Here is a 72,089-nt window from a genome sequence, read left to right as displayed (position 1 = left end):
CTGGAATTATATGGCAGGATCACTGGACTTATACGCCAGTACCACTGTATTATACGGCAGGATCACTGGACTTATACGCCAGTACCACTTGAATTATACGGCAGAATCACTGGATTTATACGGAAAGGATCACTGGATTTATACGGCTGTACCACTGGACATATAAGGCAGTTTCAATGGACATATACGGCAGTATCACTGGATACATACGGCAGGATCACTGGACATATACGGCAGGATCACGACATATACGGCAGTATCAATGGCCATATACGGCAAGATCACTGTAATTATACGGCAGGATCACTGGAATTATACGGCAGTACCGCTGGACATATACGGCAGTACCGCTGGACATATACAACAGGATCACTGGACATATACAACAGTACCACTGGACATATACGGCAGTACCACTGGACATATATGGCAGCACAGAGACACCACCACTAGACTGAGGCAGGACAACACAGCACCACTGCAATGGATTGTACTTACACAGCAGCACTGGACATATGGCAGCAGAGGACACCACTGTGACTGGTCACTGGACTGACTGATGCACAGGACATTACCACTGGTCTGATGCAGGACAACACAGCAACACTGTAAGGTTCTTATTATACAGCAGCACTGGACATATGACAGCAGAGGACACCACTGTGACTGGTCACTGGACTCACTGATGCACAGGACACTACCACTAGTCTAATGCAGGACAACACAGCGACACTGTAAGGAACTTGTTATTGTACAGCAGCACTGGACATATGGCAGCAGAGTACACCACCACTGTGACTGGACTGATGCAGCACAATACACCACCACTGAACATATGCAGCACAACACAGCACCCTATACAGCAGCACTGGACATATGGCAGCAGAGGACATGTGGCACCCCACTATCCTGTGGTGTTCCCACTGCAGCACAGGCCCATGAATATTGATGCCTCGCAACGCAGCACTGCATAGGTTAACTATCTCCTAACTTTTAGTGATGTCAGCAGGAGCTGACATGGGGGGCACTAGGACCCAGGGGAGTCAAGCCTAGAATCAGAGGAGCCCAACTGTCACAGCCAGAGAGCTGTGAGAAAAGTACCCTGCGATTGGCTGACCCCATGACCTTTACAGAGCGGGAAGCTGAGGAGGCAGGGTTACTGCTCTGAGGAGGGTGTGTGAGGCTGCAGTGTGGAGAGTTGTCATCCAGAGAGCCCTAAAAGGGGTGACCAGCGGCAAAAGGTGAGCGGTCGCAAGTGGAGCCGTCTGCGCCCGACAATTGAGTGAGATGCTAGGGAAGGAAGCGTTGCAGCTGCTGAGAGAGAAGTGCTGACAGGAATCATATCAGCTTGCGAGCCACAAATGAAGCAGCATGGAGTCCCTGTCATCACAGCTGGGAAGCACTGAAGAGGCTGCCTAACAGTGAGAGGGTGGAGTGCAGCTGCGGGGAACAGTGAGTAACCTTGCCCCTTCACATTGTGTCTGTGACAGTGCCTCAGCACAGCCAGCTATACCTCAGTGAAGGTGCCTCAGCACAGCCAGCTATACCTCAGTGACAGTGCCTCAGCACAGCCAGCCATACCCCAGTGACAGCCAGAACCCCTTTTTGTATCATTCTCCAGTCAGCCCTGTTTAAGTGTTTCAGCACAGCCTAAGACCCCTGTCACCCATCACCTGAGGCTGCCAGGGTCAGACAGACAGTTAGAGGTGTTGTCAGTCAGTGAGGCCATTTCAGCAGCAGCTCAAATTGACAGCCAGCCAACCCTTGCCAACTCAGACAAGCGCTTCCCTCATGCAGCAATATTCCCATTTGTTACTACAGACAGAGAGGGAAAGAGCCCTGAGATATATGACACCTGTCAGCCAACCAGTACAGCAGCAGCAGCAGCAGCACAGCTGTGTCCGACAGGCAGGGCACAGGGGGAGAATTTGTTGCTTTTAATCTGCGCAAGGTCACCCGGGGACAGCGACAGTGTTGTGTTCAAGGAATGAGAAAAAGAGGTTACTGCCTATTAGGAGTTACCTTAAAGAAGGTGATATTAGTCAGCACTAGTACCAATAGAACCAGCCCGTGTGAACAGTATTGATCCCCCCTTACCCTAGATAGTGAGTGGCTATCTGACAGAATTGCATCCAGTTATCTTAGTCCTTATTTACCTCAGGATTTGTACTGAAAGCCTTCCTATAAGATATCTGAGATAATATACAAAACCCAGTTACTAGTCACTGCCGGATTGTACTCCTACACCCTCTAGTGGACACTTGAGATACTGTAAGGAACACTACGGTTAATAGTAATTCTACAGCAACTGTGTGGACACTTGGGACACTAATTTGGACACCGTTCCTGGTTACTTGCTGCCAGTCAATTGGTAGACATTTAAGGTTATGGTTAATAGTGACGTAATAGTATACGATAAATCATTTGTGAGAAGTTCATTTACGACGAGTGTATTGAAGAAATACTTGCAATTGTGAGTTGTCCTAAAATCGTGAATTTGTTATATGTAACTAAATTGTTTAATGCTTTACTATATTACCTGTGATACCATATGATCTCGAACTGCTGATCTCCTGCATATTGATATATTCCTATATATAGTGACATTGCTTAATTTCAATTCTACCCTACTAACCCGTTTAACCCAATAGCAGTGACAACTTATTGGTGATAATAAAATACCAGTCACTGATCAAAAGTGTGGTGACTCGTTTGTCTGGGGTCTGTTCGGGGGTCCTCATCCTTCTGCTGGGTGTCCAGAGGTGACAAGAAAGCAGAGTCCAAGAAGACTGGGACTGACATCATCAGGGGAAATTAAGGTACGAAACACCGCCACTTCACCACCCGGTGGCCTGTGACAGACACAACCACTGTGACTGGACAGATGCAGCACAAGTCACGGACACTGAGAGAACGGAAACACGTCCTCTCTCTACACTCTCCAATGCCGGAGTGAAAATGGTGGCGACGCGCGGCTCCTTATATGGAATCCAAACCCCGTGAGAATCCGACAGTGGGATGATGACATTTTGCCTCGTTCTGGTTTCCGAGTCAGGTGGGAAAACCCGAGTCTGACTCAGATCCGAGCTCGGAGAGTGAAGTCCGGTACGGTTCGGTTCTCTGAGAACCGAACCCACTCATCTCTAATTATTACTGGCTATGTATATAAAACTCTAATCTGGTTTCATGGACTCAAACTTGCTAGAAAGTTCTGAAAAAGATTTTAATACAGGGGCTTGAGAGTGGTACAAGCTGAGTGTGGCATAGAGCCGATTCTCATTGGCAAGCTGTTACACAGGGTGTGAGGAGGATTTGCGGTTAGCATACCATACGTCGGGATCCCGGCTGTCACAGTACCGCTGCCAGATCCCGACTGGGGCACCATTCCGCCACTGTTATACCGGCAACGTAGGTGATTCTCCCTCTATGGATGCCCATGAGACCCATAGAGGGAGAATAGAACGCTCACCACTGAGCACACAGCGCGGCAAGCTCGGGATGTCGATGTTGGTATACTGACAATCGGCATCCCGTGAGGCGATATATATCATACCTGTGAGGAGAGCTGCAGTGGCCGTTAGTGCTCACCTCACTCAAGTGAGGATCATGTGTAGCAGGAGGACCACCTGAGAAGTCACAAAGAAAAAGCAAGGCTCCTGATGAAGCTGAATTAGAATGAGGCAGAGCCCATTCATGCATCTGGTTACCACTGATAGAAAGTGGTGCCATATTCGAACTACCTTCCCCTGGCCAGGCAGAGCTTATGCTGTTACGGGCTGAGTAGGAAAAACATAGTCTCTCCTTCCAGCATAAAGACTTTGGTTCCTTTTTATCAAGAAATATCCCGGAAAACAATAGTCTTTAGGGGTAACCGGAAATATTTAGGACCCCCAAATGTATGAAGGATGGAAAGTAGCAGATATCTCCATATCTGCTGTGGTCTCTCCATTTCTGACAGCTGCCACAACTCACATTTCTATGTGGGCTGCAGAGATTGGCCCCTGCAGCTAATGCCATCCTCAGATGGCACTGGCCTCTGTAGCCTATGGCAGTGGTTCCCAAACCTTATTGAATCACGGTGCCCTAGAATATCAGAGGGTTTTTTCACGGCACCCCTAGGCCAAAAGTTTCTTATTGAGAAATCTAGAAAGAAATATTAAATTAACTAAATTGTGTTTATATGCCATCCTTAGGGTCAGTTATATGGTGGGGGACAAGATTTGCTTCTGTTTGACCACATATTTTATGATTGGCAGCCACCAGCTCTGGTTTGGCCTATTACAGTGACAATACATAATTTGAATTGGTTATGAACGACCAACTTAGGGTACCCCTGCAAGTGTCCTGAGGCACCCCAGGGTGCCACGGCACACAATTTGAGAACCTCTGGCCTATGGGCTACAGATCACAGAAATCACCAGATTTCTCTGGAACCCTCCTTGGCATTGGCCGCCATACATGTATGGTCAGCAAACCGCACATATGCAGAACGGCCCCAGTTTTCGAAGTAGAAGTAAAATTAGAGCTTTTGTGGTTATTTTGCCTCTTTACACAGAAATTTATCAGGAATGGGACCCTATCAAAGCCCATGTCCCTGTATGTCATCTTTAGTACATTCTGGCAAATTTCTTATTGCTGCAAATAGTGGCAATAAGAAAGTCAAATTTTTGGGTCTAGACCCTGATATTTAGTAAATATGCCCCTTACACTGTTGGTTTTATAGTGATATCTACTGAATAATATATATTTGCATTTATGTTAGAGACTTTCCTCTAGAATATATTAGGTACCTTATCACTAAAGGATTTTCATCAGCAATACCAGGATTTTATTGCTTATACGGCTTGCCATTTAGAATATCTTCTAGAACAGTGTAACTGGGACAAACTCTTCAGATTCATTATTAGGAGATATCAAGATAGGCTTTATTAAAGTGTCCTCCCTAAGAACACAGCATTTATGCTATTAAGTTCATCCCATACTAAACTTCAGAGAAAACTTAAACCCGAAGTGCAATCAGTGCCAGCCTGTCCATTATGCCGGGTACGCAACTACGAAGAGGACCACACTGAGGAAGGCGCCCTGCTGCCTTCTCCATTTGCCAGAAACATACAGCAATCACATGAGCTAGGATGTCAGAGTGAGGGGAGAAGGAGATCTCTATGTGTATGGAATGTAGCCCATCAGCAGTACGCTGATTTGTGTATGGAGACAGAGTGATACAGGAAGTGACACTGTGTGTGTGGTGGCAGAAGGGAGTATCCTGCAGCATGACTCTGGAGCTGCCCACATACTGCTGCCAGTGTATATTGCACAGATGAGGTCAGCTGCTCCCCATGGGGCCGATTTATCTGAGGATGTGAGGATGTGGATGTGATGATGCATCTGAGGATGTGGATGTGATGTAATAAAATCGGCACAATTCACAATGTGATAATTGAGATGTGCGGCGTGCACTTCTCGTATTTTGTGTTGTGGTTTTGGATCTGGATCCCCGCTCATTTTTTGGATCTGGATTGGTTTTGCCAAAACCACCCTTTTGGGTTTTGGCTTTGGATCTGGATGATTTTTGGGGAAAAAAATACAAAAACAGCTAAAATCACAGAATTTGGGGGTAATTTTGATCCTACAGTATTATTAACATCAATAACATTAATTTCCAGACATTTCCAGTCTATTCTGAACAGCTCACAATATTGTTTTTAGGCCAAAAGGTTGCACCGAGGTCACTGGATGACTAAGCTAAGTGACACAAGTGGGTGGCACAAACACCTGGCCCATATAGGAGTGGCACTGCAGTGGCAGACAGGATGTTACTTTTAAAAACTAGGCCCAAAAGAGCACATAATGCAAAGAAAAAAAAGGTGTGCCATGAAGTAGCTGGATGACTAAGCTAAGCGACACAAGTGGGCGGCACAAACACTTGGCCCATCTAGGAGTGGCACTGCAGTGTCCGGTTGGCAGTTTTAAAAACTAGGCCCCAAAGAGCACATAATGCAAACAATAAAAAGAGGTTGCACTGAGGTCACTGGATGACTAAGCTAAGCGACACAAGTGTGCGGCACAAACACCTGGCCCATCTAGGAGTGTCACTGCAGTGTCAGACAGGATGGCACTTTTAAAAACAAGGTGCCAAAGAGCACATAATGCAAAGAAAAAAATTAAAGGTGCAAGATGGAATTGTACTTGGGCCCTCCCACCCACTCTTATGTTGTATAAACATGCACATTTTAACAAACCAATCATTTCAGCAACAGGGTCTGCCACACGACTGTGGCTGAAATGATTGGTTTGTTTGGGCCCCCACAACTATTATTATTATTTATTACCAGTTTTTGATATAGCACACACATATTCTGCAGTGCTGTACAGAGAATATTTGCCCATTCACATCAGTCCCTGCCCCAGTGGAGCTTACAATCTATATTCCCTATCACATGTACACACAGACACATTCATGCTAGGGTTAATTTTGTTAGGAGCCAATTAACCTACCAGTATATTTTTGGATTGTGGGAGGAAACCCACGCAAGTACGGGGAGAATATACAGACTCCGTACAGTTTGGGCCATGGTGGGAATCGAACCCATGACCTCAGTGCTGTGAGGCAGTAATGCTAACCATTACACCATCCGTACTGCCCCAAAAAAGAAGCAATTAATCACCCCACCTGAATAGAAGCAATTCATCTCTCTATGCACAAACTGGCTCTACAGAGGCAAGATGTTCTCCTCATCCTCATCCTCCAATTCCTCGTCCCTTTTAGTGTGTACATCCTCCTCCTCACAAAGTATTAATTCGTCCCCACTGGAATCCACCATCACAGGTCCCTGTGTACTCTCTGGAGGCAATTGCTGGTAAATGTCTTCCTGGAGGAATTTATAATTTATTTTAATGAACATCATCTTCTCCACATTTTGTGGATGTAACCTCCTACACCGATTGCTGGGAAGGTTACCGGCTGCAATAAACACTCTTTTGAAGTACACACTGGAGGGGGGCAACTTAGGTAAAATAAAGCCAGTTTCTGCAAGGGCCTCCAAATTGCCTCTTTATCCTGCCAGTATATATTAGTGATGTGCACCGGACATTTTTCGGGTTTTGTGTTTTGGTTTTGGATTCGGTTCCGCGGCCGTGTTTTGGATTCGGACGCGTTTTGGCAAAACCTCACCGAAAATTTTTTGTCGGATTCGGGTGTGTTTTGGATTCAGGTTTTTTTTTCAAAAAACCCTAAAAAACAGCTTAAATCATAGAATTTGGGGGTCATTTTGATCCCATAGTATTATTAACCTCAATAACCATAATTTCCACTCATTTCCAGTCTATTCTGAAGAGCTCACACCTCACAATATTATTTTTAGTCCTAAAATTTGCACCGAGGTCGCTGGATGGCTAAGCTAAGCGGCACAAGTGGCCGACACAAACACCTGGCCCATCTAGGAGTGGCACTGCAGTGTCAGGCAGGATGGCACTTCAAAAAAATTGTCCCCAAACAGCACATGATGCAAAGAAAAAAAGAGGCGCACCAAGGTCGCTGTGTGACTAAGCTAAGCGACACAAGTGGCAAAACCGCTATCTTTGATCTTTAAGGATTCAGTTTTATCAGGTATGGTTCCCAAAGACTGGCGTATAGCGGAAGTAGTGCCTATATTCAAAACGGGAAGTAAAGCTGAACCAGGTAATTATAGACCAGTTAGTCTTACATCTATAGTGGGGAAAGTATTGGAAGGTATTCTAAGAGATAGTATTCAGAAGTTCCTTGAAGTCAATAAGGTCATTAAAAGGAATCAACATGGGTTTATGAAGGACAGATCCTGTCAAACCAACTTACTTGGCTTTTATGAAACAGTAAGCGCAAACCTAGATCAGGGTAAAGACGTGGATGTAATCTTTTTAGACTTTGCCAAAGCGTTCGATACTGTACCACACATGAGACTTATTTACAAGCAACAAGAATCAGGGCTAGGAAGCACAATATGCACTTGGGTCAATAACTGGTTAGATAATAGGGACAGCGCGTTGTAGTTAATGGATCTTTTTCAACTTGGACTGAAGTGCTAAGTGGTGTGCCGCAAGGCTCAGTATTAGGACCGCTATTGTTCAATATGTTCATTAACGAACTAACAGAAGGTCTAGAGAGCATGGTGTCAATTTTTGCAGATGATACCAAATTGTGTAAGGCTAGAAATACAGAGGAGGATGCCGAGTCTCTTCAGAACGACTTAGTTAAATTAGAAGCATGGGCAGCCAAATGGAGAATGCGCTTCAACACATACAAGTGTAAGGTAATGCACTGTGGTAACAAGAACAAAAATTACACCTACCAACTAAATGGGGTAAAATTAGGGGATTCTGTACTGGAAAAGGACTTAGGTGTCCTCATAGATAGCAAGCTAAGCAGTAGTACCCAAAGTAGGACTGCAGCAAAGAAGGCTAATAAGATATTAGCATGCATAAAACGGGGTATTGATGCTAGGGACGAGAGTATTATACTCCCGTTATATAAATCACTAGTGAGGCCACATCTTGAATACTGTGTACAATTCTGGGCACCGTACTACAAAAAGGATATCCTTGAGCTAGAAAAGGTACAGAGGAGGGCGACCAAACTAATTAAGGGCATGGAGACGATGGAATACAAGAAAAGGCTTGAAAGACTAGGCATGTTTACATTGGAAAAGCGGAGACTAAGAGGGGATATGATCAACATCTACAAATATATAAGGGGACAATACACAGAGCTTGCGCGGGACCTGTTTTTGGTTAGATCAACACAGAGGACTCGTGGACACTCGCTCAGGTTAGAGGAGAGGAGATTCCGCACAATACGGCGTAAAGGCTTTTTCACGGTAAGGACAATACGTGTTTGGAATTCCCTGCCCGAGGGAGTTGCAATGGCGGAATCTGTCAACACCTTTAAGAATGGGTTAGATAAATTCCTAATGGATAAGGATATCCAGGGGTATGGTGCATAGTCATGCATTATAGTTACTATAAATAGGGATAAAATGCAACGGCTGACAGCAGCATCAGTCAGAAATTTTAGTCAAATCATCATGCATAGGAAACCACAAATAGGTTGAACTCGTTGGACAATTGTCTTTTTTCAACCTCAGATACTATGTTAACTATGTTAAAGTGGCCGACACAAACACCTGGCCCATCTAGGAGTGGCACTGCAGTGTCAGGCAGGATGGCACTTCAAAAAAATTGTCCCCAAACAGCACATGATGCAAAGAAAAAAAGAGGTGCACCAAGGTCGCTGTGTGACTAAGATAAGCGACACAAGTGGCCAACACAAACACCTGGCCCATCTAGGAGTGGCACTGCAGTGTCAGACAGGATGGCACTTCAAAAAAATTGTCCCCAAACAGCACATGATGCAAAGAAAAAAAGAGGCGCACCAAGGTCGCTGTGTTACTAAGCTAAACGACACAAGTGGCCGACACAAACACCTGGCCAATCTAGGAGTGGCACTGCAGTGTCATGCAGGATGGCACTTCAAAAAAATTGTCCCCAAACAGCACACGATGCAAAGAAAAAAAGAGGCGCACCAAGGTCGCTGTATATATACTGGTGGTCACTGTCAGCAAACTGCAAATCTAAAATGCACCACAGGTATAGAATGTAGATGGATAGTATACTTAACGACACAGAGGTAGGTACAGCAGTGGCCTTCTGTACCGTACTGCTATATATACTGTTGGTCACTGTGTCAGCAAACTGCACAACTGAAATGCACCACAGGTAGAGAATGTAGATGGATAGTATACTTGACGACACAGAGGTAGGTACAGCAGTGGCCTTCCGTACCGTACTGCTATATATACTGGTGGTCACTGTGTCAGCAAACTGCAAAACTAAAATGCACCACAGGTATAGAATCTAGATGGATAGTATACTTGACGACACAGAGGTAGGTAGAGCAGTGGCCTTCCGTACCGTACTGCTATATATACTGGTGGTCACTGTCAGCAATCTGCAAAACTAAAATGCACCACAGGCATAGAATGTAGATGGATAGTATACTTGACGACACAGAGGTAGGTACAGCTGTGGCCTTCCGTACCGTACTGCTATATATACTGGTGGTCACTGTGTCAGCAAACTGCACAACTGAAATGCACCACAGGTATAGAATGTAGATGGATAGTACACTTGACGACACAGAGGTAGGTTCAGCAGTGGCGTTCCGTACAGTACTGCTATATATACTGGTGGTCACTGTGTCAGCAAACTGCACAACTGAAATGCACCACAGGTATAGAATCTAGATGGATAGAATACTTGACGATACAGAGGTAGGTACAGCAGTGGCCTTCCGTACCGTACTGCTATATATACTGGTGGTCACTGTCAGCAAACTGCAAAACTAAAATGCACCACAGGTATCGAATGTAGATGGATAGTATACTTGACGACACAGAGGTAGGTACAGCAGTGGCCTTCCGTACCGTACTGCTATATATACTGGTGGTCACTGTGTCAGCAAACTGCACAACTGAAATGCACCACAGGTATAGAATGTAGATGGATAGTATACTTGACGACACAGAGGTAGGTACAGCAGTGGCCTTCCGTACTGTACTGCTATATATACTGGTGGTCACTGTGTCAGCAAACTGCACAACTGAAATGCACCACAGGTATAGAATCTAGATGGATAGTATACTTGACGACACAGAGGTAGGTACAGCAGTGGCCTTCCGTACCGTACTGCTATATATACTGATGGTCACTGTCAGCAATCTAAAATGCACCACAGGTATAGAATGTAGATGGATAGTATACTTGACGACACAGAGGTAGGTACAGCAGTGGCCTACTGTTCCGTAATGCTATATATTATATACTGGTGGTCAGCAAACTGTGCAAAACTGAAATGCACCAAAGGTATGGATGGATAGTATACTTGACGACACAGAGGTAGGTACAGCAGTGGCCTTCTGTACCGTACTCCTATATATTATATGCTGGTGGTCAGCAAAATTATGCACTGTACTCCTACTATATACTACACAATGTAGCACAGATATGGAGTGTTTTTCAGGCAGACAACGTATACTGGTGGTCACTGGTCAGCAAAACTCTGCACTGTACTCCTCCTATATAATATTATTATACTGGTGGTCCCCAGTCCCCACAATAAAGCAGTGTGAGCACAGATATTTGCAGCACACTGAGCACAGATATGGAGTGTTTTTCAGGCAGACAACGTATACTGGTGGTCACTGTCAGCAAAACTCTGCACTGTACTCCTTCTATATAATACAGCTGCTCCCCAGTCCCCACAATTAAGCAGTGTGAGCACAGATATATGCAGCACACTGAGCACAGATAAGGAGCATTTTTTTCAGGCAGAGAATGGATAAAACTGGTGGTCACTGATCAGCAAAACTCTGCACTGTACTCCTCCTATATTAATATAAAGCTGCTCCCCAGTCCCCACAATGATATAAGCAAGCACAAATATTTGCATCAACTCAACAATGAATAAATGGAGAGGACGCCAGCCACGTCCTCTCCCTAGCATTTCCAATGCACGAGTTAAAATGGCGTCGATGCGCGGCTGCTTATATAGAATCCGAATCTCGCGAGAATCCGACAGCGGTATGATGACGTTCGGGCGCGCTCGGGTTAACCGAGCCATGCGGGAGAATCCGAGTATGCCTCGGACCCGTGTAAAATGGGTGAAGTTCGGGGGGGTTCGGTTTCCGAGGAACCGAACCCGCTCATCACTAGTATATATACGGACTGTCTGACATGCCTACTTGGATGCTGTCACCGATATAATTGTCCACCATTCTTTCAATGGTGACAGCATCATATGCAGTGACAGTAGACATGTCAGTAATTGTTGGCAGGTCCTTCAGTCTGGACCAGATGTCAACACTCGCTCCTGACTGCCCTGCATCACCACCAGCGGGTGGGCTAGGAAATTTTATCCTTTTCCTCGCATCCCAGTTGCGGGAGAAAATGAAGTAGGAGCTGTTGATGGGTCATGTTCCGCTTGAGTTGACAATTTACTCACCAGCAGGTCTTTGCACCTCTGCAGACTTGTGTCTGCCGGAAAGAGATACAACGTAGGCTTTAAACCTGGGATCGAGCACGGTGGCCAAAATGTAGTGCTCTGTTTGAAGGGCTCCATCCATAAGTCCCACATACTTAGCGGAATCGCTCCGACTTAGCTCCTCCTTCAATTTATCCTGCTGCTTCTGCAAAAGCCGGATGAAGGGATGACCTGACTCAAGGTGGCAGCGTCTGAACTGACTTCGCATGTGGCAAGTTCGAAGGGTTGGAGAACCTTGCACAACACAGAAATCATTCTCCACTGTGCTTGAGTCAGGTGCATTCCCCATCCTTTGCCTATATCATAGGTGGATGTATAAGCTTGAATGGCCTTTTGCTGCTCCTCCATCCTCTGAAGCATATAGAGTGTTGAATTCCACCTCGTTACCACCTCTTGCTTCAGGTGATGGCAGGGCGGGTTCAGGAGTGTATGCTTGCACTCCGGTCTTCGGCGCACAGTGGCTGAATGTCGAAAGTGGGCAGCAATTTTTTGGGCCACTGACAGCATCTCCTGTGTGCAAAACATGGGACGTGCTGGAATTTGCCCAGATGTAATGCATGCACAATATTGGTGGCGTTGTCCGATATCACAAATCCCCAGGAGAGTCTAAGTGGGGTAAGCCACTGTTTGATGATGTCCCTCAGTTTCTGTAAGAGATTGTCAGCGGTGTGCCTCTTACAGAAACCGGTGATACACAGCGTAGCCTGCCTAGGAACGAATTGGCATTTGTGAGATGCTGCTACTGGTGTCACTGCTGTTATTGCTGCGGGAGGCAATACATCTACCCAGTGGGCTGTCACAGTCATGTAGTCCTTAGTTTGCCCTGCTCCACTTGTCCACATGTCCATGCTTAAGTGGGCACTGGGTACAACCATATTTTTCAGGACATTGAGGACACTTTTCTGAATGTCCCTGTACAGTCTGGGAATCGCTTTCCTAGTGAAGTGGAATCTAGATGGGATTTGGTCCCGGGAACACACTACCTCCATCAGTTGTCGAAATCCCACTGCACTAATGGCGGATACCGGATGCACATCTAAAACCAACATAGCTGTCTAGGCCTCAGTTATCCGCTTTGCAACAGGATGACTGCTGTCATATTTCATCTTCCTCGCAACTGACTGTTGGACAGTCATTTGCTTAGTTGAAGTAGTACAAGTGGTAATCCGACTTCCCCTCTGGAATGACAATCAACTCCCAGCAGCAACAACAGCAGCGGCAGCAGCAGCAGCAGTAGGCGTACCACTCAAGGATCCTCCGGAGGAATCCCGGTTAGGAGAGGACTCGTCAGTCATGCCAGTGACATGGCCTGCAGGACTACTGATGTTCCTGACTGAGGAGGAAGTTGACGATGAGGGAGTTGGTGGTGTGGCTTGCAGGAGCTTGGGTACAGGAGGAAGAAGGGATTTAGGTGTCAGTGGACTGCTTACACTCTTACCCAAAGTTTCACAACTTGACAATGACTTCTGATGAATGCGCTGAAGGGAGGATGTATAAGGGGGGATGTTCCTATGTGGTTAACATCCTTACCCCTACTTATTATGGATTGACAAAGGCAACACATGGCTTAAGACCTGTTGTCTGGATTTGTGGAGAAATAATTCCACATTGAAGAGGTTGCTTTTTTGGTATTTTGCCCAGGATTGACAATGGGCTTATTCACCCCATGGACAACAACTGTCTCCCCCTTTGCCAGATTTAAACAAGCCACATCACCATCAGAATCCTCCTCATCAACGTCCTCCTCAGCGCCAGCAACACCCATATCCTCATCCTGGTGTACTTCAACAGTGACAGCTTCAATTTGAATATCAGAAACTGGACTGTGGGTGGTCCTTCCAGCACTTGTAGAGGGCATGCAAATGGTGGAAGGAGCCACCTCTTCTTGGGAAGGTCAGGCATCGCAACCGCCGACACACTTGGACTCTCCTTGGGGATTTGCGATACCATCTTAGAATGCACAGTTCTTTGCTGTGCTTTTGCCAGTTTAACTCTTTTCATTTTTCTATTGGGAGGATGAGGGTTCCCATCGTTATGTGAAGCTGAACCACCAGTCATGAACATAGGCCAGGGCCTTAGCCGTTCCTTGCCACTCCGTGTCGTAAATGGCATATCGGCACGTTTACGTTTCTCCTCAGATGATTTAAATTTATTTTTTTGGGTCTTTTTACTGAACTTTGGCTTTTTGGATGTTACATGCCCTCTACTATGTCATTGGGCATTGGCCTGTGCAGACAACGTTGATGGCATTTAATCGTCTATGTCATGACTAGTGGCAGCAGCTTCAGCACTAGGAGGAAGTGGTTCTTGATCTTTTCCCGTTTTATCCTCCAAATTTTTGTTCTCCATTTTTTGGGGGATTTATATAACAATTTGTGGCACACGAGAGCGTACCCCTAAACCACACACATGGCATAGCCTGTAGAAAATTTTTTTTGGATAATAATAACCCTTTTTTGGAGTTATTATAATAATATGCAGCACAAGAGAGTGTACCCTTAAACCACACACACACGGCAAAGCCTGTAAAAATTATTTGGATAATAATAACCCTTTTATTTGGAGTTATTATAATAATATGCACACAGGAGAGCGTACCCCTAAACCACACAGGGCAAAGCCTGTAAAAATTATTTGGATAATAATAACCCTTTTATTTGGAGTTATACTAATATGCAGCAATGGAGAGCGTACCCCTACACCACACAGGGCAAACCCTGTAAAAATTATTTGGATTAAATATTAATAACCCCTTTATTTGGAATAAATAATATACAGAACAGGACAGCACCACTGGACTTATATGGCAGTACCGCTGGAGTTATATGGCAGTACCGCTGGGCTTATATGGCAGTACCCAAAGACTTATACGGCAGTACCACTGGACTTATAGGGCTGTACCACTGGACTTATATGGCAGCACTGCTCTGTTTATATGGCAGTACCGCTGGACTTATACAGCAGTACCGCTGGACTTATACGGCAGCACCACTGGACTGAACTTATACGGCAGTAATGCTGGACTTATAAAGCAGTACCACTAGACTTATATGGCAGCACCACTGGACTTGACTTATACGGCAGCACCACTGGACTGGAATTATATGGTAGCATCACTGGACTGGATTTATACAGCAGAACCACTGGTCTTATGGCAGCACAGGACACCACCACTGGAGTGACTGGACTGATGCAGCACAAGACTCCACCACTGGACTGATGCAGCACAAGACAGCACCACTCGACTGGACTTATACAGCAGCACTGGACTTAGGGCAGCACAGAACACCACCACTGAACTTATGGCAGCACAGGACACCACAACTGGAGTGACTGGACTAATGGAGCACAAGACATCACCACTGGACTAATGCAGCACAAGACAGCACCACTGGACTGGACTTATACAGCAGCACTGGACCTATGGCAGCACAGGACACCACCACTGGACTTTTGACAGCACAGCACACCACCACTGGACTGATGAAGCACAAAACAGCATCACTGGACTGGACTTATACAGCAGCACTGGACTTATGGCAGCACAGCGACCCCCCCTTCACTTCTGCTCAAACTCAGCAGACCCAGGGGCTGGTGATTGGAGGGCTGCCAGTCTTTGAGTCCTCTTCTTGCTGTTGCTTTGCCGCATCACTTTACTGCACCGGGGGTCACAGCGGCAGCAGGAGGATTCAATGACCGGTAACCCTCATCAGATCATCAATCTCCTGCCTGTGGTTGTGGTAAGTATGATTTATAGTAAGCTATTTTTTTTACATAGTGATCAGCTTGTGTGTCCATTAGACACACATAGCTGATCACACAGGTCAAGTCCTCTGTCAGCGGGCACAGAAAGCTGGCAGGAGCCAGGATACCATAGTGCAGTGGCATCAGAAGATGGGTGCGGGGGGTCTAGCCCGCACCCGGGTGTGACCCACCAAGGGGGTGACACCAATATGCCGGCTCCTGCACAGTGAAAGGAGCTGGGTGCTGCACTGTAATATTATGTGCAGCAACCCAGCTCCTGTCACCATGCCGGCACTGAAGAAATTCCAGTCCCAGGGGCCAGGCCACATGTCCCAGACCCCAATGTATCAAAAACGGGGCTCGGGACACCAGGCCACGCCCTGCCCCACGCAGCCACACCCCATCCCGTGAAGCCGTGTCCATGCCCGCAAGGCCACGCCCATTTTTGCTTGGCCACTCCGGGTGTATGAGAGGTTAGTGACACCTCTGTCGCATTGAGCCCTGTGATTATGCTATCTGAAGATGTTTTTTCCTTTTTTTTTTGTGTAAATTTGTCTAGATCACATTTCCCATTAGAAGTATGGAAAATGCAATCTGATTACAAAAAAAAAAAAAATTTAAGGGATTTTTCCACGAAAACTGCTTTAAAAGTCCTTTAATACATTTCAGTGAAATTAAAATCAGGTGAAAAAGATGTGAAAACACCCTTTTCCACATTATTTTAGTAACAAAATGTTAATAAATCTGTCCATATGAGTCTCCGGGGAGTGGGTGAATATGAGTACTCTGGCATATACTGGTTATACAGTGTTCCTCCCAGTCTCTCTCCCCATCCTGTGTTATCCATGGGTAGTCACTATAGTTACAGCTGCCCTGTGCAAGGAGCACTACTACTGTGGGCATTATGTGTATAATGGGCACTACTACTGTGGGTATTGTGTATAAGGCGCACTACTGTGGGTATTGTGTATAAAGGGCACAACTGTGTGACATAACATAAGTATGGAGCACTGCTGTGTGGTGTAATAAGAATCAGGGTAACTATGGGGGTCATTCCGACCCGAGCGCACGATGCACTTCTTCGCAGTGGTGCGATCGGGTCGAAACTGTGCATTGCGCACGCGCTACGTTGCACGGCGACGGATGTTGCCAGGCAACGACGCCGGGAACGAGGAAAGCGGTTGCAGCAGCGACCGCAAGAAGATTGACAGGAGGAAGGCGTGTTGGGGCGTCAACTGACCGTTTTCCGGGAGTGGTGCAGTGAACACAGGCGTGTCCAGGCATTTTGAGGGCGGATGTCTGACATCAAATCCGGGACCTGCATCGCTGGATCTGTCGCAAATGGTAAGTAGGTCTAGGGCTGGTCTTGTTTTACGTAAAACTTTTTTTAGCATAGCAGGGCTGCACAAGCGTTCGCAGCCCTGCTATGCTAAAATACACTCCCCCCCATAGGCGGCTTCAAGTTGATCGCACGAGCAGCAAAAAGTTGCTACGTGCGATCATCTCGGAATGAACCCCATATGCGGTGTAAGGCGTAATTTGAATTGGGAGTACTATGTGTGGCCACGTCCCTTCCTTGGGAGAACACACCCCTTTTTCTTTCCCTTTATAAAGTATGGGAGGAATAAATATTAATGGTTTATCCCATTAAAGGGACCAAGATCTATATTCGCTTACAAATTATGCTAAGGCGGCCTTAAGTTCAATACAGACCACCTCTATAAAGTTATAGTAGAAGACTATTTTCATGAGGAATACACTGTAAATACAGTAGCTTGAAGTAATTTATGTCAGCAGGGCAACAAGCTCACAATCAACCACAGGGGTTGCTATGAAAAGTATGTGCAGGAATACTATACTGCATGGCTATCAGTATTTTTTGTGTGGAACGTGCCTGTCGCATAATTATATTAAAGTACTGTGTGGTGTAACTAGCATCAGTTGTAAATGTTATAGCGTTATATGTTATATATATAGTTAAATGTTATAATTAAAGTATAGTCATATTTGGGGAAGTGAGTGCAGTGTGGGTGCCTGTTAGTATATAGAGAGTTATATTTATGTGGATATATGTTATTCAGTTACATTTTGGGGATATTCCTTATCTTGTAATTGTCTTATGTTACCCTGTTCATACCATTACAATGTTCTTTGTAACTGTATATGTTGAGAATGTTTACAATTATCCATTTTCCCTAGGAATTTGAACATGCTGTAATTACAGATCCTGAACAATATTTTTTTGTTAATTATTCCTCAGAGTACAATAGTATGCATGTATGTACTGTTACTGAAAATCACCTACAGTATTTCCTTTAATAATGCACAGTAGGTGTGAAGAGTGTTATGGTATATGTCTGAATAGTACTGTAGCTAGTTGTTGCTTACAGGATTTTTGACAAGTCAGCCCCTGGAGAGCTGGTAGCAGATACACAGACTGGGGTGGAAGTACTAGTTTGTATAAGTGTGATACATTATACCAGCGGTTGGGAAGCCAGCGGTTACATGACCAACACCAGCATCCAGACCATCAGAATGCCGACATGGGACTGGGTCATTATTTTACCCTTCCCCTGCCCCTCACCTAACCAGCCCGGGGTGGTGGGTAGGGCTAAAATTTGGGGGGTGACGGGGGTGGTTAGGGCTAAGCCTCGGGGGTTGGCAGCTATGGCTAACCTCCCTCTCTATTGCCTAACCCTCACCTGTGTGCTGACCTGGGGTGGCCGGCCTGTGCCGACATCATGGGGTCCTGCACCCTGGACCCATACCTAGTATTAGGGACCCCCAGTGACGGAGAAGCCTTGTCGATTGGCCTGGGGGCTTAACCCTATATCTGCAGATATACGCAACTAGGATCTCCGTATTATCTGACTATTATGTAGTAATATTTTTCACTCGGTGTGCATTAGGGAACATATTGTTTCTCTGACGTCCTAATGGATGCTGGGAACTCCGTAAGGACCATGGGGAATAGCGGCTCCGCAGGAGACTGGGCACATCTAAAGAAAGCTTTAGGATCACCTGGTGTGCACTGGCTCCTCCCCCTATGACCCTCCTCCAAGCCTCAGTTAGATTTCTGTGCCCGACGAGAAGGGTGCACACTAGGGGCTCTCCTGAGCTCTTTGTGAAAGTTTTAGTTTACCCTCTCCTGAGATGGCCGCCCTTAAGGATCCTGCTGATAGAAAGCAGGAGCGTATCCTAAAATGTATTTACACACATACTGGTGTTATACTGCGACCAGCAATCGCCTCAGCCTGGATGTGCAGTGCTGGGTTGGCGTGGTCGGATTCCCTGACTGGAAATATGATATCCTAGATAAGGACAGTATATTATTGCCTATAGAGCAATTAAAAGATGCATTTCTATATATGCATGATGCACAGCGGAATATTTGCCGACTGGCATCAAGTATAAGTGCGTTGTCCAATTATTCCAGTAAAGTGGTCAGGTGATGCGGATTCCAAACGGCATTTGGAAGTATTGCCTTAAAAGAGGGGATGTACCCCAGGTCGCCTCTCAAAATAAGATGCCGTATTATCAGGCGCAGTCCTGGTTGGCAAGCGGACAAAAGGGTTCCTCTTTTCTGCTCGTGACAGAGGGAGAGGAAAATGGCTGCAGAGATCAGCCAGTTCCAAGGAACAGAAACCCTTTTCCGCCGCTGCCAAGCCCTCAGTATGACGCTAGGGCTTTACAAGTTCAGGCACGGTGGGGTCCCGTTCTCAATGAATTTCAGTGCGCAGTGGGCTCACTCGCAAGTAGACCCCTGGATCCTTCAGATAATATTTCAGGGGTACAAATTGGAATTCGAGACGTATTCCCCTCGCCGTTTCCAAAAGTCTGTTTTACCGACGTCTCCCGCTGACAGGGAGGCAGTTTTGGAAGCCATTCACAAGCTGTATTCCCAGCAGGTGATAATCAAGGTACCCCTCCTGCAACAGGGAACGGGGTATTATTCCACACTATTGTGGTACCGAAGCCAGACGGCTCCGTGAGACCGATTTTAAAATCTAAAATCTAAAATCTTTGAACACTTGCATACAGAGGTTCAAATTCAAAATTGAGTCACTCAGAGCAGTGATTGCAAACCTGGAAGAAGGGGACTACATGATGTCTCGGGACATCAAGGAGGCTTACCTTCATGTCAAAATTTACCCTTCTCACCAAGGGTATTTCAGGTTATGGTACAGAACTGTATCAGTTCGGACGCTGCCGTAGGGATGGTCCACGGCACCCCGGGTCTTTACTGAAGTAATGACCGAAATGATGATATTCCTTCGAAGGAAGGGAATTTTAGTTATCCTTTACTTGGACGATTCCCTGATAAGGGTAAGATCCAGGGAACAGTTGGAGATCGGTGTAGCACTATATCAGGTAGTGTTGCGGCAGCACGATTGGATTTTCAATATTCCAAAATCGCAGCTGGTTCCGACGACTTGTATTCTGTTCCAAGGGATGATTCTGGACATAGTCCAGAAAGAAGGTGCTTCTCCCGGAGGAGAAAGCCAGGGAGTTATCCGAGCTAGTCAGGAACCTCCTAAAACCGAACCAAGTCTCAGTGCATCAATGCACAAGGGTTCTGGGTAAAAATGGTGGCTTCCTACGAAGCAATCCCATTCGGCAGATTCCACGCACAGTGGAACCTTCTGGACAAATGGTCCGGGTCGCATCTTCAGATGCTTCAGCGGATAACCCTGTCACCAGGGACAAGGGTATCCCTCCTGTGGTGGTTGCAGAGTGCTCATCTTCTAGAGGGCCGCAGATTCGGCATTCGGGACTGGGTCCTGGTGGCCACGGATGCCAGCCTGCGAGGCTGGGGAGCAGTCACACAGGGAAGGAATTTCCAGGGCTTATGGTCAAGCCTGGAGACATCTCTTCATATAAACATTCTGGAACTAAGGGTCATTTACAATGCCCTAAGTCAAGCGAAACCCCTGCTTCAGGGTCAGGCGGTATTGATCCAATCGGACAACATCACGTCAGTCGCCCACGTAAACAGACAGGGCGGCACGAGAAGCAGGAGGGCAATGGCAGAAGCTGCAAGGATTTTCGCTGGGCGGAAAATCATGTGATAGCACTGTCAGCAGTGTTCATTCCGGGAGTGGACAACTGGGAAGCAGACTTCCTCAGCAGACACGACCTTCACCCGGGAGAGTGGGGACTTCACCCAGAAGTCTTCCACCTGATTGTAAACCGTTGGGAAAAACAAAAGGTGGACATAATGGCGTCCCGTCTAAACAAAAAACTAGACAGATATTGCGCCAGGTCAAGGGACCCTCAGGCAATAGCGGTGGACGCTCTGGTAACACCGTGGGTGTACCAGTCAGTGTATGTGTTCCCTCCTCTGCCCCTCATACCAAAAGTACTGAGAATCATAAGAAGGAGAGGAGTAAGAACTATACTCGTGGTTCCGGATTGGCCAAGAAGGACTTGGTATCCGGAACTTCAAGAGATGCTCACGGACGAACCGTGGCCTCTACCTCTAAGAAAGGACCTGCTCCAGCAAGGGCCTTGTCTGTTCCAAGACTTACCGCGGCTGCGTTTGACGGCATGGCGGTTGAACGCCGGATCCTGAAGATCCCTACCCTGGTCAAGGCCAGGAAAGACGTAACCGCAAAACATTATCACCGCATTTGGCGAAAATATGTTGCGTGGGGTGAGGCCAAGAAGGCCCCTACAGAGGAATTTCAACTGGGTCGTTTCCTCCATTTCCTGCAAACAGGACTGTCTATGGGCCTAAAATTAGGGTCCATTAAGGTTCAAATTTCGGCCCTGTCGATTTTCTTCCAAAAAGAACTGGCTTCAGTGCCTGAAGTTCAGACATTTGTAAAAGGGGTACTGCATATACAGTCTCCTTTTGTGCCTCCAGTGGCACCTTGGGGATCTCAATGTTGTGTTGAGTTTCCTAAAGTCACATTGGTTTGAACCACTCACCACTGTGGACTTAAAATATCTCACATGGAAGTGACGAGTTAGCCCTGGTTTCAGCCAGGCGGGTGTCAGAATTGGCGGCTTTATCATATAAAAGCCCTTACTTAATATTTCATTCTGAAAGGGCAGAATTGAGGACTCGTCCTCAAATTTTCTACCTAAGGTGGTTTCTGCATTTCACATGAACCAACCTATTGTGGTACCTGCGGCTACTAAGGACTTGGAGGATTCCAAGTTGCTTGACGTGGTCAGGACCCTGAAAATACATGTTTCCAGGACGGCTGGAGTCAGAAAATCTGACTCGCTGTTTATCCTGTATGCACCCAACAAACTGGGTGCTCCTGCTTCTAAGCAGACGATTGCTCGTTGGATTTGTAGTACAATTCAGCTTGCACATTCTGTGGCAGGCCTGCCACAGCCAAAAATCTTAAAATGCCCACTCCACAAGGAAGGTGGGCTCATCTTGGGCAGCTGCCCGAGGGGTCTCGTCTTTACAACTTTGCCGAGCAGTTACTTGGTCAGGAGCAAATACGTTTGTAAAATTCTACAAATTTGATATCTTGGCTGAGGAGGACCTGGAGTTCTCTCATTCGGTGCTGCAGAGTCATCCGCACTCTCCCGCCCGTTTGGGAGCTTTGGTATAATCCCCATGGTCCTTACGGAGTTCCCAGCATCCACTAGGACGTCAGAGAAAATAAGAATTTACTTACCGATAATTCTATTTCTCGTAGTCCGTAGTGGATGCTGGGCGCCCATCCCAAGTGCGGATTGTCTGCAATACTGGTACATAATTATTGTTACCACAAAATTCGGGTTATTGTTGTAGTGAGCCATCTTTTCTAGAGGCTCCTCTATTATCATGCTGTTAACTGGGTTCAGATCACAAGTTGTACAGTGTGATTGGTGTGGCTGGTATGAGTCTTACCCGGGATTCAAAATCCTTCCTTATTGTGTACGCTCGTCCGGGCACAGTATCCTAACTGAGGCTTGGAGGAGGGTCATAGGGGGAGGAGCCAGTGCACACCAGGTGATCCTAAAGCTTTCTTTAGATGTGCCCAGTCTCCTGCGGAGCCGCTATTCCCCATGGTCCTTACGGAGTTCCCAGCATCCACTACGGACTACGAGAAATAGAATTATCGGTAAGTAAATTCTTATTTTTTCCTACACAGAATTACCCCTCCCTTTTAGCACCTGAGTGACATTACAATCTGATTGAGCAGCTTTCCATTTTGTGCATTGTATTTAGAGAGGCATGGATGGGTCAGCATTAGGAGGGATTGCTGACTCCAGAGTGCCATAGGGGAAGCCAGGTGTATCTCCAGGTAAGCTGGCTCTCAGATGCTGTAGGAGCCATTACCATGTGGCCTTACACTGGGAATTTAACCCAGACATATTTGTAATTATTTATGGGGTGGGTGTGGGGTGCGGTGGCCCCTGTGTCGGTGTGGCTGGGCTGCTTCAGGTCGGCACACCCTAACACTTTATTAACACTTATGATTTTCCCTATCACTTTGTATATATTATTTTAATCACACCACTTACATAGCACTTCTGTGCTTCTTATTAACCCTTATTAATTCTCACCTGTGTGCTGACCTGGGGTGGCCGGCCTGTGCCGACATCATGGGGTCCTGCACCCTGGACCCATACCTAGTATTAGGGACCCCCAGTGACGGAGAAGCCTTGTCGATTGGCCAGGGGGCTTAACCCTATATCTGCAGATATACGCAACTAAGATCTCCGTATTATCTGACTATTATGTAGTAATATTTTTCACTCGGTGTGCATTAGGGAACATATTGTTTTTCCTACACAGAATTACCCCTCCCTTTTAGCACCTGAGTGACATTACAATCTGATTGAGCAGCTTTCCATTTTGTGAATTATCCATTTTCCCTAGGAATTTGAACATGCTGTAATTACAGATCCTGAACAATATTTTTTTGTTAATTATTCCTCAGAGTACAATAGAATGCATGTATGTACTGTTACTGAAAATCACCTACAGTATTTTCTTTAATAATGCACAGTAGGTGTGAAGAGTGTTATGGTATATGTCTGAATAGTACTGTAGCTAGTTGTTGCTTACAGGATTTTTGACAAGTCAGCCCCTGGAGAGCTGGTAGCAGATACACAGACTGGGGTGGAAGTACTAGTTTGTATAAGTGTGATACATTATACCAGCGGTAGGGAAGCCAGCGGTTACATGACCAACACCAGCATCCAGACCATCAGAATGCCGACATGGGACTGGGTAATTATTTTACCCTTCCCCTGCCCCTCACCTAACCTGCCCGGGGTGGTGGGTAGGGCTAAAATTTGGGGGGTGACGGGGGTGGTTAGGGCTAAGCCTCGGGGGTTGGCAGCTATGGCTAACCTCCCTCTCTATTGCCTAACCCTAACCCCTCCCCCGTGCCCAAACCATCAGGGTCGGCTCCAGGCATGTTCCAATAGAGCAGCTGAACAGGGCGCCACACTTAATGGGCGCTGCTAGCTCTCGCCGCCATATTGGAGCACGATGTGCTCTCCTCCCCGCCCTCAAGAACAGGCAGCAGCATGATGAGCAGCACATATGGGGGGGGGGGGCATATCATGTGTATCTGGCATTGTGGGCATATCTGGCACAGTGTGAGGCCATGTGAATGTGGCATTGGCATATCTGGCACTGCATTGGGGGTATATCTGGCACTGTGTGGAAACATGTGTATCTGGCATTGGGGGCATATCTGCCACTGTGGGGACATGTGTATCTGGCACTGCTGGGACATGTGTATCTGGCACTGGGGGCATATTTGTCACTGGTAATTATTAAGGAAAATAACCAGCACTATTGGATTATAAAATGAATTAATAGATATTGCTAGATGGTAAGTATAAAATATTACTTGAATTAATATACAGTGATTTAAAAGAACTTTAAACAGGTATCATGAGTTAAAATTGCATTGCATATCTGACTCCTTGTAATATTCACCATATGGACTTAGGACCCTCTCCGCATTCCTCCTGTAAGCACAAGAGTGGCTGAAGTTGTCCAACAAGATGTGGTCCCCAATTGATGAGCATGCAACTGTATTCCAAGATGGAAGTGCCCTAGGGGTGTCTTCAAACTGTGCAAAGATTTAGGAGCTTTCCGCTGGAGGATGTATATTGTTCATTGAGTGTCCATCAGGTGATGAAAAAGAGTCCGCAATGAATGAAATGAAAAGTCCGCAATGAATGAAAATGTCTTCAGACAGCGCACACACATATTTTTAATATTTGTATTGAATATTTGGCACTGGGGCATATATGTATCTGGCATTGTGGGACATATATGTAACTGGCACTGTGGGGGCATGTGTATCTGGCACTTTGGGCATATATGTATCTGGCACTGTGGGACATAGATGTATCTGGCACTGCTGGGGGCATATCGTGTATCTGGCACTGCAGGGGAGCATCTCATGTGTATCTGGCACTGCTGGGGGGCATATTATGTGTATCTGGCACTGCTGCGGGTCATATCATGTGTATCTGGCACTGCTGGGGGGCATATCATGTGTATGTGTATCTGGCACTGCTGGGGGCATATCATGTATATCTGGCACTGCTGGGGGGCACATCATGTGTATTTGGCACTGCTGGGGGGCATATCATGTCTATCTGGCACTGCTGGGGGGCATATCATGTCTATCTGGCACTGTACTACTGGGGTCATTATGTGTATCTGACACCATACTGGAAACATTATGTGTTAGGTACACTACTGTGGCTGTTATGTGTAAGGCTGCTAATTGTGTGTGTAGAGGGGGTGTGAAAATATATTTATTTATTTATAGTATGATAATATGAAGTTGCAGGGCCACGCTCACTTTTCCTGGAGCACGTGCGCATGGGGGGAGCCTTAAAAAATATTGCGCTCAGGGTGCTAGTAGGTCTGGAGCCGGCCCTGCAAACCACAACTATCACCCTGATACTTACCTTCAGGATGTTGGCGGTCGGTGTTTTGGCACCGGGGTTCCGGGTGATGTTGGGATTCCGGCGTCAGCCACACGACTGCTGACATCCTGACCAGCGGGATGCTAGACGCTTCCTGTTTTTATAATCCTTTGTTCGGTAATGTCTAATTTAAGCCAGGGTTCCACATTGAACATCATGTGTATAAGCATGGACATTCTCAAAAACTGGAATGCCGGGGGTACGTTAAAATATTTTTTTATTATTTTAAACATTATTATAAGAAGGTAAATATCACTAATTTAATTTAGCATCAAGCGAATTAGCATTTATTTGTGTAAATTGACACTATTCATTTTGTTGCACTGTAAAAATGCTACCTGCATTGTCCTAATTTTAGTTGCAACCTTGAACACTTCTAGGTACTGTATGAATATATCGGAACTGTAGCGTAACACAGTTGAATGTACAAGGCCAAGAAAATTAACCACATAGTTAAATGTATTTGCATACGACCAAATTAAATTATTGCTGTATTACCCAGTGAATGCGTCCCCACGGAATTCATATTCACTGATTTTGTCTACTGCTTAATTATGTACTTGCATATGCTGCGGACTAAATTAATCTTCATTACACATTGCCATATTGCAATTATACATGCGATCAGAGTGTTAACACATACTTAAACCTGTTATTTCTTTTGTCACTGACTTTCTAAGAAGCACCTGTACATGAAACAGCTGTCAGTAGCAAACAAGATCATGCTGCTGTTAAACTAAATTGAAATAAGAGACAATGTGAAATTAATGTAGTGATGATCTGAGGCTAATGCTGCAGTTCATTATGTTTTGTCATCTATCTATAGAACGGAACTGCACGATAAAATTATATTCATAATGATTACGAATGAGATTAATGGCACTCCGCATTAAGGAGAACCACTGAATCTGGCAAGCTATTGAAATTAGTGTGTTCATGTAATTGGAAGGAATAAATCAAATATGGTACAACTTAATTTGTATTAATTTGTCTGCTGCTCATTGTAATCGTAACAATGAATGAATTATACGGCTTTCCTGTTATATAAGAAATAATGACACATACATATGCCTGCAGTTTATTAAGTATCTCAGGCAACTGTACTCTATCAAATTCAGTTTTAGCTGAATATTTTGGTTATATATGACAGCTCAGTTAATTAGACTAATATACTGTCAAATAGTTTTGGCGTACTTTTCACGTTATATATTATATTTATATATTCTTTGCAATGCAACAGCAGAATTACTGCACAAGGAAAATACCAGCAAACATGTAGCTAATAATACCAAATGGTAAGACATTATAACAACAAACACTAAGGGTGGGATGTAATGAAGTCCGAGTTCGGCGGTTGCGCGGGATGCCGGCGAAACTCAAACATTTTTTTAAAGGGGAAATCATGTGCAAGGCATGGTTTAGAATTGTACATGATTGCCCCTTTAAAAAATGTCCAATTTCGGCCAGTATCCCGCACGACCGCTCAACTAGGACTTCATTACATCCCATCCTAAATGTAAAACACTTAAACATAACAATAATAAAATACTGTGGAAGCTAGATGTCTTTGTAGAGTGCTTTGTAAAGTCCTCTCATTCCCAAAATAAGATATACAGTATTGAGACAAGTCAAAAAAATAAGAGAAGAAAGTATAAGGAAGTTATTTGTAACTGGTTTTGGCTGGAAACCATTAGATTTCACTTTAAATCACAGATAAGTTTTGGTTTGGTAGAGAGCATTGCTATGTTGTGATAAGATATGCATCTGGGAAACTTTGTCCTAGTGGTATCTGTGATAGATTCTGGGCTTTTTATTGAGTGCTCTTGTTCAGAAGGTATGCATGTACATTATATACTGGGTTCACAATTTGGATTTAAAATCAGAACCTTAAGGCAATTTAGTGTTACAGCCCAAAACATGAGTCATTCTCACTCGTATAATGCAACTGGCTCCAGGCTCCTCCATTGCAGCAGGCCCCAATGCAATGCACCACCACTAGTTCTGCCCCTCAGTGTACCCTACCTTTGGTTTAAATCCTGACCATTTTTTATGATTATTCTTTGTCTCTCAGATGTATGAAACCTTTTACTTTAATTTTGACCTTGTTCTCTTATTATTTCCTGAATTCTAACTGAACTGTTGCCATGTTCGTTGGTAACCTTTGACTTCCAAGTATCCTGATGTCCTAGTCACTACATACTAGGTTCACTAGAGATTAATACCTCTAATCATATCTGCTGTTGGAACACTACAAACAAGTTGTAAGATCTGTTATATAAATAAGATATATAAAGATATATAATAAGCTAAACAGGATGGTTCTCTATGTATACGTATATGATAGATAGATAGATAGATAGATAGATAGATAGATAGATAGATAGATAGATAGATAGATAGATAGATAGAAAGGATATGTAGTGAGGTAACTAGCTCAGGAGGCACTGGCTAGTACCAGAGCCAGATTTACACACAATATATGAGCCAAAGGGTTCCTGTGGGCATTATACACAGATGCAGCAGTATATACTGCTGGAAATTTGGTGAGCTTTGGTCAGAGATGTGCGGAAAAGATAGGCAATGCCTCACCTGCCAAAGACTTTTTACTCTAGATTTTTGACTATAAAAATGATTAGAATAATACAAATATATTTCTAATATAATAAAAACTCTGATGTATATGTTAGTATGATAGGAAAGGCTCTGCCTCACCTGCCTCAACTCACCGCATGTCACAGATAGAGATAGATAGATAGATAGATAGATAGATAGATAGATAGATAGTGTAGATAGATACTGTAAATAAATATATTTGATGCACCTAGCCTCAAATCATGCCATGATATGGGATACAAATAACAAAGATGAAAGGAGGATTCATTAAGATGGGATAAATACTTACACTTGCCATGCAAAGACCATGAGAGAGGCAAGTAATAAGATCCTGTATAAAAGTTTAATGGTCATATACTTTTTAACCTTGCCTTACTGAATTGAAAATCATCTTTTTCCCTCCTGTAAATTCTATTTTTGACATTTTGTTAAATTTCTTGGGTTCCGACATCCAGTAGTGCCTAGGTTCTGGCCTACAGTACAAAAGTTATCATTTTAATTTATAGTCATTCTGTCGTCTTTGTTTTACTATTACCCTAGTACCTAGGCTGGCAGCATCCTTTACATCCATACAAAAATGCAAAGGTTGGTCCTTGCTATAATATTCAAATAAGGGGAATTAAGTATTCCTGCATTTGCTACAGTACCATGGATATTTATCTTGTGTGTATGGATTGGCCCAATTCTTACGTATCATATCATTCAGACTCACTGGGTGTGTTATTAATGGAATATATCTGGCAACACTAAGGGGCAAGTGTGAACATATCCAGAGAGTAGTCTTATTGCTGTCTGTTGAGACTTTGTGGTGTAAATGTAAAATTAAGTCATACCCTTCTTCAAGCAAAAGCTTATGTATTTTCTTTATTACTGCTTGTGAAGATACCGGGTTCCAAATCACTCAGGCACAGTGGTAGATGAAAAACCAACAGTGGTTTTTTGAACAGAATGGGTTGTAAACAGCTCAGCACATTTCTATAATCCAATTCCACATGACAATTCCCACCACAAACTCCTGACAGAATATTACTTTTTAGTCTTGGAGCAGAGAATCTCTCCCAGCAACACAGAGTCCCAGATAAATTCAGTATAATGGGTTTCACAGCAGATCCCTGACAGAACATTACTTCTTAGCCTAGGGTCAAAGAATCTCTTCCAGTAACACAGAATCCCAGATAAATCCAATATAATGTACTTCACAGCAGATCCCTGGCAGAACATTACTTCTTAGGCCTAGGGACAAAGAATCTCTCTTCACCTCTCTGGGTAGCTCTACTTCTACCTCCAGAAGCTTCATATTACAGGGGTGTGTGTGACCTCTGTGTCTTAAGGGGGTACACATGGAGAGACCCGTGTTTAAAATTTAAGCAATCTGACTAGATTGCTTAGATTTTAAGCAGGGATCTGTCGTGTGTATGCCCCCCAGCGATAGCGATGCGCGGGGTGCTACATTGAGCCTGCATGCATCTCTCCCCCCACTCAGCACAGTGTGATGTGCTGAGCGAGGGGAAGGACAGACAGGGGGCTGCTCACTTCACACAACGGTGAAGTGAGCGGTCCCCTGTCCGTCCTTCCCCTCGCTGTGCTGAGTGGGGGGAGAGATGTGTGCTGAGCGCAGAGGCGTAACTAGGGTTTTTGGAGCCCAGGGCAAGATCAATAATGGCGCCCCCCCCCCAAAAAAAAAAATAAATAAATAATTTTTTCTTAATAAAATAAATTAATAAAATGATAATGAAAAAAAAAATACAAAAGGAAAGTATGTGCAGACGCCACCGGTGTGACTGCATATAAAGATGTCAGGGTGTGTATGTATGTGTATGTAGGTGCAGTGGTCGAAGTTGAATTTTTGAAGGTGGAATGAAAGAGTGCAGATAGCAATTATGCGCGCGCCTTCGGCGCGCGCGCTCCGGAAAAGGGGCGTGGTCACTCAAAAGGGGCGTGTCCTTCAGTATAGTAGTACCCCTTATACTATCTAGTACTGGTGCCCCTTTCACATTATAGCACACGGTATGAGTCGAAATTCACATTATAGCACACAGTATGAGCCGAAATTCACATTGCCCCACACGGCATGAGCCGAAATTCACATTATAGCACACAGTATGAGCCGAAATTCACATTACCCCACATGGTATGAGCCAAAATTCACATTATAGCACACGGTATGAGCCGAAATTCACATTATAGCACACGGTATGAGCCAAAATTCACATTACTCCACATGGTATGAGCCAAAATTCACATTTCCCCACATGGTATGTGCAGAAATTCACATTTCCCCACATGGTATGAGCAGAAATTCACATTACAGCACACGGTATGAGCCGAAATTCACATTACAGCACACGGAATGAGCCAAAATTCACATTACCCCACATAGTATGAGCCGAAATTCACATTATAGCACACGGTATTAGCCAAAATTCACGTTACAGCACATGATATGAGCCAAAATTCCCATTATAGAGTTAGGGGATCCTACCCCCAGAATTAACATGGCCTGTGGGGCACTATGATGAGGGGAGCCCACCCCCTTAATAGACTAATTGCAGAGTTTAGCAGCGGAAGGGCTGCAGCAGTTTCTCACCCCAAGCTGCGGCGCTTCTGCCACCTCCGACACTCCACATCTTCGGCACCACCCGGGATGCAGAGCACCGCACCGGGTATGCACCCTTTTCAGTGTGGCCTGCTGCGCTCCGAAGGGGTTCTTGTTTCATGCTGCAGGATCCCGATGTGCGCCTTCCTCCCCGCTGTTACTGTCACGGTAAGCATTAGTATCGTTTACCGCAGAGGCCATTTTCTGAGGCATATGTGTTAAACCTCAGGAACTGAGATGCCCTTCTCACCATACAGCTGTGTGGCCGAGCCGGGCGGGGGGACAGCCAGCAGCAGCATACCGGATATCAGCTGCAGAGGGTGCGGGCTGTACATACTTGGGGCAGCTGGATATTCAACAGTGCTGAAAGCCTCCGGAGCCCGCACCCCCGGAGCTGCAGTACACCGGCAGAGGACACCATCCCCCAAACCCTGCGTAGCCCAAAGCCGGAGATCAGCAGCATGTTGAACGCGGAAGCAGAAGCTGCTTATTGCCGGTCAGCATGCTGCTGATCTCCGGCTTTGGGCTCCGCATGTGCATTACAGCCCCCACCCTCGGCTGCTGATATCTGGCATGCTGCCCCTGCTGCTGGCTTTCCACCCGCCCGGCTCGCCCACCCAGCTGGATGGTGAGTAAGAAGGGCATCTCAGTGCCCGTGGTTTAATACATATCTCTCTTCGGTAAATGGCCATTAGTACATCCCACACACACTGATTACACACACACAGACTGGCCACCCCCAAATCCTACACACACCCACTCAGACTACACACACACACACACACACACACATTCTCATACTTTCCTCTCCCCCACACACACACTGGACTGCAAAAATTTACACACACTGACACTGTTCCACACACACACAATTAACACACACTCACACTGTCCCACACACACAATTAACACACACGCACACTGTCCCACACACCAGTGGCGTGCGGTGAGGTCAGTGGCGTGCGGTGAGGCACTACAGCCATAATGTCCGCCGAATCCTGTCGATGAACCCTACCGCCACCGAGCCAATGCCCGCCACTGCCTCTGAGCCGATGCCACCACCAATGGCTTACAAACTCGCCCACCATCAACTGACCCAGCCCTCCGCCACTAATTTGCAACTCAGTCCAAAGTTGCCAATGCCCGCTGCATGCCTGCTCATCATACTTGTGATGTTGTATTGTACATTTTTATAGAAAAAAATAATAATCAGTGTTTGGGACTGGGAAGGGAGTGGGAGGAGGACATGAATGCAATTTTGTTGTCCAGGGTTTCCATTAACTTAATGGAGAAGGGTCTGAATGGGTTAAAAATGTAAAAAAAAACTGCATGAGGTCCCCCTCCTAAGTATAACCAGCCTCGGGCTCTTTGAGCCGGTCCTGGTTGTTTAAATACTGGGAAAAAATTGGACAGGGGTTCCCCGTATTTAGACAACCAGCATCGGGCTCTTAGTCCGGTCCTGGTTCCAAAAATACGGGGGACAAAAGATGTAGGGGTCCCCCCGTATTTTTAAAACCAGCACCGGGCTCCACTAGCCAGGGACATAATGCCACAGCCGGGGGACACATTTATGTAGGTCCCTGCGGCCGTGGCATTACCCCCCCAACTAGTCACCACTGGCCGGGGTTCCCTGGAGGAGTGGGGACCCCTTAAATCAAGGGGTCACCCCCCCTCCAGGCACCCAAGGGCCAGGGGTGAAGCCCGAGGCTGTCCCCCCCATCCGTGGGCTGTGGATGGGAGGCTGATAGCCATGTAAGTAAAAAAAGAATATTGTTTTTTGTTGTGGAACTACAAGGCCCAGAAAGCCTCCCCCGCTTGCTGGTACTTGGAGAACCTCAAGTACCAACATGCAGGGAAATAACGGGCCCGCCGGTACCTGTAATTCTACAACAGAAAAAATACCCAAATAAAAACACAACTCACACACCGTGACAATAAAAATTTATTAAAGCACACTGACACACTCACACATACTTACCTATATCCCACGCCGGTCACGTCCACTTGTCCAGTAGAATCCAATAGGGGTAGCTGTAAAAATGAGAGACACATTACTTACCTACATCCCACGCCGGTCACGTCCACTTGTCCAGTAGAATCCAGTAGGGGAATCTGTAAAAATGAGAGACAGATTACTTACCTACATCCCACGCCAGTCACGTCCACTTGTCCAGTAGAATCCAATAGGGGTACCTGTAAAAATGAGAGACAGATTACTTACCTACATCCCACGCCGGTCACGTCCACTTGTCCAGTAGAATTCAATAGGGGTACCTGTAAAAATGAGAGACAGATTACTTACCTACATCCCACGCTGGTCACGTCCACTTGTCCAGTAGAATCCAGTAGGGGAATCTGTAAAAATGAGAGACAGATTACTTACCTACATCCCACGCTGGTCACGTCCACTTGTCCAGTAGAATCCAGTAGGGGAATCTGTAAAAATGAGAGACAGATTACTTACCTACATCCCACGCCGGTCACGTCCACTTGTCCAGTAGAATCCAATAGGGGTACCTGTAAAAATGAGAGACAGATTACTTACCTACATCCCACGCCGATCACGTCCACTTGTCCAGTAGAATCCAATAGGGGTACCTGTAAAAATGAGAGACAGATTACTTACCTACATCCCACGCCGGTCACGTCCACTTGTCCAGTAGAATTCAATAGGGGTACCTGTAAAAATGAGAGACAGATTACTTACCTACATCCCACGCTGGTCACGTCCACTTGTCCAGTAGAATTCAATAGGGGTACCTGTAAAAATGAGAGACAGATTACTTACCTACATCCCACGCTGGTCACGTCCACTTGTCCAGTAGAATCCAGTAGGGGAATCTGTAAAAATGAGAGACAGATTACTTACCTACATCCCACACTGGTCACGTCCACTTGTCCAGTAGAATCCAGTAGGGGAATCTGTAAAAATGAGAGACAGATTACTTACCTACATCCCACGCCGATCACGTCCACTTGTCCAGTAGAATCCAATAGGGGTACCTGTAAAAATGAGAGACAGATTACTTACCTACATCCCACGCTGGTCACGTCCACTTGTCCAGTAGAATTCAATAGGGGTACCTGTAAAAATGAGAGACAGATTACTTACCTACATCCCACGCTGGTCACGTCCACTTGTCCAGTAGAATTCAATAGGGGTACCTGTAAAAATGAGAGACAGAATACTTACCTACATCCCACGCTGGTCACGTCCACTTGTCCAGTAGAATTCAATAGGGGTACCTGTAAAAATGAGAGACAGATTACTTACCTACATCCCACGCCGGTCACGTCCACTTGTCCAGTAGAATCCAATAGGGGTACCTGTAAAAATGAGAGACAGATTACTTACCTACATCCCACGCCGGTCACGTCCACTTGTCCAGTAGAATTCAATAGGGGTACCTGTAAAAATTAAAATGATACTTACAAACTGCAATCCACAGGAGGAAGGAGAGAGAGAGAGAGAGAGAGAGAGAGAGAGAGAGGGGGGGGGGGGGAAGAGACTAACCTGCTGCTGCTGCCGGGGAGACCGGCACACACTGCAGGGCCACGACGGGAGGACGGAGCCGGCGGAGGAGGGGGAGAGCCGCACACCGCCGCTCCTGTCAGCGGCAGCGGAGGAGGATGGGGCGCACACTACAGACGCCAATAACCGCCGGGACAATTAACACACACACACACAATTAACCCACGCACACTGTCCCACACACAATTAACACACACGCACGCACACTGTCCCACACACACAAATATCACACACGCACACTGTCCCACACACAATTAACAAACACGCACTGTCCCACACACACACAATTAACACACTCACACTGTCCCACACACACACACACACACACTTAACACACGCACACTGTCCCACACACACACAATTAACACACACGCACACTGTCCCACACACACACAATTGATACACACGCACACTGTCCCACACACACACAATTAACACACACGCACACTGTTCCACACACACACAATTAACACACACTCAAACTGTCCCACACACACACAATTAACACACTCACACTGTCCCACACACACACACACACACAATTAACACACTCACACTGTCCCACACATACACAATTAACACACGCACACTGTCCCACACATACACAATTAACACACGCACACTGTCCCACACATACACAATTAACACACGCACACTGTCCCACACACACACACAATTAACACGCACTCAAAACTGTCCCACACACACAATTAACACACTCACACTGTCACACACACAATTAACAAACACGCACTGTCCCACACACACAATTAACACACTCACACACACACACACACAATTAACACACACACACTGTCCCACACACACACAATTAACACACGCACACTGTCCCACACACACACACAATTTACACACACTCAAACTGTCCCACACACACAATTAACACACTCACACTGTCCCACACACAATGTCACACGCACACTGTCCGACACACACACACTTAACACACACACACACACACAAAATGTCCCGCACCCCCTTCCCGCTCACCTGCACTTACTGCTGTTCAGGGCAGGGGCCGCACGCCCCCCCGAGGTCGCGCACGCGCATGCGTGCACCTCCGCGGTCGCGATCGCGTACACACAGACACTTTTGCAGGGGGGAGTAGGGGGAGGCTCCTGGCTGCCGCTGCCTGTCTATTGTGACAGGCACAGCAGCCGGGGAGACAGGGAAAGCGCCGCGGGTAGCGCCGGCGGAATCCCTGAAGCATGGGGCGAGTGGGCCGTGCAGGTGCCGGTGGCGCCCCCCTCTGTTGGGGCTGCCATGGCGCCCAGGGCACGTGCCCTGCTCGCCCCGTGCTAGATACGCCTCTGGCTGAGCGGTCTGTGTTAAGATCGCTCATCACACATCTCTCCCATCAGTACCCCCCTTTAGGCTCTTACAGCATTGGAATACAATACATATTCTAATCAAGGTGATTACATCAGCCAGAGAGCCACCCTGTCTGGTCAGCTCACATTTGGACAATAGGGAGTAAACAAAAAGGGACAAAAGAACCATATATGACTCAACCTTTGAGTGTCCACTGTGGTGTATGAAAACAATAGGAAACTAGGCCTAACATAAATACATTATCTAAAGGGTAATAGATAACATAACACAATTGCATATATTAACAATATTAAGGTTGATTTATATCAAAAAGTTCGATTTTGCTCTCACCTGAACACATTACTGTACATTTACCCCAATCCTCCCCTGGATCATCCAGATGGTCACTGGCAAATTTTAGACGGGCCTGGACATGTGCTGGCTTAAGCAGGGGGACCTTTCGGGCGCTGCAGGATGTCAATCCATGATGACGTAGTGTGTTACTAATAGTAACCTTTGTGACTGTGGTCCCAGCTCTCTTGAGGTCATTGACCAGGTCCCCCTGTTTAGTTCTGGCCTGATTCCTCACCGTTCTCAAGATCATTGATACCCCATGAGGTGAGATCTTGCATATAGCCCCAGGTTGAGGGAGATTATCAGTGATCTTGTATTTCTTCCATTTTTTAATAATTGCGCCAACAGTTGATCTCTTCTCACCAAGATGCTTGCCTGTTGTCGAGTAGCTCATCCCAGCCTTGTGCAGCTCTACAATTTTGTCCCTGGTTTCCTTAGACAACTCTCTGGTCTTGACCATGGTGGAGAGGTAGCAGTCTGACTGTTTCAGAGTGTGATATAAAATATTGGTGTTATAATAGTGCGCTGTTAACAAACAGTATTTTGCAGCAGAAGAACACACAAAGAGTAATCACCCACTACTCCAAAGATACAGACAAAAAGAAAGGGAGTGTGTTCAAAGTCCGCGCACAACTGCTTGAAACATGTGTACCCTTCACCTTATTACAAACAGAGTCACAAATATATGTATACTGAGCTTTATATAGCAGTCCGACTCCTTTTGCAGGTTTGTTCACAAAGGTGAATTTGGAAGTTCATTCAATTCCAAATGGCAACGATTCTGCAAAAATGTGTTCCAAACCAGTGCTTGATAGCAGCGGAATGGGAGCCACAAGAATAGAAACAATGATAGTGCAGTAGTAAAAACAAAGCTGATGTTTTAATAACAGGTTGCATTTACAGAAATAAAGAATTAAAATCACATAAAAAGGACCCAGTGGCACACAGGAACACAGCACAGAAGCTCACGGACATCCACAGATGGTTTCCAAATGGTAACGACGGCCTCAGTACCGGAATTTGAAGTCGTCCAGTCCACGAGATATCGTGCAACGTACTCGAGTGTCCACAAGAATAGATAATCCACAGCCACACTTAACGCGTTTTGGATCACATGGGGTTCTTTTTATGTGATTTTAGTGTAAATCCCTGTGTTATATAGCGCTGTGGTGTGTGCTGGCATACTCTCTCTCTGTCTCCCCAAAGGACTTGGTGGGGTCCTGTCCTCAGGCAGAGCATTCCCTGTGTGTGTGCGGTGTGTCGGTACGGCTGTGTCGACATGTTTGATGAGGAGGCTTATGTGGAGGCGGAGCAGGTGCCGATAAATGTGATGTCACCCCCTGCGGGGTCGACACCAGAGTGGATGGATATGTGGAAGGTATTAACCGACAGTGTCAACTCCTTACATAAAAGGTTCGATGACATAACAGCTGTGGGACAGCCGGCTTCTCAGCCAGTGCCTGCCCAGGCGCCTCAAAGGCCATCAGGGGCTCAAAAACGCCCGCTACCTCAGATGGCAGACACAGATGTCGACACGGAGTCTGACTCCAGTGTCGACGACGACGAGACTAATGTACATTCCACTAGGGCCATCCGTTGCATGATTACGGCAATGAAAAATGTGTTGCACATTTCTGACATTAACCCAGGTACCACTAAAAAGGGTATTATGTTTGGGGAGAAAAAGCAACCAGTGGTTTTTCCCCTTCAGATGAGTTAAATAAAGTGTGTGAAGAAGCGTGGGCTTCCCCTGATAAAAAAACTAGTGATTTCTAAAAAGTTACTAATGGCGTACCCTTTCCCGCCAGAGGACAGGGTACGTTGGGAGACATCCCCGAGGGTGAATAAAGCGCTCACACGCTTGTCAAAAAAGGTGGCACTACCGTCTCAGGATACGGCCGCCTTAAAGGAGCCTGCGGATAGAAAGCAGGAGGCTATCCTGAAGTCTGTATATACACACTCAGGTACTATACTGAGACCTGCTATTGCTTCAGCATGGATGTGCAGTGCTGCAGCAGCGTGGTCTGATTCCCTGTCTGATAATATTGATTCCCTTGACAGGGACACTATATTGCTAACCATAGAGCATATTAAAGACGTAGTCTTATACATGAGAGATGCACAGAGGGATATTTGCCGGCTGGCATCTAGAATAAATGCAATGTCCATTTCTGCCAGGAGAGTATTATGGACTCGGCAGTGGACAGGTGATGCGGATTCTAAAAGGCACATGGAGGTTTTGCCTTACAAGGGTGAGGAATTGTTTGGGGATGGTCTCTCGGACCTCGTTTCCACAGCGACAGCTGGGTAGTCGTCATTTTTACCCCAGGTTCCCTCACAGCCAAAGAAAGCACCGTATTATCAGGTACAGTCCTTTCGGCCACAGAAAGGCAAGCGGGTTAAAGGCGCGTCCTTTCTGCCCAGAGGCAGGGGTAGAGGGAAAAAGCTGCACCATACAGCCAGTTCCCAAGAACAGAAATCCTCCCCTGCTTCCACTAAATCCACTGCATGACGCTGGGGCTCCACTGGTGGAGCCAGGTGCGGTGGGGGCCCGTCTCTGGAACTTCAGCGACCGGTGGGTTCGCTCACAGGTGGATCCCTGGGTTCTACAAGTGGTATCTCAGGGATACAAGCTAGAATTCGAGACGTCTCCCCCTTGCCGTTACCTCAAATCAGCCTTGCCAGCTACTCCCCCGGACAGGGAGGTAGTGCTGGCGGCAATTCACAAGCTGTACCTCCAGCAGGTGATAATAAAAGTTCCCCTCCTTCAACAGGGACGGGGTTACTATTCCACAATGTTTGTGGTACCGAAACCAGACGGTTCGGTGAGACCCATTCTAAATTTAAAATCCTTGAACACTTATATAAGAAGGTTCAAGTTCAAAATGGAATCGCTCAGGGCGGTTATTGCAAGCCTGGAAGAAGGGGATTACATGGTATCACTGGACATCAAGGATGCTTACCTGCATGTCCCCATTTACCCACCTCACCAGGTGTACCTCCGTTCTGTGGTACAAGACTGCCAATACCAATTCCAGACGTTGCTGTTTGGTCTGTCCACGGCACCGAGGGTATTTACCAAGGTAATGGCCGAAATGATGATACTCCTTCGAAAGAAGGGAGTTCTCATTATCCCATACTTGGATGATCTCCTTATAAAGGCGAGGTCCAGGGAGCAGTTGTTGGTCGGAGTAGCACTATCTCTGGAAGTGCTACAACAGCACGGCTGGATTCTGAATATTCCAAAGTCGCAGCTGGTTCCTACGACGCGTCTGCTGTTCCTGGGTATGATTCTGGACACAGAACAGAAGAAGGTGTTTCTCCCGGAGGAGAAGGCCAAGGAGTTGTCATCTCTGGTCAGAGACCTCCTGAAACCAAAACAGGTGTCGGTGCATCACTGCACGCGAGTCCTGGGAAAGATGGTAGCTTCTTATGAAGCAATTCCATTCGGCAGGTTCCATGCAAGGATCTTTCAGTGGGATCTGTTAGACAAGTGGTCCGGATCGCATCTTCAGATGCATCGGCTGTTCACCCTGTCCCCGAAGGCCAGGGTGTCTCTGCTGTGGTGGCTGCAGAGTGCTCATCTTCTAGAGGGCCGCGGATTCGGCATACAGGACTGGGTCCTGGTGACCACGGATGCAAGCCTCCGAGGTTGGGGGGCAGTCACGCAGGAAAGAAACTTCCAAGGACAATGGTCGAATCAGGAAGCTTCCCTACACATAAATATTCTGGAACTAAGGGCCATTTACAATGCCCTAAGTCAGGCAAGACCACCTGCTTCAAAACCAGCCGGTGCTGATTCAGTCAGACAACATCACGGCGGTCGCCCATGTAAACCGACAGGGCGGCACAAGAAGCAGGATGGCGATGGCAGAAGCCACAAGGATTCTCCGATGGGCGGAAAATCACGTGATAGCACTGTCAGCAGTGTTCATTCCGGGAGTGGACAACTGGGAAGCAGACTTCCTCAGCAGGCACGACCTCCACCCGGGAGAGTGGGGACTTCATCCAGAAGTTTTCCAACTAATTATAAACCGTTGGGAAAGGCCACAGGTGGACATGATGGCGTCCCGCCTAAACAAAAAGCTAAAAAGATATTGCGCCAGGTCAAGGGACCCTCAGGCGATAGCTGTGGAAGCTCTAGTGACACCGTGGGTGTACCAGTCGGTTTATGTGTTCCCTCCTCTTCCTCTCATACCAAAGGTGCTGAGGATAATAAGAAAGAGAGGAGTAAGAACTATACTCATCGTTCCGGATTGGCCAAGAAGGACTTGGTACCCGGAACTACAAGAAATTATCTCAGAGGACCCTTGGCCTCTGCCTCTCAGACTGGACCTGCTACAGCAGGGGCCCTGTCTGTTCCAAGACTTACCGCGGCTGCGTTTGACGGCATGGCGGTTGAACGCCGGATCCTGATGGAAAAGGGCATTCCGGTTGAAGTCATTCCTACGCTGATAAAAGCTAGGAAAGATGTGACAGCAAAGCATTATCACCGCATATGGCGAAAATATGTTGCTTGGTGTGAGGCTATGAAGGCCCCCACAGAAGAATTTCAGCTAAGTCGATTTCTGCGCTTCCTACAGTCAGGAGTGACTATGGGCCTAAAATTGGGATCCATTAAAGTCCAGATTTCAGCCCTGTCTATTTTCTTTCAAAAAGAACTGGCTTCACTGCCTGAAGTTTAGACGTTTGTTAAGGGAGTGCTGCATATTCAGCCCCCTTTTGTGCCCCCAGTGGCACCTTGGGATCTCAACGTTGTGTTGGATTTCCTAAACTCACATTGGTTTGAGCCACTTCAGACCATAGAATTAAAATATCTCACGTGGAAAGTGGTCATGCTTTTGGCCTTGGCTTCGGCTAGGCGGGTGTCAGAATTGGCAGCTTTGTCCTGAAAAAGCCCCTATCTGATCTTCCATATGGACAGAGCAGAATTGAGGACGCGTCCCCAATTCCTCCCTAAGGTGGTATCAGCGTTTCATTTGAACCAACCTATTGTGGTGCCTGTGGCTACTCGGGACTTGGAGGCTTCCAAGTTGCTGGACGTAGTCCGGGCCCTGAAAATCTATGTTTCCAGGACGGCTAGAGTCAGAAATACTGACTCGCTGTTTATCCTGCATGCACCCAACAAGTTGGGTGCTCCTGCTTCTAAGCAGACTATTGCTTGCTGGATCTGCTCCACGATTCAACTTGCACATTCCGCGGCTGGACTGCCGCATCCTAAATCAGTGAAAGCCCATTCCACGAGGAAGGTGGGCTGCCCGAGGGGTCTCGGCTTTACAACTTTGCCGAGCTGCTACCTGGTCGGGATCAAACACGTTTGCAAAATTCTACAAGTTTGATACCCTGGCTGAGGAGGACCTTGAGTTTGCTCATTCGGTGCTGCAGAGTCATCCGCACTCTCCCGCCTGTTTGGGAGCTTTGGTATAATCCCCATGGTCCTTACGGAGTTCCCAGCATCCACTAGGACGTCAGAGAAAATAAGAATTTACTTACCGGTAATTCTATTTCTCGTAGTCCGTAGTGGATGCTGGGCGCCCATCCCAAGTGCGGATTGTCTGCAATACTTGTATATAGTTATTGCCTAACTAAAGGGTTATTGTTATGAGCCATCTGTTCGTGAGGCTCAGTTGTTATTCATACTGTTAACTGGGTATAGTATCACGAGTTGTACGGTGTGATTGGTGTGGCTGGTATGAGTCTTACCCGGGATTCCAAATCCTTTCCTTGTTGTGTCAGCTCTTCCGGGCACATTTTCCCTAACTGAGGTCTGGAGGTGGGGCATAGAGGGAGGAGCCAGTGCACACCAGTAGTCCTAATTCTTTCTTAGAGTGCCCAGTCTCCTGCGGAGCCCGTCTATTCCCCATGGTCCTTACGGAGTTCCCAGCATCCACTACGGACTACGAGAAATAGAATTACCGGTGAGTAAATTCTTATTATTTCTCTCATACTGTTCCACTTTCACACAAGCATTGTCAATGTCTATTATGTCCTCATCACGATATTTACTTGTACTGCTTCCCACATGTGCAGATGGTGGAAGGAAGCAACAGAGGTTTCTCTATGAGGATAGTGTGAGATATGTCAGACACACATAGCTAACTTGGACACCCTTAGACTCTCCTCAGGTATTTCTTAACACACAGTTTGAGCCTTTTTGTTCTTTTTATATTCTGCACTGATTTTTGTTTTTTTAAGGTGACACCTCTACCCCTTATTCTTGTAACTTTGTGAAAGATATCAATTTCACGTGCTCTTCCCTAAATTTTCTGCCCCTTGACCACCTCTAATAGATGTTGTACTATGATGATTGGCTGCAGCTGTGGCACTAGTAGGGGGTTGCTGTTCCTGCTCTTCTTTCAACTGATCATTATCCACAAAGCTCTGTTCCCACTGCTTGGAGTCACAGTGCTTTTATATGTACATGAACAAATGCTCTGAGTTACAGCACACACATGAACTGGCACAAAAAAACTATTTGTTAAACGTTTGTTTTAAACTTTTTTATTTTTTTGCAGGAAATTACACGGCAAAGCCACATAGTTATATATATATATATATATATATATATATATATATATAACTATGTAAATGCCCTGGGGGACAGCACACATACTGTTGTATTTACAAACAAACTTTTTTTTTCTCAAATGACAACTGACACTGATAAGTCACACTGCGTATATATTTATATGAATGCAGTGAGGTATGGAATTTGGAGTCACTTTGCAGCACCACAATGTGACAGACTAATTAGACTAGTAATAATTTCTGTACTATCAAAAAATAATAAACAATCACTTTCTCTTTGCCTGTACTCTAAAGCTAGCTAATCCAATATTAACACTAAGGGTACTGGAGTGGACAGATAGGTCAGGCCAGCCAGTGGACTGAATGGACACAGCACAGCAGCAGCCACTGAAGAGGATGGACACAGCAGCCACTTGAGTGGATGGACACAGCACAACAGCCACTGGACACAGCACAGTAGCGTGGACTAGTCAGTTTGAAATGGTGCTCGAATCACAGTACAATCCAAAACCCTTAAGAATCTGCCTCCAGGATGATGACATTTTGCCTTGATTTGGAATCTGAGCAAAGCGGGAAAATCTGAGTCATCGCTTAGATTCACTCCATTCACAAAAGTTTCTGGTGGGTTCGTTTCTTAAAAAACCAAGCCCGCTAATCTCTAAAATATATATATATTTGTCTCCTGATCTCCAGTTTTTATTAATTATCACTCATTTAAGAGTAACTTTTATTTATAATTATCAAATATCTAGAGGATTATATATAACTTCACAGAAAAGAGCTCATATACTTTCAGAAAATACAATTAGACTGGTCAACTGCATTGCTCTAAATTGAGCAAAATAATTATTGTGTGCTCTACAAAAGTTTACTATATAACAACAATGACAATTTTATATACACTTTTGTGTTGTTAACATGCAATAGCAGCCTCTCTGTACTGGAAGGGAATAAACACCTGATTCCCAAATGCATAGAAAATAAGTAAATGGTGGCACATTATATGCTGATGCTTATGTGCATGAAGAAATTAGCAAAAGTCCCCACTTTTAAACTTAATCAATGACAGACTGGGTAATGCATTTTGGTACTCTTACCTTTTTCAAGAATGGAAATTGATGATCCGTTCTTGAAAAAGGTCAGAGTACCAAACGCGTTGTACGGAGTGCATGCCCTGGATCGTGAACTTCACAGTGGACTCTTTCAAGGTCTGAGAAAGCCTCCTGCAGTGGTGCTGAGCTCCTCAGCCAGGACCATTCTACTTATATATAAGCTAGTCCACTGCGGCATCATTAAAGGGTGAGAGATCCATATGGACTTTTGACTGCTGAGTCATATTTGCACTGTGCCACTTATATTTATTTCACATATTGTAATAGACGATTTTCATACTGAAATTTACCCTGTCCGCCATTGTTAAGTTTAAACACGGGGACTTTTGCTAACCTCTTCATGCACAGCATATGTAACACCAATTACTTATTTTCTAAAGTTTACTATATCCCAACAGTTTAATGTATTCCAAAATGTAACAGTATCCCAAAACTTTGCTGTATACCAACAGTGTTAGAAATACTTCATTAAATAAATTTAATTTAGGGCAGAAAAAAGTGGCAAGGGCTTCTCTGCAATTTACAACTGAAAGGGAAAAAGGAAGCACCCCCTCCCCCCCAATGCTTTTTCTATGGGAAACAATCACAACTTTGACACATTATTCCTCAACAATCTGACCACGTGTCAATATTCTGCACCCTTATTGCACATCTACATCACACACCATATCGAATGACACCTGAACCATCAAAATCGGTGTTGTCATTGCGGAAAAGTAGCTTTCACCGAAAAATTGCTTAGCCCATGAAATATATACTGTAGATATTATTTTGTTATTAGATGTCATTAAAATATAAAATTAATATAAATAGGAGAAAATCCATACACAGTACAAAGCACAAAATAAAAACTAATTAAAATGCCATTGAAGGAACTAATTAATATCTCTGCCATCAAATTCATACTTGCAATTCAATGTTTAGGACAAATAATTGCTCCAAAGCAACTGTTGAACTGCAGTTAGATATTTGATGCTTAAAGTTCATCCAGCTTCTGCAAAATTAATATCAAAAGTCACACTGATTATCTAAAAAAAATGCTTATTAAGAAGCACACTGTGGTTACTTTGTTTAATTAATTATAAAGTGCCAGACGTTCCATAAGATGGAATACAGTATTTGGCACCTTATATGCTAAATGCAGGCAATTGCCAGGTGAGCATACAGCCCTGCACTCTCCTCAACTTCCCCCATGTACAGAATCACTTCTAGAAGGCTTTCCATGTGTCACAACTGAGGGCTGGTGTTGGTAACTGGAAGCCTTAGTTATAGGGGCTGACGGGTACCGGAATTTAGGAGGTGAGAGAGGACTCCTAGACATGTAGTACCAGATGCCCGAAGGCGTGACAACGACAACAGAAGATGCCTTTGAAGGTTTTTATTAAATCATAAAAGTCAATAAGGTGCAACCAAACAATAAAGTCACAAACAAGCACACAACTGGTTAAGACCAGTAATCTGGAGTATAAGTGGGAATCCTACATAAAACTGGGAGTGAAACAGGTGAAGCTGTGAGTGAAGCTGGAGTTCACAGGTTAGCTGTAAATGAAGCTGGGGTTCGCAGGAAAACTGTGAATGAAGCTGGGGTTCGCAGATAAACTGTGAATGAAGCTGGGGTTCGCAGATAAACTGTGAATAAAGCTGGGGTTCACGGATAAACTGTGAATGAAGCTGGGGTTCGAAGATAAACTGTGAATGAAGCTGGGGTTCGAAGATAAACTGTGAATGAAGCTGGGGTTCGCAGGATTTGTACTCCACAAAGATAATGAGTAGCGGCAGGAGGATACACAGAGGACTGCTGGAGAGTGGCTGCTGGAAAACCGGAGTAATACACTCTGCAAGTGCTGGTTGCTGGAACAAAGAGGCAGGTTGCACCACAGGGCTCTAGTACAGAAAAGATGGAACTGCACTGCAGAGGGAAACCACCAGGGAATCAGGTTGGGCTACAGGAAAGGTCCACAGGAGAGTCCACAGTGATCTGCACACTGGAATCGCAGGAGGGACAATTGAAGCACTGACAACCTTCTGGGTGCTGGGACAGGATATTGGATATTTATACCTGCTGGATAGCAGGGATTGGCTGACAATTATGCCCTGACTCCAGCGGAGCTGTGGATAGGAGAGAATGATGACGTGATCTGAGTCCAAGATGGCTGCGCCCATAGACAGTAACTGAAGGGGAAAGAAGCAAACTGAAACCATGTGTTAAACAATAATGGCGGCGGAGGCCGCAGCAGTAGAAACTCCACAGCGGCCACAGGAATGGAAGCGGCGGCCAGAGCACACAGAGGCGCACATCCAGCAGAGGACCACGGGCGCAGCGGTGACAGCCGCGATGGAACCAAGAGCGCTGCACCACCGCAAGTGCAGTCACCGAGGGGGCCGCTAAAACCAGCGCTGCAGGCAATAACCAAACATGGCTATAGCCCGGCCCTGGCTCGCTGAGCCAACCTCAGGAGGCACCTAATAGGTAGGAACCGGCGTCTAGTTACCTGGATCGTGACATCATGCTGATAATCCTGCCCAGTCGTTTGCTGGCAGTTCTAGCAATCCTTGCAGTGCAATAGGACGGTGGGTGCGTGCCGCTGGCTTATACAAGGTAGAAGATCAGCCTCCACGGGAGCGGTAGCAGGTTTGTAACCATTTCCACGGTGTTTAGGTTTCGGTGTAATTGGGACCCTGACCAGTTTCTCTGCTTTCACTCGACAGCAGTTTCATCTAATAATTTGGTGCATAAAGTTTTGGTTGCTCAGACTCTATATTGGTACCTACAGTAAATTAGCCAATGGCATGATTCATTTACTAATCGACACCTGAATTTAATAAAGTGCTTTGTTTCAATGCATGAAGAACAGGAGATCAGTATAATTGTTAAGAATAAACTGACTGTACAAACAAAATTACTGCAGCAATACAAAATATCAACCTTTGTTTGCTTAAAAAAGAATCCATAAAAAATTCAGAAAGAAAAAAGGCATCGCTTAGGAATTTACAATCTGTAGTTAATATGTCTCAAATCAATAACATATCGTATTTGCACATTGTTCTTTCTAAAATGGGTGCAATGTGTGTGGTACACATAGGCCCTTGGGTCCAGGGGGGGGCCACACCGCACATACTGCACCCATGTTTTATTACTTACCTTTCTGGAGTCCTGCATCAGAGCTGCAGCCGCAGTAAAAAAAAAAATCACTGGCAAAATAGCCGCCATACATGCATAGTAGGGTTTTAATCTCCGGAACAAGGGTAGCGCCATGTTCCTGGGGATTGGGTATGTGTGACCGCAGCTGTGGATCCCAGTGGTCAGTACACTATCAGCGGGATTCTGGCAGCAGAATGCCAGCAGGGGGCGAGCACAACAAGCCACTTGCGGGCTCGTTGGGGAGCTGTTCTCGCCACAGGTTATATTCCCACTCTATGGGTGCCATGGACAACCACAAGTCGAAATAGTCCCTTTTAGTCGACATGTCGACTGTCTGGATTTTCAGTGGGTAGGGTGCAAGTGGAGTTATTGTGACCGCAGTTTCCTGACTGCCGGTCACATAACTAAATCCCGTTCCTGGAGACCTATGCATGCATAGTAGACTCTAGCATGATGCCATAGTCTACTGCACCATGAAGAGGAGGGGGCACACCCAGAGTCAGCACACGGACCCCCACCTCTGTTAAAACGCCCCTGTATAAGTTGCAATGGGTCAGTGGGCTAAGGTAGCAGCAAACTAAACAGGGGGTTACAGAATTGAATCACACTTTATCTTATTGAGTGCTTTAAAGTTTGTGAACCCTTCAAAATTGTCTATATTTCTGCTGAAATTTGTCCTCAACTACCTCAGAGTCTCACACAAGTCCTACAAGTAGATAAAGAGAACCAAATCAAATAAATGAGACCAAAAAATTAGACATGCTCATTTTTTTATTTAGGAAAATGATCAAATATCACATATCTGTGAGTGACAAAAGTATGTGAACCTTTGGCTTAGCAGATATTTTGAAGGTGAGGTTAGAGTCAAGTATTTTCAACCTATGAGATGACAACTAGGTGTGAGTGTCTTTTTAAAAGAACAGGGATGTATCAAAGGGGCAGATGTATTAACCTGGAGACAGCATAAGGAAGTGATAAAGCAGGTAGAAATGCAAGGTGATTAGCAGCAGCCAATCAGCTCCAATATGTAAATTGACAGTTAGGATCTCATTGGCTGGTGCGTTATTACCTTACAATTAACACTGCTTTATCACTTCTCCAGGCTTAATACATCTGCCCCAAAGTCTGATGTTCACAACACATTTGTGGAAGGGTATCATGCCACGAACAATGGAGATTTCTGAGGACCCCAGATGAAGAGTTGTTGATGCTTATCTGGCTGGGAAAGGTTACAAAACCATCTTTAAAGAGTTTGGTCTCCATCAATCAACAGAAAGACAGATTGTGTACAAATGTAGGAAATTCCTGACCATCATTACCCTGCACAGGAGTGGTCGACCAACAAAGATCATGCCAAGAGCAAGGCATCTAATAGTTTGCAAGGACACAAAGGAACCCAAGGTAACCTATAAGCAACTTAATGCTTTCTTACATTAGCTAATGTTAATGTTCATTAGTCCACCATCAGGAGGACACTGAACAACTATGGTGTACATGGCAGGATTGCAAGGAGAAAGCTGCTGCTATCCAAAATGTACATTGCCACTCATTTGGAGTTTGCTAAAGATCACCTGGATAAATCAGAAGGCTATTGGAACAATGTTCTGTGAACAGATGAGTCCAAAATAGAGTTTTTTGGTATAAATGAGGTGTTGTGTTTGGAGAAAGAAGTAAAACTACATTCCAGCATACAAACCTTATACCATCTGTGAAACACTGTGTTGGTGGTATCATGGTTTGCGCCTGTTTTGCTACATCTAGCCCAGGGCGACTTGCCATCATTGATGGTACAATGAATTCTGAATTATTCCAGAATATTCTAAAGAAAAATATCAGGACATTTGTCCATGAGCTGCATCTCAAGAGAATGTGGGTCATGTAGCAAGACAATGACCTAAAAACACACAAGTCATTCAACCAAAGAATGGTTAAAGAAGAATAAATGTAAAATTTTGGAAAGGCCAAGTCAAAGTCCTGACCTGAATCCAATAGAAATGTTGTGAAGGGACCGGAAGCGAGCAGTTCATGGGAGGAAACCCACTAACATTAGAGCTGAAGCCTTTTTGTATGGGGGGTTGGGTTCAAATTCCTCCAAGCTGATGTTCAGGACTAATCAACAATTACTGGAAATGTTTACATGTAGTTATTGCTGCACAAGGGAGTCATAACAGATACTGAAAGCAGAGGTTCACATATTTTTGCCACTCACAGATATGTGAATTTGGATAATTTTCCAAAATAAAACAAGAGTACATCTATTTTTTTTTTTGTTTGATTTGGTTCTCTTTATCTACTCTTAGGACCTGTGTGAAAATCTGAGGTAGTTTTAGGATAAATTTTAGCAGAACTATAGAAAATTCTGAAGGGTTAACAAACTTTCAAGCACCACTGTATCTTAAATCAACAGCATATAACATAGACTGTGATGGACCAATGGACTAATGCAGCAGCAAAGTCAACAAAGTGTCACAAGTTCTAATCCTACCTGATCTTATTCTATTAATTCTAGATAATTCCTAAACATTTTTACAATAAAGTAGACTTCACTTAAACATCTTGCTTACTTTTTTTGTCTTTTATCTAACACTATCTTAAAAGATGATACAACCCTCTAGAGCTACATGTTTGATTATACACTCTGAAGATGATATATGTATTTTAAAAGTAGGTTAAACATTGTGGGACACGATGGTGTAATACCATAATACAGCTCACTGGCCAATACCAGGTTGCCAATTCGAAACCCACTCAAAAAATTCTTATTCTTCTATTATATTTTCCATCTTATTCAAACAACAGATTTGAAGGGTAATATCTAAAAAAAATAGTAGTATGTGTATTATGACAAGTGCTTGTGAACTTTAAACTGAAAACAATATGTTATTAAGATGTGCTATAAAGAAAGAAACCAATTCTATGTCCCCTTCCCATATAATAAATAAATCATCAATAAATCAGCCATATAACACCAAGTTCCCCCCAAAGGGACCACCCAAATAAATTGATTTTTCGAAGACTCCCATATATAGATTAGCAGAACTTGGGGGCAAACTTGGTGCCCATGGTAGTCCACTGAATCTGTACATAATATTGTGTGTCAATAATAAAATAATTATGTGCAAAATAAATAACACCAAATCCAAACTAAATCTCAGATGTGAGTCTCTCAGTCCAACATCCGAGTTTATATAATATACCAGTGCTAACACTCTTTCTGAATTATGTATTTTAGTATATAATGATTCTATATCACATAATGATTCTACAACTTTGGATTTTCTTTCCAATGTTTATCTTTAATCAAATTTAAAGAAAAGAGTTGTATCCCTAATGTAATATTAAAGGAAACAACATGCTGCTGAAGCTGTGAACTGACAAAAGCAGATAAGTAGTAAGATAACCTATCCCTGAAATAATTGAACATTCAGGGGATGTAATAGATATTCATTATAAAGAAACAAATACTCTTTTTTTTTAATTGATGACCTCTCTCAGAGGCGTTGGTGGTAAGCTAGTTTCTTAATTCCTAACAGGTCATGTATTTTCTTAACTACAAGTTTAGTAAAATGTGTACCTTACTCAGAGGAAATTGCCTGATGTATTCCTTATCAGTCCACAAAATATTGTGTAAATTTCTTAGCTGTTAAACTGGCTCTCTTTGAGAGAGCATGGTATGATTCCACCCACCCAGAGAACAGGTTCACACATATAAGAACATTTTTCAGCACTCTTACCTTTGGGAGTTGGATGAAGTTAATTTGTATAACCTGCAATGGTCCCTCAGTATATGCAATTTAGGATGGTTCCATATGCACAGGTCTGCATGCATTAGTCTTTAGAGAAAAAAATGTAGAGAACCCTGGTGCATGTCAGTATGTTTTAGAATTATTCTTCTTCTCTTACCCACATGTGCCAATCCATGAGACAACACAGCCAGTACAGGCAGAAGAGATTTGGGTGCAAATGGTTTTCCCTCTGTGCTACTCCACACTCCTTAAGCATCAGCCATACATCCCCCATCCTTCCATCGGGAGACCACATGCAAGCTTAATCAAAATATGAACTAATCTTTGTGGGGGGTTTTGCTAGCTACACCCATATTTGCAGTTTGTTATTGTTAGTGCCAATAACAAAAGTATTTTTGTTTTGTATACATATAGTATATAGCATTGTACCATGTACAATGTGGATAAAACCGTGCATGGGTATATTTCTTTTTGTTAGGAAACTTGGACTTGCTTGTGAGAATGTTTGGATGCTTGGGCTTGCTTGAAGACATGAGAATATTAGAATGCTTTGACTTGCTTGAAGGAGTGGGGAGCTCTAGTACTATTGGGTTGAGACTCCTAGAGCCTTCAAGAGGATTTTCAACATTAGCAACCCCCCGCTGTTCCACAGTGCTAGTTGCACATATCAGTACTTAGGGAGACCCCTGGACTTTATACCTCCAGTAGTAGCTCACCCAATAGACTAAAGACCCCGGAAGACACTGGGTAATGGCTTTGACAGTAATAAGACTGCAGTGCTTTGGTACTAAAGAGATGATATGATTGAGCTTCAGTAATGTTGAGTTTTACAGATTCCGCCAATGGAGCATAAAAGACCGGAGACAGATTCGTGAGTGGAGGAAGACAACTTCAACTGTACAATGGCTAGAGGCATGATGGTGCTATGGCCAGTTTGAATGGTCAAAATCTCTGGAGTGACTACAGCCCCTAATCAATTCTGCTGCAGTAGCGGGGCAGTAGAGCAAGACGTAGGCTGATGCAGACTGGCCAGTATTTCTAGAACATCTGTGACTTTGCCATTCAGGATGTAGGCTAACAAACCAAAGATTTAGAAACAACTGCAGTATGGATGAGCAGGATTTCAACAAACAGGCCAGTAGTACAGGTGCAGCTGCGGATCAGGCGTGCAGGGTGTGAGTTTGCAGGCCAGTGGTAAAGGAATGGCCGTGACTTGGTCTTGCTGGAAATTAGCAGTCAGGCCAGGTTTAAAGGAATCGCTTAAGCTTAGCCTTAAAGTCTGTTAGTGGACAGGACAGGTTTTAAGAAACAAATGTGTCTTAGTCTTGCAAGATGTTGGTAAGCAGGCTTGATATTCAAGAGCAGCTGTGGTTACCTCCTTGCAGGTTGTTAGCAGTCCAACCAGGTAAACAAGAGCAGCTACAGCTTGGCAAAACAGGATATTAACAGACAGGCCAGGAATTCAGAAACAGATGCGGCAGACAGGTGAAGCCAGATAGATCTGTAGTACAATGCAGAGCAACAAGGGATCCCGTGATAACAGAGGACTATAACCAGCAAAGTCAGACAGTAGTGTTTGGAAGATAAAGGAGAAGAGAGACAATCTGGAGACCAGCTGGGACAAGCCCCCTTTTAATTATTAACTCCATGCAGCCAGAGGTGATTGATTGGTAGAGGACGTTTGTGGGTGGTGTAACTGCCCATTTTCTGGGAGTGTTTGGAAAAACGCAGGCATTCCCAAGCATTTTCAGGGAGGGTGTGTGACATCAGCTCTGGCCCCGATCAGCCTGATTTCTTTGCACTGGAAGAGCAAAGAGCTGGAAGAGCTACGCACAGACTGCACACTGCACAGAATGGGAGTGGTAAGTGTGATGCGAACGCTTTTACAGCTGAGGGGATATCTTGCACAGCGTACACATGCATTTGCACACTTGCATGGCAAATTTTCACTCCCCCTGGGCGGCAACTATCTGATCGCAGGACAGTGTAATTTGCAACACAGCGATCAGTTCTGAATTGGGCCCTTACTGTAGTTGTGTGTAGTGTGGGTTACAAGCCAGATCTTGTCTAGCTCTTGTCCAGATTTTACCCTCTGTATCTAAAACATTAGTGCATTTGACTGCAATTTAATGGGTACTTATTCTAGTGTAGGAACGTGCAGAGATTGGGAACGATTAACGAGAAGCTGTAAGCTTATTCATTGATCAAAATATTAAGAGAATCCCCATATTTAATTGTTAGATACACCTAGATCTGCCACATCTATCTATCTATCTATCTATCTATCTATCTATCTATCTATCTATCTATCTATCTTTCTTTCTATCTATCTATCTATCTATCTATCTATCTATCTATCTATCTATCTACCATCCTGCATAAAATTGTGTTATTATTTGTCACAGTGTTCACCTTGTGTCATATGTGGGAATCGAACCCTAAGGTAAGGGCATGGTAATCATCGGCGATATATGTATGTATTACTGTATTGTATTTCATTGAAGACCTCACGCATGTGCAATGGTAATTTTCAAAAACATCTGGTGGAGGAACGTATTATACTCGCCGACAACTACATATGCCACACTAATCCTCAATGTGCCACGCTGCAATGTAATATGCCACACTGCAACTAGGCGCAGTGAGACTACTGTATCAATCTATGTGCCATAAGGAGATTAGATGAGAGTGGCTACATCTCTATCTATCTATCTATCTATCTATCTATCTATCTAATGTGTTATGGGTGTTATGAGTCCTGCTTCTTGAGCTGGTTGTTTTTAATTGGATTACTGCTGCTGATCTACACTTTCACTACTTAGAAAACTGGTCAGTGACAATAGTTACATGTACAAGACCAGGAGGTAACTGAAGGCAAAGACCACAAACTGAATATAAGGTGGACACTATTTGCATAGCTGCTTTGTCTTTGGACAAAGCAGTAATGCGAAAATATGCTAATGCTGCAGATCTGAGTACTGTGGGGGTCATTCCGAGGTGATCGTACTTGTGCTAAATTTAGTACAGCTACGATCATCTTCCCTGACATGCGGGGGGACGCCCAGCACAGGGCTATCCTGCCCGCATGTCAGTGCAGCCCCCCCCTCCGCAGAAGTGCAAAGGCATCGCACAACGGCGATGCCTTTGCACTTCAAGAGTAGCTCCTGACCAGCGCAGCTTTAGCGTGCTGGCCGGGAGCTACTCATCGCTCCCCAGTCCGCATCGGCTGCGTGTGACATCACGCAGCCGCTGCGGCCCGCCCCCCGTTCGTTCCGGCTACACCTGCGATGGCCGGACCATGCCCCCTAAACGGCGGCTTAATGCCGCCGTCCAGCCCCCTCCCGCCCTGCGACCACCTCTGCCTGTCAATCAGGCAGAGGCAATCGCTACTGAATGACGGCCTTCGGCCGTCCAGCATGCGCCAGTGCACTGCGGCGCCGGCGCATGCGCAATTCTGACCTGATCGTTGCACTGCGATAAACTGCAGCGAGCGATCGGGTTGGAATGACCCCCAGTGTCTGAAGATGTAGCATCAAATTCCAATTGCGACCATCAGTGGATGAATGGATCAATCAGTCCATACACACTAGCTATCTCCATCTGTGTGCACATACCTGATCTCGTCGCATGCACAATTGCCAATTTCTTACTTTGGTGCATGCACAGTATGCTGCAATTCATGAGATCCATATGCATTTTTGTTACCAACTCAGAGTCAGGCCCTACTGTATGTGTGCAGCTACACATTTTGTTAATGTTTGGATGAAACCTTGCACATAATTAAATCCACTCCTATGTAAGCATTAAATTAATCAGCTCCACAACTTCATAACAGAGAGGTACAATGTGGTATGATTCTTTGGAAGTGGGATATTGGGTGCAGTAAATGGAGAGCGGGTGGGGCTTTTCTTGCTACACATGTCTTCTAGATGAAATGGGTGATATAGGGAGTAGCAGGTTCAATTAAGTTCAAAGTTAACTTAGAATTTTCCATTTTCTGTAGAATGTAATAGCTGGAGTGAGGACAGTCTCATCTGTGTATGCTATAAAACCCAACAACATGACAAGTGGTTCTAAAGCATAAGAAGCCTGAGAAAAGTGTATTTCCCATGTAAGTAATGATTTTTTTTTACCATTGGGTGGATTTTGGGGGCCCATGTAGTATTTTGCTGTGGGTACCCTGCATTGCTAGCTACAACCCTGCAGGCAGCACAGTGGAGTGTAGCCTTCCACCGTTTCTAAATTTATATATTTTACCTGGGTTTAAAAAGTCCTGACTTGTAAGTGCCCACCACTGATGGAAGTAGGACATTGCCTGGAGACTTTACATCTGTGCAATTTTCCTTTGGTTAGAACTATGGTTTCAGAACTGGGTACCTGAGGGAATTGCAGAGGTGTCATGGGTTGGTGGTTCAGTACCAAATAAATTATTTTTGGCCAATGTGATAGGCAAAACCAGTGTTGGTTGCTGCCAATCATAAAATATATGGACAAACAGAAACATAGCCATGTCCATCACTACATAACTGAACCTAGGAATGACAAGCACAATATACTTAATTTAGTTCCTCAATAAGAATCTTTTGACCTAGGGTTGCTGTGGCAAATAACGCTGACACGTTATTCATGAAAGTTTGACTACCCCTAGTTTAGAGTGATTAACAGTAACAGAATTGAATCCCCCAACCAGATTTATCTTTTGATGAAATTTGCTAATAGGATCTTTCTTCCAGGCCACCCATCGCTGCTATACCCAAAGGCATATTATGGTTCTTAGCTCATAGATACTTCCTGAGGTATAGACTTGTTTGTTTGTGTAACAAATATACAAACCAAGTAATAATAAATCTGGCGTCTCAATAACGAAAATGTATTTTGTTGATAATTACTCAAAATTCCTAAAATGCATCACAAGTTTATTAAACTGTTTTGGACAATTCCATCATATACCTTCTTTAAATTAGGGATGGAAACATAAAAGGCAGCATTAACTAGTCTGTCTTTTCATTTACTGAGTAGAGACGACTGTCTCGAGTTATTTGTTAAATTAAATATTTTTTCTTGTTCTGTGGTAATGGTACAAAAAGCCTTTTCTGAATTTGAATGCAAAACAAAAGAAAATGGAGTTGATCGTAAACAACCTAAATCAGAGAACAGCTGAGTTCATAACTTAAAAACAGAAGTTTAACTCATTTTTCCATTACTGTAAACATATTAAATGCTATTTATTGTGATTAAATGTGTGTGGCCCACTACAGTCTAAATAGGAACATTCTCATGGCTAAAATATCTAAACATCCCATAAGTTTAACATCATTATTAGAGATGGAAAATCTAAATATTAATTTTAATCCAAAGGTTAAAAAATTCAATCTTTCCAAACTAAACTCATTGTAATAACATCCTTTGCTGCAAATATGCCTGTGTGCACAAAGATTCTGGCTACAGGTGGTATAAAGAAGTTGTTTATGTGATATTTTGGCATGTGTAGTAAACAAAATAATTAAGAAAAATACTTTTCTTAAGCAAACATTTTAATAGCATCATGTCACCATAGGCTGGAGAAATGGAAAACAACAATTTATTAAAAAGGCAATGAGCCTTGTCCTGTCATTTTCTGATTGTGGAAACAATTACAATACCCCCCTGCTACTTTTGGGCAGTCACCTGCAGAAACAAAGAGTTAGTAGAAGAAGTAGAGTACACAAAACATAACTATCCATACCTTTTAAAGTGGGACATACCTCTTAAGGTGGGAATTCATTATCCGTGATATATTATAATATTGAAACCAGCAATAAACTAAATGTTAATTAAAATGTACACCAGACTCAGGGGTCTATTATTGTACTAAGCCTTGGAGAGAGTTAAGGGGGGTACTGACAGTAGAGATGTGTGCTGAGTGATCTTAACACAGACCGCTCAGCACACATCTCTCCCCCCGCTCAGCACAGCGCAATATGCATTCTAAAATTTGGGGTTGACAATGTCATCTTCGTCGGACACCTAGGCGCACGTTTTGCTGAAAGTCACAGCATTGAAGCATTATGATAATGATGTAATCTATTAGGTACATATTTGCTATATGCAAGATAAAATGTGCAATAAAGACAGTCCCATAGATAGGTAAAAGCTAATGTTACCTGTAGTGCACGGCTATAGAATACATTAGTGCACAGATTCTTATATGGTGGTCTATCAATACTGGCATTGTCAAAATAAACATATCTGACTACAACAAGGCTCGTCAGCACAGGGCGGACTAGACTTGTTTTAGGAGGGTGGTTTAAGAATTAATCCTGACTCCTCCCCTCTCTATTCATTACTCCTCCTACTTCCAGTCTTGGCCTCTCCCATAAAAAAAACATTGCTCCCATTGCCCCCCTTTAAATCTGCCACTGCTTCAGCCCCAGATTAGATTTGGTCCTCCATAGTTTTTAGTTGACTTTAGGTGTCCTGAAAGTCCCTAGACTCTTTTGATCATATAATGATTTAGTTTAAATTATAAATAAAGTATTTAGCATTTGACTATTTTGTTACAAAAATGATTTTTTTTTAGCACATCAATATGTGTGATTTCATTTGAGGCACAAAAGGCACTGAATGGTGCAAATAGTGAATATACATCCCTAGTGGGCTCATTAACTGTATCATTTCCCACAGATTAAATGTGGTGAATATATGATAATACAGAATCAACTAAATTCTCAAAATGAAAATTTTCATTTGTATATAGCAGTAATCAGTTGCCAGGGCATGGTCTCTGATAAAGCCCATTCCAGTTAAGAGTTAAAATACTGTATAAGCAGCATGTTAGTTTGCTTCTAGGTTTGGCCTCGGCCTGCTCATGCATCAGTGGGGGCTGACATAGGGATCCAGTGGGATATCTCACAAATATTATTTAATAAATATGCCCCTACTGTATGTAAATCTCTTTTGGATATCCATTTCAACAATTAAAAATGTCTAGTTTAAGTCTGCATTTAATTTTCTTTTCTAGTTTGTAATATTTTACATTGGCGGAATAGGCTCTAAAAAAGCACATCCCCTACATTCCTGTACAAACTGCATCTGGTTGGTAATAAAGGCATCCATTTAAAAAATAGGGCAATGACAGATTTACTGGCATAGCCAAGGAAGTGCATCAGTTTGTTTTGCAAAGTAAAAAGAGATTGTGTGGCGACCCCACTAAACTGGAGTACACAATCAAAACGCACAATTTCCATCCTATAAGGCTAATGTAAAGATCTTGCATATACTGTACTACGGAACTTAATTTTTCCATGTTGGTGCTATATGAGTTACAAATTACAATACCGCACATAGGGCCTGATTCAGGTCACTTTTGAGATCAGGGGCTAGCAGTGTGCACGCTAGCCTGATTAAATGATTAACTGAGAATGCCTGAATAACTGTGAATGCCTCCGCCTGAATGACAGGGCAGTGGTGTCCGCGAGGTGGGCGGGGGGCGGTGACCGAGCATTTTCAGGGTGGTGCCAGGAAAACGGGGGAGTGTCGAGTCTGTCGACAGCATTTTTGTGTGGCTGCATGTCATCATACGCAGCCGCTTCGGTTAAAAAAATGGCGGCGGGACTCCTGGCATCGCAGCCAGGCTGCACCAGTAGGAGGCTTCCATAGTTTCTGCGACCATGCTCTAACTGCATTGCAATCACAATTAAAGCATAATCGGCGCAGTGGGTGGGCAATGGGTAGCATGCTGGACAGCCTTGCCCTGCGATGGTTGGCCCCCTGCATGCGATTGAAAGGTCTGCAGAATCTGCAATCCTTACTGATTAAGGTCCATAACCTGTATAAAATACATAACATAGGGCTTTACCTCACTGTCAACACCATCTTACACCACTGGACTTTCACTCTTCAGTTTTAAAGCTTTGTAAATGAACCTTATAGTTTATGTGTTAAAATGTTTTTGGAATGGTAGTAACCTCTTTTGTTTCTGTCCACATTTCACATTGGGCTTATTTTAATAACATGTCAGATAGTAGCTATCATTCTAGCATATTGTAGTTCAGAAAGTGAAAATTGATTAGTTACTATAAATTAAAGGCCACTTTTTCATATTGCATCATCTTATTATATAAGACTGCTGCAATTGCCTGGATTATAAGAGGATTTGTTATACTGTATACAGTATTTCATGTCACCGTCGTTGTTATATATAACAGTAGCATTGTGACAGCTAATTTTTGCAACACATAAACTGTCCTAAATATTTTAAAGGGAGAGTTTAATATACTTTATTAAACTCAATAACCCATATACATTTCACTGATGATCGGCTGATTGACATATATATTGCTTCTGAAAGAACTGTCTACTACATGGATAGGGAAACTGACACTTATTTTTCTACTTTACACAGCAGTCACCAAGCAACACTGTGCCACTGGCAGTAGTGCTGAATACTGCTAAAAAGTAAGGTAAGGGAGGAGGAAGGTGGGGGGGAATTCTGAGATTTAACATTTTCCCCATCGCATAGAGCTCTGTAATTTTCCCCAGGTGTATTTGGAATGAAAATTAAAAATCAGTATTAGTACTGTAGTTTAAAATGACAATATTGTCGTTTTATTATATCACTGGCATACCTACAGTACATACCTGAGAAAAAATATTGGTAATACTGCGGAGCATGGAGCAACAATTAGTTTTTAGGATACCTAGAAATTCACAAAAACAACGCAAAACACAATAGGACAAAAACAAATTAGTTGTTTTTGTCCTTGATAATGTTTTGCAGAACAGACATTAATGTTATTGAAGATAATTTCTTTGAGGACATGTCTGTGAATCTTCAATAATTCAGGTAATTGCATTTATGTTGTTGTTGTTGTTGTTCTTCTTCTTCTTCTTCTTCTTCTTCTTCTTCTTCTTATTATTATTATTATTATGTATGAAATTAATTTTTTTAGTGTTAACTCTTCCTTTACTCTTTACATACATAATGTAAGTACTGTATGTGAGATAAATGACAATTACATAAGATTTTCAGAACTAACTCATACAGTAAGTACTGTATAGACAACTAGGCAGGGTCACAGCACATTGACAAACACATTATGTAAAGTAGGCATGAGCATGAATCCATTGTGGGAACTTGTTTTTTTAATAATGTAATCTATCATTCATCCATATTAACATTTGTGTATATATTGCCCACATATGCCATACCACATACATACAGAACAAAGATTGTTGCTTCTTAAATGTGGCTATTAATGATGTTGTATTATACAGGAGTCGTTATGCACTAATTTACTTGGTGAGCAGTGATGTCAAAGGATATGAAGGTCATCTCATAAAAGCTCACTGCTACATTTTAAATTGAAACTTCAGAGTATACAGAAAATATGGTTATACAGGTTGAGTATCCCTTATCCAAAACGCTTGGGACCAGAGGTATTTTGGATATGGGATTTTTCCGTAGTTTGGAATAATTAGATACCATAATGAGATATCATGGCGATGGGACCCAAGTCTAAGCACAGAATGTATTTATGTTTTATATACACCTTATACACACAGCCTGAAGGTCATTTTAGCCAATATTTTTTATAACTTTGTGCATTAAACAAAGTGTGTGTACATTCACACAATTCATTTATGTTTCATATACACCTTATACACACAGCCTGAAGGTCATTTAATACAATATTTTTAATAACTTTGTGTATTAAACAAAGTTTGTGTACATTGAGTCATCAAAAAACAAAGGATTCACTATCTCACTCTCACTCCAAAAAGTCCGTATTTCGGAATATTCCGTATTTCGGATATTTGGATATGGGATACTCAACCTGTATTATGATGTACACATTACTGTTAAATTAAAATGATATTCAAAGTCACCATTATGTCCTGTGGGTTCACTATATATATAAGTGATCAATTTTTCGCACTATGCATTATTGAAGTGATGTCTGAGGCACCATAAGTGCAATAATGGATATTTGGACATTGATTATGAGCCTTCACAATTTGAGACGTTTTTTAAAGTGCCCTACCTGAATGAAAATAAATGTATTTTGCTTTGACACAGTTTTGAGTGTCCTTTCTCCTTTTTGTTTTTTTCTGGACCAGTTTGGCACAGACTTAAGGGAGCACCGCGTGTTACTATATGCTGGAGTGTGCAGATGTGTACCTACATATATATAATTTTATATATATATATATATATATATATATATTTATACACCATTTTGTCCAATTAACACTAAAATGTGCAATACATTTATTGAGCGGAATAAAATATAATTGAGGTAAATCAAAGTGAAGCAATGCAGTAAGCTAATGCAGTTGTTTTCCAACTGTAAACCATAGCAGATATATTGCCTGAAAATTTCTGTCTCAGCTCGTCATTTTTTTACATTTTACGGTTATACAATACATTTTAATCTTTGAATAATTAACCAGTAATCCAGGGGGATTAGGGTTAAGAGGCCACATAGAGTTTGGCAATGATTTAACTGGAAATGAGTCATTTTTCCAAAATAAACAAAGAAATGTCACTGAATATGACCAAATCAACAAGAGGCAAGAGGTATTTGTAAGTAATAAATTGCTCCAATCCGCATATTTTGCTTTGGTAAAATGCAAGCAGATCATTTTACGGCACAGTTTACATTTATGATGAAATACAATAGGTTGGGGATTTATTTTATGAGTGTAAAATTCTACCTATACAGCTAATCTTAAAGTACACTAGTTATGCTTCTAGTGTCTAGACGTAATTACTGTACATGTTATTGTTTCAGTTTTACTGTCTGTGTCATAATATGTTAAATGAGACACAGACCTCATTGCTAATTATGTATGTTTTGGGCCTCATTTAGCGATAGGAGCAAACCAATATGGGGATTGCACCTGGATAGATCATGGGGAGAAAGCAAATGCCATCTGTTTTTGCCAGCAAGTACTGCCTGATTTTGAATGTAGTACAAAAAATAGGCAGCTTTATATTTTATACTGAGATATACTGTAGCGCTGAGCTAGGATGCCCTCCCAACTCTAATTCTGTCTGCACACTTATATTTTACACCATGATGTACTGTAACGTTGAGCTAGGATGCCCTTCCAACTCTGAATCTGTTTGCACACTTATATTTTACACCATGATGTACTGTAGCACTGAGCTAAGATACCCTCCCAACTCTGAATCTGTCTGCGCACTTATATTTTACACAGTGATGTACTGTAGCGCTGAGCTAGGGTGCCCTTCCAACTCTGAATCTGTCTGTGCACTTATATTTTACACAATGATGTACTGTAGCGCTGAGCTAGGATGCCCTTCCAATTCTGAATCTGTCTGCGCACTTATATTTTACAAAGTGATGTACTTTAGCGCTGAGCTAGGATGCCCTCCCAACTCTGAATCTGTCTGCGCACTTATATTTTACACCATGATGTACTGTAGAGCTGAGCTAGGATGCCCTCCAACTCTGAATCTTTCTGCGCACTTATATTTTACACAGTGATTTACTGTAGCGCTGAGCTAGGATGCCCTCCCAACTCTGAATCTGTCTGCGCACTTATATTTTACACAGTGATGTACTGTAGAGCTGAGCTAGGATGCCCTTCCAACTCTGAATCTTTCTGCACACTTATATTTTACACAGTGATGTACTGTAGCGTTGAGCTAGGACGCCTTCCCAACTCTGAATCTGTCTGCATACTTATATTTTACACCGTGATGTACTGTAGAGCTGAGCTAGGATGCCCTCCCAACTATGAATCTGTCTGCGCACTTATATTTTACACCGTGATGTACTGTAGAGCTGAGCTAGGATGCCCTTCCAACTCTGAATCTGTCTGCGCACTTATATTTGCAGAGCAACATGATTCAGCTATTATGCACCTTCAGAGTTATAATTCTACATTCTTTATTATTTATACATTTCTGCCATTTAAAATGAATGGGAATTGTAAAATCTAATCTTTCACAGAGCACTCTAATGTTTTTTTTCTGTTTTTCTCGCAAAAAATACATTGTTACCAAATAATTTTAAGATATATTTTAAAGAACATTTTGAAAATCATTTTCAGATGATCCAGAGATTTTGCAAAAACCCCCACAAAACCTCAATACAGGTTGCATAGCCCATATCCAAATGCTTGGGACCAGAAGTATTTTGGATATCGGATTTTTATCCATATTTTGGAATAATTGCATACCATAATGAGATATCATGGCGATGGGACCCAAGTCTAAGCACAGAATGCATTTATGTTTCATATATAACTTATACACACAGCCTAAAAATTATTTTAGCCAATATTTTAAATGATTTTGTGCGTTAAACAGTTTGTGTACATATACACAATACATTTATGTTCCATATACACCTTATACACACAGCCTGAAGGTCATATAATACAATATGTGTAATAACTTTGTGTATTAAACAAAGTTTGTATACATTGAGCCATCAGAAAACAAACATTTCACTATCTCAGTCTCACTTAAAAAAAATAGTATTTCGGAATATTCTGTATTTCGGAATATTTGGATATGGGATACTCAACCTGTAATATATTTTAGAGTAAATACAAAACCATGTCCCTAAGTATTTTCTGTTATAGAAAGAATCATATAATCTAACTAGAGATGAGCGGGTTCGGTTCGTCGAGATCCGAATCCCCCCAAACTTCACGTGGTTTACATGGGTCCGAGGTAGCCTCGGTTCTTCCCACCTTACTCGCAAAACCCGTACGAGGCAAAACGTCATCATCCCACTGTAGGATTCTCGCGAGATTCGGATTCCATATAAAGAGCCGCGCGTCACCGCCATTTTTACTCGTGCATTGTAGATTGAGCAGAGAGGACGCGGCTACGATCTCTGCCTGAATAGCCCAATATCAGCTAAATATCAGCTTAATATCTGTGCTCAGTATCAGTGCTGCATTGTGGTGACCAGTATATAGTAGTACAGTACAGTAGTCAAATGCTGTATCTTGCTGCTCAGTGTCAGTTCTATTATCCTGAACAGTGCTCAATATCTGTGCTCAGTATCAGTGCTGCATTGTTGTGACCAGTATATAGCAGTACAGTACAGTAGTCCATTGCTGTATCTAGCTGCTCTGTGTCAGTTCTAGTATCCTGAACAGTGCTCAATATCTGTGCTCAGTATCAGTGCTGCATTGTGGTGACCAGTATATAGTAGTACAGTACAGTAGTCCATTGCTGTATCTAGCTGCTCCGTGTCAGTTCTAGTATCCTGAACAGTGCTTAATATATGTGCTCAGTATCAGTGCTGCATGGTGACCAGTATATAGTAGTACAGTACAGTAGTCCATTGCTGTATCTAGCTGCTCCGTGTCAGTTCTAGTATCCTGAACAGTGCTCAATATCTGTGCTCAGTATCAGTGCTGCATTGTGGTGACCAGTATATAGTAGTACAGTACAGTAGTCCATTGCTGTATCTAGCTGCTCCATGTCAGTTCTAGTATCCTGAACAGTGCTCAATATCTGTGCTCAGTATCAGTGCTGCATTGTGGTGACCAGTATATAATACTACAGTACAGTATCCAGTGCTGTTCTCGCTGCTCTGTGTCAGTTCTAGTATCCTGAACAGTGCTCAATATCTGTGCTCAGTATCAGTACTGCATTGTGGTGACTCATAGGCGGATCCAGGGGGGGGGCACTCGGGCCCGTGCCACCCCTGTCTTTTCTGACTTCTTCTTTTTTTTCAAAAGGAGAACAGCTGCAGCACTACTGCTATTTATGTCAGTCAGATTTGATATAAGAGCCGGCAGGCACTGGGACCCGCCACGGCTCTAGCAGCAAGTCCGTGTGGTAACCAATGGGCAGCTCCAGCCTCCCCCTGCTCACACCACAACCTACCTCCCCCACTGCCAGCCGGCCAGAGTTCAGCCCAGGCACAGTGTTCAAATGCCAGCATCGAGTAAGACTGTTACTTATGATGGCACAGAAGGCTTCATTAGCCCTCACTGCACCACATAGTTACCCAGCACTTCCTCCTCCACTTCCTTTACCACCGTGCTAGGAGCGGTCAAACTCAGCCTCAGCTTTGAGAAGGCGGCCCATGTGATTGTGACAGGGCTGTCCTGCAGATGTCTTATGCTGCTTGTTGGAGCTCCAGCTGGCTGCTTCTGCTAATCAAAGATGGGCAGTTCGTGTCCTGCAGTCTGAGTCTCAGTGCAGTGCCCAAAACAAGGTATGCTGCACCTGCCACCACCAACTAAAAACTATAATAATTATATTGTGCTGGGGTGCATTCCAGGCTCCCATAACTAATGGAACAGGTGACCAACATTTCAAGGCACAATCAGCCTTTTCATCAGGGTGAAACATTGGCAATAAACCAGGATGCACTCCTACAGCCAATTATTACCTGATGGCGTATTCTGTGAGGCCACGCCCCGTGATACCACACCCCTTATATGGGAGCACGCGTCCCTTAGGTGCATGTAAATATAACCATTACCGTTCCCCTATCATGGTGCCCCCCTTTCATTTTCTTCTGAATCCGCCCCTGTGGTGACCAGTATATAGTAGTATAGTACAGTAGTCCATTGCTGTATCTAGCTACTCCGTGTCAGTTCTAGTATCCTGAACAGTGCTCAATATCTGTGCTCAGTATCAGTGCTGCATTGTGGTGACCGGTATATAATACTACAGTACAGTAGTCCAGTGCTGTTCTCGCTGCCCAGTGTCAGTTCGAGTATCCTCATCAGTGCTCAGTATCACTGGTCAGTGTCATGTCAGAACAAAATGTTTTGGAGGTTGTGGAGGTGTCTTCCTCAGAGGAGTCTGTACCAGGTACTCAGGATTGCCTTAAGTGGTTTCATCCCATTAGGATGGAGACAGAATGGCTGGATAGCCTAGGAAATAAGTTTCCTCAGAGTTTATTAGGACATACTCTATTAAGTTGCTGTGAAAAAGCTACGAAGAATGCTCTAGATATGGATCAGTCCATTTCATCTAGGACCCCCACAGCTCCTGATACACAGGTCTTGCAGGCCAACGCGGACATCGATGCCGACACAGGGATCGACACAGAAGTTAGAGGTGGGCACTATGATAGATTGGAATATAAAATTCAGCAATTTATCAATGCCAATAGGGATGTGTTAGAAATACCTATACAAATAGAGGAAAATTCTTGTATGCTAACTGCAAAATCATTAGTGACATTCCCGGTTTCGGAAGAGTTGAATACCCTATTTGAAAGATCCTGGTTAAACCTAGAAGAGGTTTTTCACATCCCCAATAAAGTACTTAAGACATATCCCTTTCCTGAGGAGGATAGAAGGAGATGGGAAATTCCTCCCATAATGGACATTTCGGTGTCCAGGCCTTCAGGGGTAATTACATTACTTGTACCAGACTCGGCCTCGTTAAAGGAGCCGACTGACCGCAAGATAGAGACAACTCTAAAATTCATTTACACGGCTACTGGAGCCGCCCTTAGGCCCACTACTGTATGCACTTGGGTATCTAGGGCTATGTTAAAATGGTCAGACAATTTAATAGAAGACCTTGATGCAATCCATAGGGATGATGTTGTCTTGATTATAGGTCACATAAAGGATTCGGCTAAATTCATGGTGAAAGCCATGAGGGACATTGTGCTGATGAATTCTAGAGCATCCTCCATGGCAGTAGCGTCTCGCAGAGGTCTCTGGATCCGCCAATGGAACACAGACGCCGAATCCAAGAGGTACCTCCCCTTCGCAGGTGAGACACCACTTGGGGACACTCTGAATACAAATTCTTCCGCAGCACCACCTATGAGAAGACATAACTCTGCTTCTCTGATGCAGTCCCCTTGGGCTGCCAGATCGAGAAAATGCGGGAGGGCCTACTTCTGCACGAGGCTAGGCCATAGAAAGAGCAGAAAGTCTGCACCCTCTACAGGTGCACGGGTTCGGAGGTTGGATTCTACTCAGAGGCAGAACTCTGGGAGGCAACGGAGTCATCTGCCGCCGGGCTCCTGCTCTGAAGGGGGCACCTCTCCTACCATTCTGTGACACCATTGAATTAAGTTAATTGATAGCTGTTGCTGTCTTTTCAGTGGCAGACTTCCTCACTGGTCCCTGCACCTTACAAATCATACCCTCTTTATTATACTGAATATACACATTTTACAAGTATCACACCCAGGATTAGAAACCACACCCTATTACACTGGAAGCAGACACCTTACTGATGAAGCTGTTTGCTCCTGTATAGGAAATATGAGAAGTTTAACTATACGAAGATACTTCTCTGGCAATTACACGTATCTTCATATATTTAGAATTCTCATGAATCCTCTACAGGAGCAAATAACTCCTTCAGTGAAGTGTCTGCTGTTAGTGTAACAGGTCATGGGTTCTAATCCTGGGTATGACTGCTAAGAAATTTGTGATTTAAAATAAAAGACAATTAAATGTATAAATACAGTATATACAATTTTTTCAGAACACTCCATAAACACACACACACACACACACACACACACACACACACACACACACACGCACACGCACACATAGGAAATAGGGGGGCACCAATATTTATCTTGCCTCCGGGCAACAGTGACGAACTTAAGTCACTGATTCTACTCCCTTAGCGTCCTCAGCGTGACACGGAAGGACTCCCATGTGGGGGTCCACTGCGGGGGGGGGGAATCTCATTTACATCACTACAGGGGAGCCTTAGTGATTATTATTATTATATCCCGGGTAATAAACATTATTACCCAGGGTTAGAAACTGGATTCAGGAGTTTCCCCCTGGCTGTTTGTTTAATCAGCCCTGCCAATTGTTAGGACAGTGGGTTTGTCCCTGTCACATAAAAAAAGTTATTTTAAAGTGCCATCATGTCTGACACTTCCGTATATGTCCATTGGTACTGCCATTTGATATAATTCCCGACATTACTGCCATTTAATTCCAGTGATTTTGCCATTTTCTTCCAGTGATTTGGACCAATAATACCATTGATTAGAACGAATAATTCCTGTGCTATTGAGGTGTTTGTGTCGCTTAGCTTAGCCATCCAGTGACCACAGTGCACCTCTTTTTCTCTTTTCTTTGCATCATGTGCTGTTTGGGGACTATTTTTTTAAAAGTGCCATCCTGTCTGACACTTCCGTATATGTCCAGTGGTACTGCCATTTGATATAATTCCCGACATTACTTCCATTTAATTCCTGTGATTTTGTCATTTTCTTCAAGTGATTTGGACCAATAATACCATTGATTAGAACGAATAATTCCTGTGATACTGGCTTTTAATTCTAGTGATTTTTTCATTATCTTCCAGTGATTTGGACCAATAAATAATACCATTGATTAAAACGAATAATTCCTGTGCTATTCCGGTGTTTGTGTCGCTTAGCTTAGCCATCCAGCGACCACAGTGCACCTCTTTTTCTCTTTTCTTTGCATCATGTGCTGTTTGGGGACTATTTTTTTAAAAGTGCCATCCTGTCTCACACATCCGTATATGTCCAGTGGTACTGCAATTTAATTTAATTCCCAACATTACTGCCATTTAATTCCTGTGATTTTGTCATTTTCTTCCAGTGATTTGGACCAATAATGCCATTGATTAGAACGAATAATTCCTGTGATACTGGCTTTTAATTCTAGTGATTTTGTCATTTTCTTCCAGTGATTTGGACCAATAAATAATACCACTGATTAGAACGAATAATTCCTGTGATATTGAGGTGTTTGTGTCGCTTAGCTTAGCCATCCAGTGACCTTGGTGCACCTCTTTTTTTCTTTGCATCATGTGCTGTTTGGGGACTATTGTTTTAAGTGCCATCCTGTCTGACACTGCAGGTCAGGTGTTTGTGCCGCCCACTTGGGTCGCTTAGCTTAGTCATCCAGCGACCTCGGTGCAAATTTTAGGACTAAAAATAATTTTGTGAGGTGTGAGGTATTCAGAATAGACTGGAAATGAGTGGAAATTATGGTTATTGAGGTTAATAATACTATAGGATCAAAATTACCCCCAAATTCTATAATTTAAGCTATTTTTGAGGGTTTTTAAAAAAAAAAAAACACCCGAATCCAAAATGCACCCGAATCCGACAAAAATTCTTAAGGGAGGTTTTGCCAAAACGCGTCCGAATCCAAAACACGACCGCGGAACCGAATCCAAAACCATAACACAAAACCAGAAAAATGTCCGGTGCACATCTCTAAATCTAACAATAGATAGTTACCAAAGAGCCGAAAATGACAAAATTGACAGAAATTACCATAACTTCAGTTTTGCAATTAACAGAAATAAGATACATTTTTACCTTTATGTCAGTGACAAACGTATTTTCACAATTAAGCAATTTTCTCCTGCATGGGGCATATTTTATCGCTTACTCTGCTGAAGTGAATTATTTTAAGAACCATTATTGCTAACACTTTAGGATAGATAGTTTCTCCAGAATGTGGGTAGAGCAGGAATAACAAAATGTAGACTTTTCCATGTTCCTCACTTTGGATGCTAAGACAATTGTTAATAGGGCTTGTGTACTCAGTTTCAGCACACAGTAACATACATAGATATTTTCAGGCCCGCCATGAAGGGAGTGCTGCGGGCACATATATCCCGGGCCCGGCTTCTCTGACAGAGAGGAGAGGGCTCGGGCCGCTCATTCCGCCGCCCGCTGCCACGATTCTCCGCCCACTTTTCATTATCGAGTTCTGGCACTGTCAAATGAGAGGGAGAGAACGTTGCAAGCTTCTATTGTAAACGTCCCTCCAAAAATGGCCACTGCCTCAGAGGAGACAATTATTAAAGATACTCGAGGAGGCTCCCCTAGTATCTTTAATAACTGTCTCCCCTGAGGCGGCGGCCATTTTGTCAGATACTTTTCAATAGAAGCTTGCAGCATACTCTTTTTTTTTTTTTTGGGGGGGGGGGGGGGGGGGGGCTGCCTATTTTGTGAGTCCCGGGCCCCAGTTTTTCTGATGGCGGCCTGGATATTGTACATACTTTATAATGGTTCAGTCATATTGCAAGGGTTCTTCGTGAGCTATATAATCCAGGCATGCAGCAATATTGGCCGGGATCAGTGGGACAGAGTGTGGAAAGAGAACATATGTAAGTTTTGTGTGATCTGTATAGAGGGGAGGTTATTGGATAGAAAAGTTTATGGAAGTGGGTGGTTCATGAATTTTATAAGTCTGTCTGAAGAGGCGTGTTTTCAGGGAAATCTTGAAATAATGGATGATAGAAGAAAGTTTTGTGCGAGGTTGAGTGCAGCCCCCCCCCCCCCCCCCCCCCAAAAAAAAGGGTTTTAATGAAAGACACCGATCTTGTGCAAGGTGGAGTGGTCAAGTAGGAATATATTCTGAAATAAGAGAAGTGATATAAGTTGATGTCATTTTTTGTATAGTATTATACGAAAGCAGGATTTTGGTAACATAGGCAAGCAATTTAGAGACTGACACAGCTAAACAATAGGACATGAATGTTTTGCAAGGAAGATGCTTTAAAAACAGATTGTAGATACACAGTAGAAGTCTATTTAGGGTAAAGACTAGTAAGAAGACTACAGATGTGTCTTCATACACTGTTACTGCCACTGCCATGCAACTTAATCACAGTGCAATGCAACAAACCGTTTCCAGAGACTATACTGATTCATTTTATATGTGACACTTCTATAGCTATAAATGACTACTACTGGACCATTTGGCATGGCTCTCTCGCACCAGGCATCTCTATAAAAAAAATTATACAGTGTCTGCAAATGTTTCTTATTTGTACTGTATGCAGTGCTGCAAGTATGGCGGCACGGGGTGGCACTGGGTAATGGTAAGAAATTGCCAATCAGTACGCAGTGCTGCTGTCCCGACCACCATGCTTGCAGCCACTGCTGTGTGAGGGGAGGAGAGCGCATCGCCTCTCCTGCCCCTCAATGCTCAATGAAGTCTGGTCTCCGGCGGCGGCGGTGGTGTGAATCTCAAAAGAGGCACTGGTTCATTAGCCAGTCGGAGCTTGCGGACTTGCAGCCACAGCTCCTGATTGGCTGACAGTCCGCGAGTTCTGAGTGGCTAACAAACCGGCTCCTCTTTTGAGATTCAAGCCGCTGCCAGAGACTGGACTTCACTGAGCATTGAGGGGCAGGAGAGGTGCTGCACTGCACTCTCCTCCCCTCACACAGCAGTGGTGAGCAGCAGGGAGGACCGGCCGCATCAGGAGATATGCACTGTGTGGCATATGTGCATCTGGCACTGTAGGGCATATGTGCATCTGGCACTGTGGTGCATATGTGCATCCAGCACTGTGGGGCATATGTGCATCTGGCACTGTGGTGCATATGTGCATCCAGAACTGTGGGGCATATGTGCATCTGGCACTGTGGGGCATATGTGCATTTGGCACTGTAGGGCATTTGTGTATTTGACATTGTGGGACATATGTGTATCTGGCACTGTAAAGCATATGTGCAGCTGGCACTGTGGGGCATTTGTGTATCTGGCACTGTGGGGCATTTGTGTAACTGGCACTATGGGGCATATGTGTATCTGGCACTGTGGAGGAATATTTGTATCTGGCACTGTGGGGGCATACCTGGCACTGCTGTGGGCATATGTGTATCTGGCATGGTGAGGGCATATCTGGCACTCTGGGGGCATATGTGTATCTGGTACTGTGGGGGCGTATGTGGCAATATGGGGGCATATGTGTATCTGGCACTGTGGGAGCACATCTGGGACTGTGAGTGCATATGTGTATCTGGCACTATTGGGGTCATATGTGTATCATGCCCACATTTTTATTGGCCACCACTCTTTAGAGGATAGTTATCACATTTTTCCCCTGTGTAGCTATCTGCCTCGTAGCTCTGAAAATACTACACTATTGGTCATTCTTTCCTTTTTCTTTTTGCCTTTTATGAGGAACATCTACATAAAGAACATTGACATTGATGACCTGTGGCCAATTCATCTTGAAATTGTATGGAAAAAGATACCTTTATGAGTATACCCAATATGTTTCTCACATGAGTATGGTGCGTTCTTTTGGAAATCAACCATTCACTTCAGAATCCTCTTTATGGTGTGACCACTTATACGACTAGTGATTTATGAATACAATATCTTTGAAACCATAATTTGAACCATAATTTGAGAACTGTGAAATTTTGATCTTGTGGACTCCATCATCTCATAAAGATCGGACTATTGTTAGACTTATGAACGATACCCTATTATTGTACACTTCACACATTATTTGTCTGTTTAGGTAGTGCAAAGAAATGTTGTATTTTCTTTTTTGTAGAGAACTTAATGTGTAGGGTTTATTGTCATGTCAGCAACAGAAACAGAGTTGTAAGGTCGATAACTACTATTGACCAGTGGTGATATTATTAAATTTGCTTTTGAAAGATTGAGCATGAAGTAATGAGACGACATAGACGGTGAGAAATC

Source organism: Pseudophryne corroboree, chromosome 11, assembly GCF_028390025.1.
Source record: "Pseudophryne corroboree isolate aPseCor3 chromosome 11, aPseCor3.hap2, whole genome shotgun sequence".
In the NCBI taxonomy this organism is placed as follows: Eukaryota; Metazoa; Chordata; class Amphibia; order Anura; family Myobatrachidae; genus Pseudophryne; species Pseudophryne corroboree.
This window is presented reverse-complemented; position numbering follows the sequence as displayed.